Source organism: Asterias rubens, chromosome 7 (assembly GCF_902459465.1).
Source record: "Asterias rubens chromosome 7, eAstRub1.3, whole genome shotgun sequence".
Classification (NCBI taxonomy): domain Eukaryota; kingdom Metazoa; phylum Echinodermata; class Asteroidea; order Forcipulatida; family Asteriidae; genus Asterias; species Asterias rubens.
In genome coordinates, this window is record NC_047068.1 from 21762428 (window position 1) to 21823375 (window position 60948).

The window sequence follows — 60948 nt, forward strand, 5'->3', positions numbered from 1 at the left end:
TATGCTAACAGTTATTTTGAGTAATTACCAGTGTCCCTGTGCCTTTAATCCATAAAGGCAGTTTTAAACGCAACATCAACACAAGACAAACCAAGGAAAAATTGAAACACAGATATAACATTCTTATAATTAAAAGATGTGCTCATTCACACAAATATAGCAAATTAACTTGCAATCCTTCAGGGACTGGAAACATGTTGTGTTTGCATCGTTTATAAACCATTCAGGTTGAAATTGACCTAGATTTATTATTTGAAAACAAAACAACACTCGACACTCAAAACCCCAGTGAAGTACACATATGATTAAACAATAGCATTCTTTCCTGCTCATCTAAAGAAAAAAAAAAGAGAACAAAACAAATTTATTATTTCTAATAGAAGTTATGCTGTTTTTTTTTCTAAAAGCACTCATATTTGAAGCTGTCCATGGAATAAAAATGCTTGACTGAATGTAAACATCTGAGTAAGTAGAAAAGGGTATTTATAAAAAAGTCATTCATTTTGTTTTGTCGAGTAGGTTCCATGGACAGCTTGCAAAATGAGTACCTTTATTAAAATAGATTTAACTCCTCTTAGGAATTATCATTTTTTTTCTTTTTTTTCCTAATAAGCAGGAGAGAGTGCTTGTTGCATATATACTTTTGAGTGTCATTTGTTTGTTTTAAAAAACATCACTAATCCTCTGGTCAGTTTTCTTTTTACTCACTCTACAGTCTACATTAATATGGAATGGCGTTGCAGTGTTTTACACCTCAAATCGTAAGCACGGTCATATGTATAAAAGTAAAAGAGTGAAGCACAGATCAATAATAATATGCACATTTCTCTTTTATATTAAAGGTAATATAATTTTTAAAAAGTAACCAGTGTTATATAACTTCAATTATTATAACCAAATTGGTTATTTACCATGACAAACAAAAAAGTACTAATGATATCGTGGCCGAGTGGATAAGAACACCGAACTCAAGCTCTGGTGCTTCTATTCAGCAGATGGGTTCGAATCCCGGTTGTGACACTTGTGTCCCTGAGCAAAACACTGAACTATAATTGCTTCTCTCCACCCAGGGGTAAATGGGTACCTGTGAGGGCAGAGATGGTTCTTGTGATTGATTTAGCCGAGTAGCGCATATTAATGTTGCACAGGCTGCATACTCCCCACCAGGGAGCTGAGATGGTTTAAGGAGTGATTTAAGTCCCAGTGACCAGGGATAATAATGTGAAGCGCTTTGGGACGCCCTCCGGGTGTGAAAAGCGCTATATAAAAACGGGTTATTATTATTATTATTAATAACTTTGTTTTGTGAGAAAATAGAATTAGAAACAACAAACCAACCGAATGGACCAATGGTATAAATGCCGAAAAAAGAAAGTTGGTGGCCGTTTGTGCACCCCAGCGGAGCCTTCTAAACTTTGAGAGAACTATTAGCCATCAGGTTTTTTTTTGTGGTTTTTTTTTCTTCCCGTTTTTTTTTTGCCAATTTTTGGGATGTCACAATTATGATCAAAATACCTTTGAAAATTGTCCCAAACTCTTTGCAAATTTGCAAAAATGCATAAAATTATTATGCAAGCGACATTTTTTGCAAAGAATTCCCAATATATGTGACTTTGCAAATATTTTCAAAGATTGAGACATGGTATGGCCAAGTAAAACTGTGGTTTAGTTTTGCATTTTTCCCAAACAAGCCTCCTCTTCCCAGCACTTTCTTTATGTCATTAATCATATTACTAGGCCATATAATCATTTTTTATTCTTATATTTGTCGGTATATTTAATGAGTAGGGTAGAGGGCCTTAGCTTTCAATTCAAACCAGACCCTGGACCTTCTTCAGAGGCATCAAACAAGTACAAGCAAATACATATCCATTTATAGAAAAAGAGAGGGGAAAGGTATAAAAGACAGTGGACACTATTGGTAATTGTCAAAGACCAGTCTTCTCACTTGGTGTATCTCAACATGTGTATAAAATAACAAACCTGTGAAAATTTGAGCTCAATCGGTCATCGAAGTTGCGAGATAATAATGAAAGAAAAAACACCCTCGTCACACCAAGTTGTGTGCGTTTAGATGCTTGATTTTGAGACCTCAAGTTCTAAATCTGAGGTCTCAAAACCAAAGTCAAGGAAAATCACTTCTTTCTCAAAAACTGTGGCACTTCAGAGGGAGCCGCTTCTCACAATGTTTATACCACCAACCTCTCCCCATTACTCGTCACTAAGTAAGGTTTTATGCTAATAATTATTTTGAGAAATTACCAATAGTGTCCACTGCCTTTAAAGGACGGATCCAGGAAAAGGCAGGAAACTTAAAGCCAATCAAAGTTTCTATTTATTCTATTTTTCTACAGGGATAGCTCTTTTATATGGTTCGCTTTTGGGCAATCACTACATATATAAGGCTGCTGTTTAAATTTTGTACCTCCACATTATTTCTGTCTTTTTATTATTTGTCTGATTTTTATGTATTCTGTAAAATCTGCACTACACTTAAAAATGAATGAATAAAAAAAAAATACATATTGAAATAAATTTACTGTCCTTTGTAAGATATAATCTGTCTCTGGAGGTATAGAAACAAATACAGTGTCTGTCAATAGACAAATTGATTATACAGCTTTTAAAAACCCTGAAAATACTAGAAATAAGCTCAAAACACAACTTTTTATGCGGGTACCTTTTAATCTCAAATTGTAAGAGGGCACGGAAATCAAGTATGGGACCTAGAATCGGAGAAGGGGACACCCCCCCCTTTTTCCCCCATTTGTGTTTTTACAATTAGGCATGTAGTTTTTTTTTTTTTTTTTTTAAACAGATGTTTAAAGACACTGGACACCTTTGGCAATTGTCAAATACCAGTCTTCTCACTTGGTGTATCTCAACATATGCACAAAATAACAAAACTGTGAAAATTTGATCTCAATTGGTCGTCGAAGTCTCAAGATAATAATGGAAGAAAAAACACCATGGTCCTACGATGCTTGATTTCAGGACCTCAGAATCTAATTCTGAGGTCTCGAAATCAAATTCACGGAAAATTAATTCTTTCTCGAAAAACTATGTTACTTCAGGGAGCTGTTTCTCACAATGTTTTATACTATCAACAGCTTAGCTCTCCATTGGTCATTACCAAGTAAGTTTTTATGCTAATAATTATTTTGAGTAATTACCAATAGTGTCCAGTGCCTTTAAAAGAAACTAATTAAATACGAAAAGTACCCTAAAAGTATAATTGGAAGTGTTCGATATAAAAAGAACCCTTGAGATCATAAAATCCTCTGGGTGGGCGGGCACCTATGCAGAGGGGGGGGGGGGGAGGGGGGGGGGGGGGGGGTGACAATAAAGCCGCCATCGATACCATGCTGGATTTTACAAAGAGTTAAGAATGGGTCTTATCTCGAGGTAGGACGAGTTACTCGCCCTAAAAACTTAGGACATTCCTTATGTTTTTAATATCTCATAGGACTACCTTGTTATAGACCCTGGGCCCTACCACTGAAAAGCAGAAAATACTACGTTAAAGAGCTTTAAAGATTCCGCTAACTCAAAAAAGGACAGAATACCACTCACATGCAGTACATGTGAGAATGTTTTTTTGGTTGGCAATCATATTCTGGTAAGCGTTATCTTATTATGCTACTTTTTCTATTTGTATGGCCCCGCCCAGATTGGGAACTTAACTATCAACCTCGGCTCCACCACAAAGTTAATTGTAACCCCGCGGGGTATGAGGACATCGGGTCGGTCGAGTTGGTTCTTTGTATACGACGACAACGAGGGAGGACGCTGCACGCATTCGTCTTTGAATCTCTCTTTTCACTGATGTGGATTTCGAAGGACTTTATTTCTTGAACTACCTGTACATTTATAAGGAGTAATCCATCATAAGTTGGAGAGGTTGAAGGCACTTCATCAGGCAGTTAGTCCTACAAGTTTCTTTCAAGTCGGAGAAACAACAACATGGGACGAAAGAAGAAGAAGCCAATGAAGCCGTGGTGCTGGTATCCTTTGCTATAGACGTGTATTTCCGACACACCTTGTGTCGATTGTTACTTTTTTGTGTACGCTTTTTGATGCCGAAACGAACAGCAGTGTCTATATAATACTTCGGATGACTTTCCGTATGGTGCCACCGTTTTTGTCTCATTTTTTACAAAAGGGGATATCTCATTGAGGTAAATTATTAAATATTATTTAGATACTAAACTAGGCCTAATCAGTTGATTTATTAAAATGATTGAATTTGAGAAAGTGGTGGTGCCATACGGACACTTTTCCACTGTTTTCCAATTCTTCTGAATCTAAGCCATGATCTGAGGAGGTTCTAAGAAATGGGGCTTGTGAAGAACCTGGATGTCACTGCCTCACAGTGCAGGCAGGCGGAAAAGTTTCTGTATTAAAATTTAATATAAAAGTTAAAATCATTAAAATGAGAATGGGATATTCCTTTTTTTTTTGGGAAAAGTTTCCGTATGGCGCCACCACTTTTTCATTCGATATGAAATAATATAGTATTTAATTTACCTCAATGAGATATCCCTTTCTGTAAATATGAGTGAAAAAGTGGTGGCGCCATACGGAAAGTTATCCTTTTTTTTTTATAATAAGAACAGAAAACGTGTTGCATGATGCAGAAATCTTCCAGTGCAGCCTTTTTCTTTTTTAAATGTTTTTCCCCTTCTTATTAAAAATATAATTTTATATTTTTTTTGTAGGGCGTCCAGTTTTTAAGGTGTCCCTAAAATCGAGGTAAACCTTTTTCCTCTCTGCGTGCTAATTGCACTGCAATAATTTGTTTGTGGTTTGACCATGTTGACTTGCCAAGCAAAGAGTCTCCTCTCCCTTGACCAAAACTTGGAAACTCGTAAGGCTCCACTGGTTAGTTGCACTTGTAAATGCAAAAAGCTTGGTATTTATTTTTAGGCGGTTCTACAAGGTACAAAAATATGCGTTTACGTTGGGGACATTTCAAAAAATCTGCCCATCAAATAAGTTTCATCAAACACTTTTTCAATTCACAATTCACAATGATCAAATCATGTGACTGAATATTTTTCCAGATTCTGCTGAGCATTCTTGAAAAAAAATAATACAGGGGCTTAAAGAAGCCATGTGCCTTTTATCATTTTTCTATACTTGATAATTTGTTGTGTAACCCTCATACATAGTCATATTATTATGTCATTATTTTTAATATTAAAATTTAAACATTTGATTGGTGATTCAATTATCACTGTAATCGTTATTTATACGCTTTTTATTATAAATGTTAAGAAAAATAAAGACACAAAACTATAAAAAAAAACTAGAGATTGAGAGTTGTGAACAAACTCAAGGTGTTCAGTTTCCGGGATTAAAAAACGAATATTACACCTTGCTATGTTCTCAAGATTTGTAATAAATGATTAAAATTGCAAAAACTGTCAAAACAACATGATTACGTCAGCTTGTAAAAGTGTATGTTTGGTGACGTCATCGGTAATATTTGTTTTAAACCAGACCTTTGCCAGACTTGTATGCTGTGATGGTAAAGCATCAAAGGATGTATTTTCAACCTAAAAGGCAACAAACAACGCCCTTTCAAATCATTTCACAGTCACTTCCGGTTTAAACAGGTCAAAAGGTCAACGAAAGTTCACAAACATATCCATTTCTGTAAAGTACGTAAAGCCCTTTCATATGATGTAAAGATTGTCAAAATAGCTTATGTAGCCTAGTTTAGGAAATATGAACTTAGGATATAGATGTATTGACGACTGTAGAAAAGACTGTAAAGGGCATGTATGTTTTAACCGCCTAGAACGAAGACTATTCTTCATGAAGCTTTTTCGCGCTCTATGGATGATCACTGGAGCGTGACTCTGCTGCACCGCTAATACACTACACGTTGTGTGTATGCCTACGTGCGATGTTTATGCACATACCAATGGGGATTAACGTTGTTCTTTAGACGTGAATTTTGAGATTTTCGACCTCTCTTTTGAGCGGAAGACAACATCAAAATGGGGTTATGTCTGTGGGGCGTCTATGGAGTTTTCAATGACGATTCCGATGATGTTTCGATTGTAAGAATCCCTCATGTGGATCAAAAGTTATGATTTTTTGAATTAATAAACTTTGAATATTCATAACTCAAGAATTGATGACATCATCATGACGTAACTCACACGGTTTCTTCTCCTAATAAATCGCTAACTATGTGTGAAGTTTCAAGTTCCTACGAGTTTGGGAAAGGTGCTTTTGTTAGCGGACAAGGGACGCTGAGAAGAAGAAGAAGAAGAAGAAGTATGAAGAAGGAAAAAAAAACGAACAAAAATAAGAGGTGTTCCGGGCTGTTGGCCCGACCACCTAAAAAATTGAAAGCCAATAACTATTTAATTTGTACAACCTGTTTCGTAGCGCAGAAACAGATCTTGTCTTGTTTTCTCAAAAGTTTTTTAAAATTATTGTTGTTATTATTATTATTATTATTATTATTTTATTTTTTTCAGTCGATAGGAAGTCATTGAAATAATGCATGAATTATTCTAAAGACATTTTGCAGTTTCTAATGAGCAATTGTAATGAAACTCTCAGTGATGAAAGGTATGGGTGCTATAATGATCCTAAAGCAGTGGTGTCATGATGACGTCATCACTTGTCACGTGACGTCATCTTAAAGGTTTTTATTTTAAATATTTGAAAATCCATATATCAAATCAGCCACAAGAGACCGTAAGTTTCTGTTTGCTGGACTGGGTAGCGATAAATTAGGTCTTCATTTTATTTTGTGTGTGTGACCTCACATGAACTCTACATGTGAAACCGGAAGTGCCTGGCAATTCAAAAGTGACAAAAGTTATGAACTTGCTTTCAAACGTTGTAGTGTCTGGCAAGGGTGCAAATGTAGAGTGGGCGGTTAAAAAAAATACCGATGACGTCACGGAAAACAAAAGCGCCTTTTAGCGGCAGGTTGAAAACTTTTGAAAATGGACTTTGTGAAGATGTGTGTGGTGAAGTTTTTTTTTGTAATCACTTCAACACACATGTTGATCGTCAGGCAGGTTTCATACATGTACTATGTATGTGGGAAATCTGAGATCAATGACGTATTCAGCCGGCGTCCGGCCAGCCACTTTCAGTGAAAAAGTTTTTGTTTTAAAGTTTCAGTCTTTGACTTGAGTTGTTTTGGGTGTGTACAAGCCCAAGTGGGATTGGTATTAAGTAATGTTCAAGTTTTTGGAATTATTATTATTTTTTCAAATTTTGGAATACAAAAAAAAAAGTTAAAGTTATTAGTCCTTTTTTCAAGCTCAAACATTGGATTGTCAAAAACCAAACTCGAACTTAAATCTTAAAGGGGCACACCAGCTCATCGTTTACGCAATTTTGTGGTGTAGATTCATAAATAATGTTTTTTTTAAATGTCAGTGTATACGTGTTTCCAGCTGTTGTATAACAATTTGATGGCCTTAAAATCCTGACAAAGTCGCCATGACATCATGTATTGCATGTTTTGTGTCTGTGCACAATGGCTCTTCAAATGTAAGCATTTAAATAATCAAAAACACATCAACTTCAAAGTAATTGTCTGTTGGTTTCCTAAATTTAATATTTTGTGTTGAAAAATATACTGATTTTAAAAGAAATGTTTGAGTCCATTAAAATCAATCAAGGTACATCTTTAATTAACAAATAAATTCAAATCTTTGAGACGCCCATCGGGTATAAAGTGCTACATAATAAAACCCTGATTATTGTTATTATTATTTACCATCATTATATGCCAAGCACTTGTTTTCCTTAACCATGCATTCTTTGTTCAGGTACTGCAACCGAGAGTTTGAGGATGAGAAAATTCTGATTCAGCATCAAAAGGCAAAGCATTTCAAGTGTCATATATGTCACAAGAAATTGTATACAGGCCCCGGACTGGCCATTCATTGCATGCAGGTAATGTATAATATCTAAATTTACTCATTTAGAAACAGTCATGACATGGTGTTACTGCAAACCTTACAATATCGTATTTCCACCACGCAAAGTTTCAAATCCTACTTTTCAACATTGAAATATACTATACAAAAACATTGAAATGCAGAAATCTTCCTCCAGATGACCGAACTGGTGTGTCTTTGTTAACACTGGAGCTTTGGAAGTATCTGAAAAATTGAGATTAAATAACTTGAAATGTCTATTAAATCCTTACACCATGTGTGCACATAGGTCAGCCCTTGTGATAAAATGTTCATGTTTTTCCTCCAAGGACCAAATATCGTGCATAGTATTTTACTGAGGTGCAGCGCAGCGCTGTGCTATTGGGTGTTGACTGCTGACAAAAACATGCAAACTCCAATTCCAGCTCTTCAACACTTTATTTATAGATTTTACAGGCATGATATTCTTACTACTTAAGTCTGCTTTTTTGGTTTTTGTTTTCCCTTTATGGAAAAGTTAGACATGTTGTTATTAAATAGCCGGAAAAGTCTTCTAGAGCCTATTCCATGTGTACATGTGGAGGTTAGCCCATGTACTTCGGCTAAATAACAAATTTAAAGGCAGTGGACACTATTGGTAATTACTCAAAGTTAGTTATTAGCATAAAACCTCACTTGGTAATTAGTAATGGGGACGGGTTGACAGTATAAAACATTGTAATAAAACGGTTCCCTCTGAAGTGATGTAGTTTTCAAGAAAGAAGTAATTTTCCACGAATCTGATTTCAAGACCTCAGATTTCGAATTTGAGGTCTCGAAATCAAGTATCTGAAAGCACACAACTTCGTGTGACAAGGGTGTTTTTTGTTTCATAGTTACCTCGCAACTTTGACGACCAATCAAGCTCAAATTTTCACAGGTTTGTTATTTTATGCTTAGCTTGAGATAAACTAAGTGAGAAGACTTGTCTTTGACAATTACCAATAGTGTCCAGTGCCTTTAATAAAGACATTTGTTAAGTGCCTATTACAAAAAACCTCTAAGCGAATAGGGAACAATAAAATATACGAATGAAAGATACAGTTACAAATAAGCAGATTACAAATAAGCAGCTTCAAACAAATTAGTTTTTATCAGAGACTTTAAAACATTGTGATAAAATGTTCATGTTTTTCCTCCAAGGACCAAATATCATGGTCAACGTAGTTATCGGTTTGCTGCACCTCACTGATGGAACAATCTCCCTCTACACATCAAACAAGCCACCACGATCTCAAGTTTCAAGACTCTTCTCAAAACATATCTTTTCAAATTAAAAAATGGTGCTGTGAAAGAAAATTATCTGTGGCCATAAAAAATGGAAGAAGCTCTTGTACTAGTTGGAAGCAATGACTGTTGAGATGATCGTAAAGTCCTTGATAAAATGTTCCTCCTTTTTGATTCAAACTGTCCACTTCAGGTCCATAAAGAAAACGTAGACAAAGTCCCCAACGCAGTGCCAGGCAGGTACGACATTGAGGTTGAGATCTACGGCATGGAGGGTATACCAGAGAAAGATCTATTAACACACGCATCAAAGTCACACCAAAAAGGTAAGTGGGTTTTGTACTTGATCTACCCTTTTGCATTTAATCACATTTACTTGAGACCACCAACATAGGGCTAGATAGCTAAGTTGGTAGAGTGTGGTCTGTTAGTTCAGAGGTCATTAGTTCGAATCACACTCTAGTTAGTTTCTTTTTTGTTCAACAACAAACATTTTTTAAAATATTACCCAGTCGGCTTCCTATGCGGTTTATGATTGTTATACTTCATTAAATACTTAAAACATTTACCTCAGTCATGACAGTGTGCTAACAACGATACAGTTTTGTATCACATCATGAACTCGCCCACTGATGGAAGTTTTTTTCGCAAGATGACATGCCAAAGACAAAGTGGTTATAACAGGCATTGGTGTATATGGGTAAAATTAATATTCGTTATCCTCGATGCAAATATCTATCTATTCATTATTTCTTACTTTATCCACACTAAAAGACAAAGGGGATGACGATGATTCTCCAAAGCCTAAGGTGGCACAACAGAGCACCACACAAGACCTCCCACCACCCCCTATGATGCCTGGTATGATGCCAGGCCAGGTGCCAGGAATGCCTGGTCCGATGCCAGGCATGATGCATGGCGGTATGATGGGTCAGATGGGTCCCATGCCCGGCCAGATGCCTGGACAAATGCCTGGTCAGATGCCCAGACAAATGCCCGGTCAGATGAGGGGTCCGATGCCACCTGGGATGCCCCCTGGGATGCCACCAATGCCTCCTAGGCTCCCCGGAATGCCGCCATTTATACCTGGGTAAGTGACTCAATTAAGACAAATTAATATAAAGTGTCACGGCCCAGAAATCTAGCGACGTCAGGGCCAGTTTCACAGAACTGCTTAATACTCTAGACTCAGTAATCGGGGCACTGTGTAATTAAGGCTTTTTCTTTTTATTCTCTTTTTTTACATCTTCTGTCAACATTTCGAAAAGGGAGTAAAACAGCGCCCAATTTAACTCGGTTCAGACAATACCCTTGTCTGCAAATCAGATCTATGTTCTTCCTTAAAAAAAAACTTGTTATGCCTCTTAAATCTAAGGTTTAGGCATAGAGTCAGTGGTTTACGGAAGCAAGGAATTCCGTGTTTACATCAAGCGTATTTGACTACATAATGTAACGTTTTGAGTTAAGACTCTCTAAGGCATTGTTTTTCGCCATTGTTTTACGACAAAATACAACTAATAATAATAATAATAATAATAATAATAATAAGACTTGTAATGCGCACATATCCACCCTGCTGGGTGTTCAAGGCGCAGTAAAACCAAAAACAAAACAAAAACAAAACACAACACAAAGAAAAACAGACACAACAAAATTAGTCATTGAAAACCTGTGACATAAGATAAGTTTTGAGAAGAGACTTGAATTTTGCGGTACAAACACAAGATCGAAGATTAAGTGGTAGAGAGTTCCAGATGCGTGGCGCGGCTGAAGAAAAAGACCTGTCACCCCATGAGTGTCGAGACTTGGGTTCAATGAGGAGAAGCATGGAACTTGATCGAAGATTCCTTGATGGAGTGTAAACTTGAAGCAGTTCAGAAATATAGTGGGGAGCCTTGCCATTTAGAGCTTTGTGGACAATGAGCATCAGCTTGAAGATGATTCGTTGAGAGATAGGGAGCCAGTGTAGTTGTTTCAGAATGGGGGTGATAGAACAGGATTTTCTAGACAGTGTCACAATGCGGGCAGCAGTATTTTGGAGCTGCTGAAGTCGGGAAATCTGGTTGTTAGGAAGACTGTAGAGAAGAGCATTGCCGTTGTCAAGACGAGAAGTAACAAATGCGTGAATGACCTTTTCAGTGGCACTTTTGTCCAAGTACTTGCGAATCTTACCTATATTCTTGATGTGATATGATGATAAACGAACAATATTGTTGATGTGTGGCTGAAGTGTCATCGATGAATCAAAAATAACCCCCAAGTTCCGAGCTTTCAGCGAGGGAGCTATCCGAGCATCACCGATGGAGATGTATCAATTAATTCAACAGTGGACTGGAAACAGCTTGACGGTTTTAAAACATTGTTTTACATTATTTTGTTGTTCAACAACCAGCTGTCCATACTTTTTATCAGTGTTTCACATTCTTTTACCGATGTCCCCACACTCCAGAAGCTAGGGTTACGAAGCTGTTAAAATATATACTAGCATAAGAAGTTACTTGGTAATGAGCAATGGAGAGCTGTTGATAGCATTGTCATATTTCTCCCAAAAAAGATGTGGACATAATCAACTAAAACCAGCAATCTGTAAGCAGAACATTTTAATCTGTAAGCTGAAACGGTGTTACTCATTAGCATTGTCATATTTCTCACAAAAAGATTGGACAAAACTAAAAGCATCAATCTGTACGCAGAGCAGTTTATACAGTTGTTATACTCTCTAATTTGTTTCCTCTATTTTACAGTATGCCGATGCCACCTATGCCCCCCGGGTTCAGACCTATGATGGGTGGTCCACCCGGTATGCCACCCATGCCCAACCTTCCCGGGATGCCCCCCGTCCCACCTATGAGACCCCCTTCCATAACTACCTCCAGTGGATCCATCAGTGCACCCCCAGTGATCTCCAGTGCAGTGACGATATCAAGCAGTCATCCACAGCAACAACCTAAACCTCTGTTTCCAAGTGCAGCTGCTGTAAGTATAGCAATCATTGAGAAGATTGAGACTTTTATCAAAATTCAGACTTTTAGGTCAGCCTGGCGTGGTGAAGAAAATCATCCATTATGTCTTCCAAATGCAAAGAAAGATTGCCTTTTGATCTATTTCTTTAGTGCTGAGGACACTGTTCCCCCAAAAAACTTTGCAAGCTGAAGATGGTAATGCCATCAATTCAACATATCTCCTAAAATTCAGATCATACTCTTAGATTTGTCAGCAATAAAGGCCCGGTCACGCAGGTGCCGATAACGAGAACGATAAAAATGAACACCCTCGATTGGTTAAATTGCTCCACGCAGAATTTGCCCACGCTCATTCAACCAATTGAGGGCGTGCATTTTTATCATTTCCGTTTTCGTTCTTGTTATTGGGGCCTGTGTGACCGGGCCTTAACTCTCACCTCTGGTATGTAATTCATTGGGACAATAGAAATAGCTGTTGCAAACTGTTTTACCATCTAAAAGGACCTTGGTGTCAATAAAAATACCATAGCAGAGTCTTTCTCAAAAGCACACAAATAAGTCATTGCCAAAGAAACACATACCTCATGTTCTTGGAGAGTTGCTGACTAAAATGACCCCTCTGTCTTTCCTTTTAATACATCATCTTTTCAGACGGCATCATCAGTCAGCGGACCAAGTAGCGTTGGCTTCACAGCCCCCTCTAACATCGGTCCAGTCAAACCAACATTCCCAGCTTATGCAACTCCTGCTCCTGACCAGGCCAAGCCCGCTGTGCCAGCAGTCAGCACGACAACGGCGACGGTCACGGCAGCGGCCCCTAAGCTGAACACCCCGAGTACGACGGAGAAAACTTCGTCTAGTGGCAAAGCCATGACATCAGGTACCAGTAAGATAGTGCATCCTGATGACGAGATGTCGCTGGTAAGTTGTCAATAATAATATAATAAAAACGCAAGTCGGCATGGTCAGGGAAAAGTGTATTTGCTATCTGAGGCAGCATGAATAACAGGTATTACCCACTTGGTATATAACATTTCTTAGCGTGAATTTAATTACAATTGTAGTTGCAGTTCTCGCCAGTAGTGCGCATGCTCAGACCTACGCGCACAATACTGAGCTTATGCACGCATGCTTGTAGTCGCAAAAAGGACCGTTATGTCTGCTGCCGCCGGTGTCTCGAAAGTCTCCCATTACAAAGAATGGGAAACGATTGTCTGCGTTTCTGTAGTCCACATTTTTATCACACATAATTTACATCGGAGAAAGGTGTCATGGCATGATGTAAACAGGCCAGGCAGCGTTCTCCTTTAGGAGTGGAACGCTCAACACGGATCGAGAGTTAGCCCAGAGATGTTCACACACAGCTTTTAACCTGTGTTTGAATTTGTCGACACATCCAGAATTCTCAACACACCCCCTGAACAGGGTTAATTTTGACACCGTGTTGAAAAGTTGTAGTGTGAAAAGGTCAGTCCACATTACCCAGATTTCTTGTAGTGTGAAAAGGTATACTGTTACTTCAATTGAGCTGTGAAGGCTCTAAGTTTGAAGGAAGTCTCTCGTAATCCATGACTGTGTTTTAAATGTTTGATATCATGAGCCACTTCTTCTTCATTTAAGCTTTTTTTTCCTTTAAATTGTCTCTCAGGAGGAGTTCCGAGCCGCTTTGCCAAAGTACAATAAATCGGCATCAGCTGTGGCAAGCTCTGCGCCTGTTAGTGCGCCCTCTATGCCCCCTCGTCCCCCTCACATGATGCCCGGCATGCCTACTTTATCCCAGCCACCCGTCAGACCTCAGGGTAGCATGGTGCAAGGTATGTTTGTAAAATATTGGTCCACCGGGTAACAGTTTGTCTGGAGCTGTATGAAGATAAGTTTGAACAATAAAATTTATTTTATGTTTGTATGTTTTTGAATCACAAGCAGTTCTTTGGGCATTCCTCTTCTTGAAGTGTCACAGCTGATTTTTTGTATGTGTTCAAAGCATGGTAAAGGCACTTTTATTGTTGCTGTTTATTTATTCAATAAATAGCAGTTTCCCACAGAATCATATTCTATTTGAAAGCACAATGTTTGAAATTGACGTTGATGTCAAATAGCAATTTAAAAATTAAATAACTAAAGTGTTCAAATTTTAATTTCTTATATCTAGCTTTTCTTTGAAAGAATTTATGAAGTCTGTAAGGCGGCATGCGCAAATCTCTCTTAAGCAAACACTGCACATGTAGCTATGTTGCTGGCCTGGAGTTCTACAGAGGCCATAGACTTTATCGCAAATACTCGGTACATACGCTGTAGGCGTTGAATGAGGTGCATGCTGGTCTAGCTAGCAATCAAGTTTGACCAGTAGCTAGACCAGCAGGCACCTCATTTAACAGTTAGCGCTTGCACAATTGGTATTTGTGAAAAAGTCTATGGCCTCTGATGCACCTGTTTTGGCCTTAGTGCCCCTGCTCTTGGCCTTAGTGCCCCCGGTCTCAACCTCAAACATTCCCATAGAATAAAAGACTTTTCAACGGAAGCACTTTTTTAAGAATAAAAATGGCCTTCCCCCCTCAAAGATGAGCTACAACTGCTGATGTCCTACACTCTTTTGACTACAACAAAATGTGCAACCAAAACTATTTATGATAGGAACTTGTTATTTTACCATTTCTCATAAATAACATGATGCCTATATTTATTTGTTTGCAGGTGGTATGGCCATGCCTCCACAGCAGCATAACAACCCCATGGGTATGATGCCCAATCAACCTGGTAAGAGTTTACCTGACCAGTGAATAATAACTTAACATTGGAAGTAGATTTATCAAATTTATACTAATTTTTCATGTAAGGACATTTTAAACATTATGTATATGAAATTGCTATTAAGGACCTTAGTTTTGAGCAGACAACATTATAAACAAAATCAAATTTTTGAGGGGGAAAAAGTGCCACTTTAAAATCTATTTGTTTGTTTGCTCAGGTGGCATGATGCAAGGCATGCCAGGACAGAGTGCCATGCACCAGATGCAGCAGCGGATGGCCGCCGGGGCTCAGAACCCTCAAGCCGGCATGTTTGGCGGGCAGCACATGATGGCGGGCATGAACCCAATGGGGGCGATGCAACCTCACCCTGGTATGCAGCAACAACAGCAGCAAGGACCAAGAAGATACTGAATATAAACAAGGTTGGCGCTGTTTGTCAGAAAACAAAGGGTTTTAAACTTTGCATGTTTAAGATACAGTCTACAATCCCGGCCAAAATGCTTGGGCCATGTCAGGCCTGGAACTACCTGCAGGTCCATTGCCCCTTGTCTTGGCCTTGATGCCCCTTCGAAAATTTCCCATTGACTTTAAGATTTTCCAATGGAAGTGCCATTTGCAAAATAAAAATGGCCTTGCTCTCAAAAAGATGAAATTCCAGGCCTGCCGGGTGACAATAAACCGACTCTCCGCCACCCTGTTCCCCCATCTCAATGTTGTTAACCCCAGCTGGAGCACAGACCGTGCAATGAGAACCAACATTGAAAGGGGTTCCAGTGTGGGGACTGAACAAGTGTTGGCCATGGCCCAATTTCATACAGCTGCTTAAGCACAAAAAGTAGTTGAGCACTATAACATTTTGCTTACCAGAATAAGGTTACCAGCCAAACTACAATACCATACATGTATGTACAATTTGTTGCTTGACTGAAAACTGTTAAGCAATTTTTCGTGCTTAAGCAGCTCTACGAAATTGAGCCCCGGATTGTAGGGATGTAGGGGAGAACCTTGGGCCATACTTTGGAAGAGTTGCGTTGACTGGCGCTGTGTAGAGCCAGTGGTACTCGGCATTGCCGCCATGTTGATCTGATCTTCTTTAACGCAGACTCTAAAAGATTTTTTCTAGTAGCCTCCCTTTAAAAATGGCTGCTGATGCCTTTTTATTCAAAAGAATAACAAACTGATATAGTCGTTTGCCACAGAAGGGAGGCATCACATCTCTAAGTAGATTTGTAGAGATTAATTTTCTTGCTTGGGTGATTGAATGGAAATTTCTGAAACATTAGAAGCTCAAACAATTGTACATTGAGGCATTGATGCAGTCTTGTGCGTGTGTAGTTTCAGTCACTTTTAATGCTCTTAAAACTTGACCGACTTGTGTCAAAATCAAAACTTATTTCAGATGTCCAGCCATTTAAAAAAAAAAAAACACAATTAAAAAACTTTGAAATAAAATATGTTTGAAGTCTTGCATTGTGAGGAAATGAGAAGTAATTTTCAAAGCGAAATTTTGTAAAAAAAACTCTGTTGGGAACTTAATACTACTCCGACTTTACAGAAAGCCAACACTCGACCCAAAATTTTTGCTGTTTATAGTTGTTTCTTAAACTGAAACTGCCATTTTGTTTATTCAAAGAATTCTTATCGCATTGTAAAAATAAGTAGGTAATCAGTTGTTCAGTTTTTGATGAAATTTCCTATTTAGATGTTAAATTCGCATGATTATTTGTTCACAGAACTCGAGAAAGTACCGAGTATACATTGCTAATGATGTAACACATTGGTATAAGGGTAAAACCAAAATTAATATTAGCCATCTCTTATGTTTCTCACAGGGACTGTTCCTCCGCTTCTTAATCCACCAGCATTCATGTAATTTGCTTGACCCTGTGGCCATTGATATTCACAGGCAAGTGTTCCATGTTTAAACTTTAGAAAAAGGAAAAAAGTGATGATGTTATTTGTTAAAGACAATAATGCACGTTGTGTAAATATATATATTTTTTATCGTCCCAACTGTTTGTTTTTTTAAGATCCCGGGATGCAGAAGTAGTATTTCAAAGCGACTCAAAGTTTCTGGTTTTCAAATTATTGCGGGCTCAAGCTGATGTCATTGTTCAGACCTCCTGTGAATTATTGTTTTAACTGTCATTGCTGAATGCAACGCGCCTATAAATCTTGACTCTCATATTAAAAACTTTGCAAAAATAAAAAAATAAACCAAAGTTTGTTGTGCTTTCATGGAGGCAACTATTTCACCAAATTGAAATTCAAGAGAGTGAGCATTCAAGAAAAGTGTTTTGCAGTTACAAAATTATACCTTTCCTTTCTAAGATAGTAAATAAGTTCAAAGTGGCCCTCAGTAAAATGATCTACTATTAGGGAGGTAAATTTAAACTTTATGTACATATTCTCAGGAAATGGCATAAATCCCTTATTGAGAGAATATTATTGGGTTGATGAAGTTGTGTTTGTTCTCAATAACTAACCAATGAATGGTAGGTGTTTCATTTACTCTTTTGATGTATGTGTGTATTATGCCAACAAAACTAGAACAGATTCCAAGCAGATGCAGGAAGCAAAGTACAGAAGATAGTCTCACATCTTTGCACAATTTCATAGAGCTGCTTAAGCACAAAAACTAGCTAAGCACAACAAAATTATGCTTACCAGAACATGGCTAACAGCTAAAGTACCATGCAACATGTAGCATCTGTGACTGGTATCCTGCTTACTATTGCTTAGCAAAAATTTGTTGAGCAATATTTTTGGCCCTAGGCCCAATTCCGGTTGAGCTACTTTTAAGACATTATTGCTTAATAATTGTTTGCTTAGCGGAAATGAGCAGGAAGCCATTTGAAAATGTACTTGAGACATAGTATTGTTGGCTGGTAACCTTATTCTTGTAAGCATCATTTTGTTGTGCTTAGCTACTTTTTGTGTTTAAGCAGCTCTAAGAAATTGGGCCTTGCTTTGTCTTTGATGATTCCTTAAACATCCGGAAAATCCGTTCTGGTTTTATGGACAAACACTTTCAGAGACAATATTTCCTGCAGTGCAATTCAGGTTGTGGCGTCATATGTTGCAAAATTGTGAATCACACTTGACTCCATGCCACCATGTGGTATCTCATTCGATTGGTGCTGTGCTTTTTTAATCTAGTTGCACTCAACCTCGTTCCCGGTGGTGTACGATCTCTCTGCGCCATTTTTTCCCTTCCCAGAAAGCCTTGCTCGATTGCAACCCCTTGAAGTGTAACTTGAAAGTATCCAAATATATTGGATATCTAAATTAGTTCTGTTGTTAATCCATTCTGTGTTGAGAGACTATGCAAAATGCGCTGTCAAAAGACACATCGATATGTTTATCTGTATGCAGTTTAGGGAAGAAAAAAAACATGACTCATTTGAAGTAAACTGCGTCAAAATGTTTACACGCGTGTAATAAACGTCCGCCAAGCAACATACAAGTGCTGGAGAGTTTTTAACAAGTGTGCACGCAAAACAGTATCTTTTGATCAGCCAATCAGCATTGGGTTTGAGTGTTTCCCTCATGGGGTATAGTAACGAGATGTATCGATACGACGCGCTGATCATGGTAGCGAGGTTGAGTTGCACTAGGACAAATTCAGTTTGTAACGATATCATGATCATCACACAACCTTGTGACACTGCTGAGCCTGTACTTTCACCATCAGCAACAAAATGGTTGTTGCAGTGGTTTATATATGTAACGTTTGGCAAAAAAGGCTACAGTCTACTTAACAAAAACAATGTTTGCAGTATGGTCTCTGAAGGTTTACAAATTGTTGTTTCTAGTGACTTTTAGGTATCTTATGTGAATCATGAAATCCAGTACCACTTGGTCAGGTAAAGTTGATATGGCTAGGGTGGAAAATAATCAATGTAAGTATTTAAAGGAATTAATGGAATCTGAGTTTAAATTTTTGTTTATAATAACTAAGTTTCCTTTGCTGGCAGACTGTTAATTACTTGAACAGTTTAAAATAATTGACATTTTTGATTATCAGAATTTTAAATTTCAACCCTTGGGTTTCTTATTCTTTTAGTTCATTAATGTTATAAACCTGTTTGATAATGACCAATCTGCAAAGGGGATATGGGACAAAGAACTGAATTACGGTTCTTTAAAAAATAAGAAGTTCATATGTACCAGTGAACCATCAGTGTCCAATCCATGATGATGTGTTTCCAAAGTGTAAGTAAAGTTTGCGTATGTTCTTTGTTAAGCCTGTTCATACTTCCTGCGAATGCAATACGAATTTTAAGGGCGCACAAAACAATTAATAATTAATTCACAGCAGTTTGACTGTGCTCAACTCCAGTGAAACATTCGCTGTGAAAACATCTATGTGACAGAAAAATTTGCTCTGCATTTGCACTCGTAAGGAAGTATGGACCGTGCTTTACGGTACACATACATACACAAAATTTTATAAATTTGATTTCGACCCAACTTGCCCCAAAACAATTTTTTTTTCTTCCTTTAAAAAACAAAAAGCAGTCAAGGTTTGTCGATTTCTCCTTACACAGGTTTGATTTCTTTTTTGGTTTTTAATTAAAGATTAGCGATAATAAATATGAATTGTTCAAATGCATTGTGTTGTTTACTTTAAGTTCCTGATTCTGCAAAGGTGAGATGCATTTTGGAGATGGTGTGTGTACAACTTTTGTAGTTGGGCGGCCCATTTGCAGTTGGGCAGCCCATTTGAAGTTGGGCAGGGCCCATTTGTGGTTCGGCATGTCCATTAGCAGTTGGGCGGGCCCAATTGCATCATATATTTAATGCAGTTTCCTTACTGCCAAAGACCAGTGTTCTCACATGGTGTATCCCGACATTATGCATATAAAATATCAAACCTGAGTAAATTTGGGCTCAATCGGTCATCAAAGTTGCATGAGAACAATGAAATATAAAACACCCTTATTGCACAGGTGTGCTTTCAGATGTCTAATAAAAGGCTTCAGGCCTGAAGTCTTTTGTTATTCAAGTGAGAATTAATCTCTTTCTCAAAAACTACCTTACTTCAGAGGGAGCTGTTTCTCACAATGTTTTATACTATCAACAGCTCTCTGTTGCTTGTTACCAAGTAAGTTTTTACGTCAACAACTCTTTTGAGTAATGACCAATAGTGTGCAGTACCATGAAGTTATTTTTTTGAGGACAAAAATATTGTGTCTTTTGGGTCGGTGGCTGCATGTCGCTGACAGTATCTGCCAACAGTCATGGTGAAGAAGGTTTGTTTATGCACAAGTGATGCTTGTGGGTTTTGCTAGACAAAACAAAATCCACTGGATATATCATGCGTGTAACATTCTAGCTGTTTTATTCACAATACACTGTTCTGCTTATCTTGTGTTTGTTAAATATTAAACACACATTGGCAAAAAATACTTTGTTGACAGAAGAAGCAAGTAAGTGGCGTTTACCCTTTAGGCGGCTTATCCCAAAATGGCCATAGCGGCTGCAAAATGGCCACATGATCTGAACTACTTGTATTCACAGAGAGAGGTCATAGTGAAAGTCATGTTCAGAATTCCATTGTTTTCCATGTTGACATACTATTGGTATTTGTAAAACAAAACAAAACATCAGTTTCGCATTGTTAAGTGAGGTTTGCAATAGCACCATGTGTAAATATATTTTGATATGAGTGGTGTTGGTTCTGAATTGAAATAGTGGTTGACAACTTGAGGAGTTGAGTTGTCAACTACCGGTTCTTTTCAGAACCAACACAACTCGAGGGATTTTCACATGGTGCTACCGCAAACCTCATTTCATCAAACTCCCACCATTCAAAATTTCAAGTCCTACTTTGTAACTTTGCATTTTAAGACATTTTGATCATCAATGGTTGCCATGTACATGTATGGGCATATTGTGATTATACAGAAATTATTGATCTCTAAAAGTTCAAATTAGTAATTTCATTAACTTTCAGCAGAATGTTTTCAAACGAAAATAAGAGTAAGTAGCACATGAGTGTTTTTTAGAAGAACTCTTAGAAGATGCAAATATTTTAAGTCGACTTCCATAACTTCTCTTCATTGTAGCCTTCCCCATCGGTGCTTTATCGAGGATTGTGTGAGCTCTCGCACCATGCACCGGTCGTTTCTGGCTAAAAATCTTTGATTTTGTATCAGGCAAGTCACATGATCTTAGTTTCTGATGTGCTCGCCAAGATAATTTCACAGCAAAACTCTCAAGTGTAGATTTTCCTCAATTGTTAAAAACCAAGCTTCTAAGTAATTCTTTTTTTTGGGAAAGTGCAGTTCATACTCTCTGTGTATGCGAAGCGAACTTTTACGTCACATGGCTGTTTTCGCAGTGATTGTTAACTTTTGCAACTTATTCTGTGCAAATTTGTGACACCAAAATTTGTATTGCATTCGCAGGAAGTATGAAACAGGCTTCACGCTTCAAACGTTGAAAGGGAAGCAACAAGGTAAAAGCAAATTAATCACTTGTATTTGAAACAGTCCGCATTCAAAATTTGATTAAGAAGTAACAAAAGTGTTGAGGAAAATCTACTGTGGAACTGCTGTTGGACTCCAGTCCCCTATATGCATAGAGCATATCAGGCGAAATGTGGCATTATTTTAATAAAATAAAAGTTTTGAGTAACACAAGATGCAATGTTTGCTACAAGTGGACCTTATATTGTATTCTTACACTAGTGTGTGTAGGCACTGTATACTCCCATGTTCACAGGCATAGTTTCAAACCCGTGATCTTTGCAGATCTAGATTAGGGCCTAATTTCATAGCGCTGCGTAGCGGCCGATTTTGTGCTTATTGCACGATTTCCATTTAGTAGCGCTGCTTACCGTAAGCACATGCAAAGGCATGCTAACCTTCATGCAAATCCATGGTAAATGCGCAATATGGCCACCTAAGATCTGCTAGCCTGTGAAACATGCTTGCACCTTTGCAAGTTTTTCTGGCACAGTATGCACGAAAAATTTGCTTACCGTTAAGCAACTAACTAGGCCACCAGTTCGAGTAATATACCTGTGATTTTTTTCACAGAGCTCAGGCTTGGGGAATATACTGAGTATACAGTGCTAACACATATCGGTGTGAGGGTCAAACCAAATGATATTTTTTATCCCCAATGCAAATTTAACATCCATTAAATAGTGAACCTGCCCAGAAACAACTTTGCATGGTACTACCCGGGATTGTATGTAAAGAAAAGGTACAGCATTGGTTTAACCCTTCATCCAACTTTGAAACAAAAACTACACACTAAAAAACAACATGCACATTATTGTCTTTGAAAAAAGCAGGAATGTTATTTAAAATTTAATAATTAGCAGTTTTTGAATTTTTATTTATGAATAAAGAAATTGTCGGCTTTCCTAATTATATTGCCTATATCATATTCAAAAACAGATTGATTTCTTCACATTTTAAAATTGGAGAAAGTCCATCCTTCTTGTATTCTCTTTGTTAAACATTACTTTGAATAGAGGGGGAAAATTGCAGCATTTTTTCAAATCCCTTAAAAGCAATGGGCATGAATGGTGTACCTTTTCATTTTTCTGTGGAACTTTATTTATCTTCTTGGGTGGGAAAATTGCAGCAATTTTTTTTATGTTCTTGTCTGTTTTACACGTCCTTCTCATTAAAGTAATCTTTAACTGATCTCCATGTTCGAAAGACAACCTCTACTAAAAAAGAAAGAAAATTACTCAAAAACAAATTCCAATAATTTTATTCTTCTGCTTTCTGGTCCTAATGAACACATCTTTTGCTTTCTACAAATTTATTTAATTTAAAAACAGAACAAAATCCAAACAAACTTATTTTTATTCTGGTTTAAGCATTCCGATCATCAACACTAATAATAACATCACCGTAACGTCCCTCTGCGCTATACTACTGTATTCAACAAGAGTCCTCGGATCAACTTTGAGCAGAAAACAGCGCAGCGCACTTGCACCCGCGTCTCCTGTCCGCCATTTTGGAAGTCAAAACAGTCACAAAATGATGGTACACGCGTTACACACACATTGGTGCGTAAACACGGATAACATCCTTATGTGCACATTTTGACCGCCCAAACTGCGGCCTGCGCATTGTGCAATGGGTCTATAGTGATTGGCCAAACATGTTCACACAGAGTATCTGTAGTGGTTCCAAGCTTTGATATTGCATTTGCTATTTGACTTTAATTAGACCCCTTTTGTGTTAGCTGTGCAGTTATCTTTAAAAACAAATAATGTTGTCTACAAGGTATGCGCAGAAGGACACAGCAGTATTTTTATACCATTTGCAAAGATTTGACAAAATGTGATGGCAGTCAAGTAACTTGAACAAGTGAAATATGTCTTTATGTTGATAACTAACAAGAAATGTCGGACCTGCTGAATTCCTGCATGAATAGGGGCAATGCACATTTGTGTTATGGATTGGGATAGCTTCCTACAGCTAGCGCAGAAATTCAGCACTTGCACAGTAAGCATTGAATTGTGATGGTGAGCGCAGAATTCAGCGCTAAGCTGAGCCACGAAATTGGGCCCTTCTAAATTTGGTATGAGTCCTACCAAAAGACATAGTGTGTCGACTGAGTATGTAAGGACGTCATGAACTGTACATTGCGGACAAAGACAGCTACCATGTCTTTCAGAATGTGCTCCTTATCAAGTGTTGATTGTATTGTTATAAACAGACTATTGTTTTCCGATGACCGAAGGTCGCAATGTTTAAATACTTTTTCCTCTCTATGTATTGTGTGTATTTTTCTTTCTCCCTAAATTAGCCCCTTCACTGATTCTGATGTAAAAAGTGATGTAAAGTGGAGCACGAGGGCGCTCTCTCTGCACCCAGGCAAGTGAACAAAAAAGATTTCAGTTTCTGAAAACTTGCCGCTAAAAAGATTTCACAGCAGTTTTGCTTTACCCTGTTCTCAGGGGAAGTTGTGCTGTTGGACAGAGTTGTCCCCAATATGCTTGGGAATTGAAGATTTAGAGTATTTATTTTTTCATTTGGTTGAATACTCAAGCATATTCGGCGAAAAAAAAGGCTTGTTACAAATTGCTTTGTTTTTTCTTTGCGAAATGTGGGAGTGTAATTTTAATAATAGATTAGTAAAGAGTCACATTGGCGAATCAAGAGGGGTGATCGATGGGGTTTTGGTCTGGAGCCCTCCTCTCCCCCCCCCCCCAGCTTGTAAGAACCATTGTTTCCCCCCCCCTTGCCCTCCAAACCAGATTAATAAGGGAATAAAAAGGTAGCGACGAGTTCTTAAACTGCCGTTTAAAACCGGCAGGGTCTTGGCAGTGCGGTAAAGGCCGTAGCAGAATGGTAGAGTCTGCCTCATGAGGCAGTGATGCACGGATCCATACACTGCACATACAAGCCTCTCCCCCCCCCCTTCCCTCGAAAAACCCAAATCCATCTTCCACCTTCCGACCCCCCCCCCTACTACCCACCATTACAAGTACATGGTTGGATCAGCCACTTAAAGATACAAACATGCACTTTTCTGGTCAATGAATATGTCATTACCTGTTAGCTACAAATGTAGCTCCTTTTTAGAGCATCGGACAAATTTGTAAACTATTTTGAGATGACATTTGAAAAGTTGAATTCATGAATTATAGTCCTCGTCAGATAAAACAAGGAGGCAGTGGTAGCACTGAAAGACTAACTAATTACATAAACAACTGCATGAATGTTTGTGACAACAACCACTTCAGCTGGTGTAAGCAATAATAATAATACATGTACAAGGTTTTCATATAGCGCTTTATACAGCTGAAGGGCGTCTCAAAGCACTTAAACTTGCAGTATTTCCTGCAAGTTATGTGGCACTACGTTTTAATTATGAGATGTACCCATTTTACACAGCACTTTGTAATGGTTTACAAGGTGCTGTGGCGCAAAATGCTGCCAATCAAACCAGGAACACCGGGGCGAACCACTTCTCTTTTCGATAAGTGAACTAGGTTCTTTTAAATGCCTAACATAACACACAGGACCAACGGCTTTACGTCCCATCCGAAGGACAAAGCAATGGTTAAGTGTCTTGCTTCAGGACACACGTGTCACGGCTGGGATTCGAACCCACATTCAAACCCACACTCTGCTAATCAGAAACACCAGAGTTTGAATTCAGTGCTCTTCTTCATTCGGCCACGATGCTTCCACCACAAGTAGTAGTAGTTGCTACGTAAGCTCATGCAGTTGTTTATGTAATTAGTTAGTCTTTAAAGGGAAGGTACACGTTTGGTAATTACTCAAAACAAATATGAACTTAAAAACTGACTTGGTAATGAGCATTGGAGAGCTGTTGGTAGTATAACACATTGTGAAAAAAGACTCCCTCTGAAGTAATGTAGTTTTTGAGAAAGGGGTAAATTCTCACTGAAATATTAAAAGACTTCTAGCTAGAAGTTTTTTATTTCTATCTGAAAGCACACAAACTTGTCCAACAAGGGTGTTTTTTCTTTCATCCTTTTCTCGAAACTTTGATGACCAATTGAGCCCAAATTTTCACAGGTTTGTTATTTTATGCATACATGTATGTTGAGATACACCAAGTGAGAAGACTGATCTTTGACAATTACCAATAGTATCCAGTGTCTTTAAGTGCTACCACTACCTTCATTGTTTTATCTATCAGACTAATATTTAACAGGGCTATGTTTTTTAGTATGGGCCTCAGCATGAAACTTGGAGTCGAGGTTATAAAACTGAAGTAGAGTATCCTGCTGTATGCAGGAGCTACAGTGATACGTGCTGGATAGAGTGTGCTGACTGTGTTGCTGATGCATAGGTTCAATTTCTTTAAGTTTCTGACTCTGGATCTTTCCATGAGCAACAGAGATTGCCTAACAATCAAGTTGTTGTAACCAATGTGTCTGAAGAATACAACTTCTTTGTTCAAGTGATTTGAAACAATTATTGATGAAGAAATTCTTTTGAAAATAGTTGAATGATATGATTTTAAAAAGAAAAATTTTGTGGTTAAGTTTACACCCGAGTTAGAAATCTAAGCTAATAGAGTTTCCCTTTCGTTCGGTACTCCAACTGATTGGTTGAAAGAGATTACAGTGAGAAGAAACATGTGCGAAGTCGAGATCAAGTCACCCCCAACTAATATGCATCATCATTTTGGAAGTGGGCTGCAGAATATAAAAGACAACCAGTGCAATACCGATAGGTCTACCGTTGGAAGAAATTAATCATTACTACAGATGCACTATACTACTAGTCTTTGTTTGATAAAACACGCTTTAGACTGCCACTTTAAGTGAACCCTGAACTGTACTGATTGTGTAGAAACTCAATCTTAAATAGAGTCCTGTAATAATGGAAGATTATTGAAGCAGAAGAATAAATTATCAGACGAACAGGTTGAATTAAAAGTAAACCCCTCAGTTTCAGTGTGAACCTTTATTTACAGTTTAGTCACCCATCTAGCATTTTTAAGCAATTCCGAATCAAGCAACTTTTGGCTACAGCTATGGCCGGCTGTTCACAGCAGCATTAGCCTCGGACAACTAGTTTTTTTTTTTTCTCTTGAGTAAAACCGGTCACAGCCACTGCCAAAGATGTCAATTCGGATTTGGCCATTGTTTTTTCTCTAGTCTCAGTCCAGTGATCCATGGATGTGCTCTCCATCCACCCCCCCCCCCCCTTTTCAGTGCAATTAATTCCCAACTCCTCCCCTGGCCTTTTTGAGATCAAGATTTGTCCACAAAGTGCATACACATTAGATCCCCCTGATTGTGATTTAGCTAGTCTAGTCTGAAACATTACTCATCTAAAATACAATAATTGGCCCAGTAACTGTCTGTGTTGTGCAGTTCGAACTACCAAGGGGCAGCCACCCATTGCAAACAAATTAATAATTGGACTACAAATCATTTTAAGTAACTTTTCGTTTTGGGGTTTAACAAAGAACAATTAACTAGAGGGACATTTAAAGCTATCTAGCCATATGTGGGTGGTCTCCCAGTAATTTGTTTACATACACAAATGAAACTTTGGCAAAGTTTCTTCATTGGAGGTGACTTTTTTCTCTGCCATTATTTAAATAAGAATAGGATAGAGGTGGTGGGTCAAAATCTACGATATGACAATTATTTTGTTTCTTTACCATTGGGACTTGACTGCATGAAGCAAGTGAACCCTTGGGAAACAATAGCTTGTACCAGAAAAAAACTTAACACAGACTATGAAAGTGCACCCATTATGGATGCCACATCATGGACAACGTTAATTATTCTGAGAGGAGATAGATATGCGTGCGTGCGCCCGGCCGTGCCGAATTCGGACGCACCTCTTTATTGCTGAATAAACTTGTGGTTTTTGAGCTCCAGAGGGCGGCAGAGCGTGTAAATGTAAACTTTTGTTGACCCGACGATGTAATGATCTTGTGACTCGTCGTACAATCAGCTGTGTTTACGTAAAGTCAATACACTTTTAACGTTAAGTCAATACACTTTTGTTATAGTTTCCTTGTTGTGTATAACCCGGGCACACTCACGAGGTCTGGCACACTGCAAAGACCGGTTTTCCCCGAGCAATAAACTACCTCCATGAATAAACTGTGTACGTCGCAGTGATGTTCAACTTCAAGCAATGCAACTGCAATTTTATCCTTTGAATAATCCATCCTCCACAGAAATTGGTAAGATAACTAAGAATTACAAAGATTTTTACACTTTTTCAATTGGCAGGCTTTTCCAAATACAACTTGCGGATCTAGTTTTGCCACTTAACCAGGGCTAGCTAGACAGTCTTTAATTGCCATAAACATTATAGCAGTAGTAGAGTAGAGCAACTACCGCCATTTGAGTCATCAACAAAGCATTGTAATCATATAGTTTATGAATTCGAGTAGTGTAGTTTGAGTTTTTCTTTTACTTTGAATTGTGTTTAGAAATAATGAACACGCAGTATTTGGTGTAGTAAAATTAACATGGTATTGCATAGTATAGTGCACTGCTGAGTGCTGGTCTATTCCCTATTCCCAACCTCTGGTGGCTACATGTGATGTATACGTACCTCCAGCGTATAGCTTTTCGTGTGGCGCCTTCACTTTTTCACTCATTTTTACTAAAAGGGATATCTCATTGAGGTAAACTAGATCATAATCTATATTATTTCATATCGAATGAAAAAGTGGTGGCCGCCATACGGAAACTTCCCCCCTCCAGCTACCTCCGACCTCCAACTTTTACCAACTGCCCCAATGAGAATGAGAGTCATGTACAACTTCTAGGTCGTCATGTCCAAACTGTCATCATGCCTGTTGCAGACTCACAGCGGTAAAATATAGAAATAGTATGCAAATAAACTTGTTGCCGGTGCTGATATAAACACTTTCACTGTCTTATGCGCCATCTTGTTCACAGGCAGATTTGCCTGTTCGCGTTACGCGGACTAAATTTTCACGCATAAAGCAATGACGAACGTACTCACCAGCAAATTTTATCCACTGTTTGCTGAATTGATTATTATTAACATTATTGATTTCTACAAAATGTGCAGTCAGCAATTTTTATTAAAATTAGATTTCTGTATGTTTAGACTGGAAGACTACATACTAAAGTAGGGTAGACTTGAAAATAAATGTTATTTTGCCACAAATGTTAAATAACAATTTTCATTTAAGGTTTTTGCATGGCTAATCGGGTTACCAGAAACAAACAAACAAACAAACAAACAAAAAAACAAACAAACAAACAAACAATGATTTTTATTAGACCTAATTACACAAAACTAAATTGTATTGATTGTATCGTTATTCCCGTTGTCTGCCGTTATAAGGCTAATAATTATTGTCATTATTTCTTAAACCTAAAATTTGAGTTTCCCGTCTCCCTGTCTACTTTGTTCAACTTTTGTATTATTATTTATCGTAACAGCCTTTATTTTATTTCTTTGCTCTACAATTTAGCATGTTTAAGCCTAAGTGCTGTTCATCCTGTTTTTGTTCTTTTTGCTGTTTTTGTTTTCTTTGTGCTATTGTAATGGGCACTGTATCCATCCATGCCTCGACTTTTAGTTTCAGATGATGCCTCCATGTGCAAATGTAACATGGTAATAAATGTTCTATTAAATTGTCTTATACTATTAATCCTGTCTTTTATTTCAAAACACAACACCAGATCTAGATGCAATACTAACAGAGAGACCTTCGCATAAAGTGACATCATGAGTCAGAAACTCAACCAACTTCTCCTCTTGACGTGGAAGAACTACGTACTTCAGAAGAGGCACATTGTCCGCACTATATTCGAGATCGGCCTCCCGATCTTAATCTCCCTGCTGCTGATATGGGTCCGTACAAAGGTGGACTACGAAGACCACAAAAAACCCAAGTATTATGATGAGTTCTCAATCGACCGACTGCCGAATAACCTCACTCGTGACAAGTCACCGTTTGCTCCTCCTAAGTGTGTCTGGCGAATGGCGTACGCCCCCAACGGCAGCGCTGAGACCAGAGTCATGAGCTTCTTGGTGCATAACTTACATTCTGGTGATCACGTTACACTGGACACTGGTAAGCAAGCAAAGCATTGTGTTTAAAGGCACTGGACACTATTGATAATTACTCAAAATAATTGAAAGCATAAAAACTTACTATGGAGAGCTGTTGACAGTAAAACATTGTGAGAATTGGCTCCCTCTGAAGAATCGTTCTTTTCGAGAAAGTTTGTAATTTTCCACGAATTTGATTTTGAGACCTCATACAATTATGAGGTCTTCAAATCAAGCATCTGAAAACACACAAGTTCGTGTGACAAGGGTGTTTTTTCTTCAATTATTATTTCACAACTTCCAGTACAAATTAAGTTCAAATTTTGATAAGGTTCAATATTTTGTGCACATGCTGAGAAAGAAGAATAATTATTAACAGAGGTGTCCAGTGTCTTTAAGCCTAAGCCAAATCATACACCAGTGTAGGCATGCAGTTTCAGCCAATCTGTTGATTTTCTTTGATTTATTTTACATTCAGACATTGTAGTAGAAAACTGAATTAACACAGTTTTCACCATAAATTGTTGTGGGTTTGACCATTTCAGCTTTTTTATATTTATAGAAAAGAAAACGACACACGCATGCAGTTTCAGCTGATCTGTTGAGTTTTGTTTGTCTTTGACAACAATGATGCAATAACAAACTGAAGAACAGTGTTTACAATTGTTGTGGGCTTGACCATTAAACTTTCTGATTATACATGTTTATTGATCAGAGCTATTGATTAATAGTAATTTGCGTTAGGTATGCGGCGACAGGCTCTCGCATGCAATGTGCAAAACCTGCTTTATAATCAATATTATGCAGTGCGCAATCCAACGAATGTCAAGTGTTTACATCGCACACCATACCTTCCACGCTAGCGCCCTCTGTTTCCCTTTTACACTACACTGTATTTTGCAATAAGGGTCAACTAAACGAAACCTAATTGTTTGACTTATCACTCAAACTCCATCACCTCTTTACCAAACCATAGGATTAGGTTTCAAGACAGAGAGCGAGATGGTAGAGTTTCTCTCCAAAGACGACTCGTCTGGAAAGTCAGACTTCCTCGGCGGCGTCACGTTCCACAACCCCTTCCCATCCTCTGAGGATCTACCGACCAACATCACCTACAGTATCCGCCTGAAAGCCAGCCAGCGAAACTTCCCCAACAGTCAGTATTCAAACCTGACAGGACAGTCCAGTCGTTGGTACACAGACAAGCTGTTCCCGCTCGTAGCCCTGCCCGGACCACGAGAGAAGGGGAAGAATTGGGGAGGCGATCCTGGTAAGAATTCATTACTCTATTTTTTTTTAACCCGAGATCAAAGGTTCTTTTCAGAAGAGATTTATACATGGGTTCAACAAAAATCGTGTTAATCAGAATAAGGCTACCAGGCCAAATTACCATGTCAAATGTACAATTTGTGGAGGCAATTGCCTTCAATGACCCCTTGGTGCCCTTGAATCGTCCCATTGAAATTTGCAGTTTCCTCATAGGGTGTCCTTTACCAAGGAGAAAATGCCTTGGTGCCCATACCCTTTCAAAAACGAAAGATACAGCCCTGGTATCCAGCTCATTTCTGTTTATCAGAATGTGTCAAGCAATATTTTTTTCTTTGAAAAGCAGTGAAATCGGGCGCTTGTTGTTCCCACTTTACAAGTAATAAGTACTTCTTATTGTCCATGTCATGCTGAGCTTCAAACTTCATTAAACTAGACTCTTCCTCCAAATTTATTTAACCCCTTTGTTTCTGCTCAAATAACTGTATTTTTCCTAAGTTACAAAATCTTTATGTCAGCAGTGCATTTAAGCATTGTATCTCACACCATTTGTACCTCCATGCTCGCACACTAATACTCTTGTTGCATACTTGTTTTGTGCATGGAGGTCATTCAGTATATAAAGAGCCAATTTCAAAATGTTGTGTGCTGTGCAATTTGTAGGTGATAAAAAACCAAGTAAACACATTGAGTAATCGGTGTTTCATTTTGTCTGGCTTTCTCCATGTGCCTGTTTTCCTTTGTTACATGGTTGATAATGGACTTAGCAAACAACTTGATAATCCTACAATGTATCCACATGTATTGAGCTGAATGGTTGTTTATTGACTTTGAATTTGGCTGAGCTGTTAGATAAACGACCCTGGAGTTGTTGTAACAATCAAAATGGCTTTATATTCAGCACTTCTGTTTGTTTGTTTATTGACTTTGAGTTTGGCTGAGCTTTTAGATTTAAGACCCTGGAGTTCTTTATACAATCTAAATGGGTTTGAATTCTGCACTTACCCATTGTGCGGGTCTTTAGCAAAGGTGGTCTTGTTACAAGTGTTTGTTAGTTCAAACATGGTATAAATCAGAATGTTTGCAAAACAATTATACTGAACTTTAACAAGTCCACAGCAATAGATAAAAGCTATAAATTTTCACTGTAATTAACACAAGTTCATACTTTGTTATGTTTTAATTAGCTTTATGGAAAAGTTTGCGGTACTGCCAATTAATGATTGTCTCTCAATGAGTTGGGGTGGTTCTGAAAAGAACTGTTGGTGTCAACTTCAAAATGGCTGTTGCAATATGTATTTCTCTTGTTTAATGGTAAAATAGATTATAATAAGTGTACTTAAAATCAAACTCAACGTAAAAGCATTTTGTACTGATATTTGAAGATGTTGATTATTGCTAAGTCCTTCATTTTTAGTAAAAAACACAATTTTTTTAAGGTTTCTGATTTGGAGTTTTAGGTGTTTGTATGTGATAAGCGAGAGTAAGTCGGGAAGTTTGACGTGAGAATATTTAATAAAAAAGTGATTATGCTTGCATTTGTTATTTGTGATTCTCTTAACATCTCTCTGTTACGCAATGTCTTCAAGAACTTATTATTCACTGCAAGTTTATGACAAATTGACAGACTGTTTGCTTATTGTTTAACATTTTACTTGGTAAGTAAGTAGACAGAGGATTATACTGACACCCAATGTCTGGTAACAATAACTAGCAAAGGATACATTATTACAATTATTGTTATTTTAAATGGTTTGTTAGAACATTGCAATACAGCAGCCAAAAGCCCAAGTGTACAGTGTACAAAAACAGTCATTAAATTTGTTTATAAACATTAGCAGTTCTTTTGATGACTTGTCTTGCTACCGTGGAGTGTTTTTTTCCTGGTACAAAAAGCCAAATTGTTTGGTCTTTAGCTCTTTTGTGCCATATAAAATTTGCCATATTGGGTAATACCAGGCTGTAAGGGTTCTTCTCTAAGGTTACTGAGGCTTTTCCAGGCAACTAAAGATAGATTCATTAGGAGTTCTCTACTTTTGCCCTCTATCTCTTTCAGGATACATGAGGGAGGGATTCCTACCTCTTCAGTATGCCCTCGACCGAGCCCTACTCCAGTTCCGCAATGTCAGCACCGACGGCTTCACGGTTGATATGCGTCGATACCCGTACCCGCCGTACATCAATGATTTCTTCATCCTAGTGATCCAGATGCAGCTGCCGTTCCTTATCCTGATCAGTTTTGTCATTACGGCCATCAGCATCACTAAGAATGTAGTACTAGAGAAGGAAAGAAAACTCAAGGTCAGTGACTGTTAAAAGACTTTGTATTAACCCATTTATGTGCAGTAAACAGGGATCAGACATTTCTAACTGTTATCTGAATTCAGACTTTTTAAATCAGCCTGGTGAAGAAAATCAGCCGTTATTTTGTTCACATCTAAAGAAATCTAGCTCATTGATCTATTTCTCTTGTGCTGTGAAATCTAAACCCCAGGGGTTACCAAAAGGTGGGAATGCCAACATTTCAACAATCCTCCTAAATTTTGATTCTGTAGTTTCTGACATTTTGTCAGCAAAGACTCCCCCCCTGAGTGAAGCAACAGGGGCCTGATCATTTTGACTCCCAGCCTCACTTTGGTTGCATGTATTGATATGGTACATTAATTAAGATGGCTCTCCAGTGATACGTGGAGTTTCATTTCTGAGCGGTCAAGCGCACTGGACCTAAGCTTGGGTATTTCTGATAAGCGGGGTGTGAGTTTGAGTCCCGAACTTAAACCAAGCATAAGAAGTCTATTACAGATTCTCAGTGAATGCAAGGCATCTATGTTTGTTACATCTTTTGGAATTATTACATTAAGGAGTACCTTACTTACCTTGTACCTTAATTACTAAGGAGTACATGTAGGTACTTAGCAGTAGGTACTAAAGTAGGCAATATAGTACCTAATAAGAAGTGTGAGTACCTAACGTATGCATAAACACAAAGATTGTAAAAAAAACATTCCCATAGATAAAGATGAAGAGCCTGTGGGTATTTTGCACCTTCAGTCCTAAAACAGCCCCCCCCCCCAAAGGGAGAAAAGGACAAACATCATTTGGACCAGAAATACCCAGATTCTTTGTCCTAAAATGTTCTCCATTCATTCATTCACCAGGAATCTATGAAGATCATGGGCCTGAGCAATTGGCTCCACTGGACAGCGTGGTATCTGGAATATGCAGTGTTTCTTCTCATCTCGGTTGCCTTCATGACGTTCATCTACAAGATCCCAGTGGGTGATCACGGAGCTGTCATCAACAACATGTCTGCCTCTGTGCTCTTTGTCTTCTTGTTGGTCTACTCACTGGCCTTCATCGCTCAATGTTTTGCCGTCAGTGTGCTTTTCTCAACAGGTATGTGTTAATAATATTAATTTTGGTTTCACCAATATACACCAATGAATGTAAGCGCTGTATACTCGGTACTTTCCCAAGCTCTGTGAACAAAATCCACAGGCATATAACTTGGGTGGGATTCGAACTCAAGACCTTTGCAATTCTAGAGCAGTGTCTTGCCAACTAGACCACCGGGAATGCCTGGTAGCTAGAGGCAGTTTGAATCCTATATTCATAAATACCTCAAGACAGTTTCGGTATTCCTATGGTAGAGAGCGCGTCACGTGGGAGTGTTTAAACGGTTGATAATGACCAGCTGGAGCTCTGTTTATCACTGGGATTTTTTTTGGATACTACGAGCGAGTCTTGGTGCAAGACGCTTCTCGTTACGGGCGATGCGGGCGCTGTTGGTGAGTTGGCCAGGTTTTACCCATATACACTGATGTGTTAGCACTGTATACTCCTAATAGGCATTTGTTTCTTTAATTTGATTTATTTTATGAAATATTGCCTAATACATGTAGGCCTACGCCTAACATCACAAGGCCATGGTCGGCCACTTCAAGTTGAGGGCTGCCACCTACTCTTTGGGCTGAAACACGGTTACTCCCTTCACAGTCCGTAAAGATGAAGGCATGGGTATCATCCACTGTAGGAGTCTGGTTGGTGGAGCAGAATGCATTGTCTTTCCAACTATTGCTTTACTTTAAAGCAAAGTACACCTTTGGTTTTTAGAATGGTTTGATTGTTTTAATCCTGAAACACTTGTTTAAGGACACTGAACACCTTTGGTAATTGTCAAAGACCAGTCTTCTCACTTGGTGTATCTCAACATATGCACAAAATAACAAACCTATGAAAATTTGAACTCAATTGGTCGTTGAAGTTGCGAGATTATAATGGAAGAAAAACACCCTTGTCACGAAGTTGTGTGCTTTCAGATGCGTGATTTTGGGACCTCAAAATCTAATTCTGAGGTCTCAAAATCAAATTCAAATATTTTAGTGGACAAATATTTTAGTGGACAATAACTTCTCTCTCAAAAACTCTGTTTCTTCAGAGGAAACCATCTCTCACAATGTTTTACACTATCAACAGCTCCCCATTGCTCGTTACCAGGAAAGTTCTTGTGCTAGTAATTATTTTGAGTAATTACCAGTAGTGTCCATGCCTTTAAAGTCATGGTGTTAAATAAGGAAACATGATTTTAAAATGAGTATTGTTTTTTTTTTTTTTTTTCTGTCAGCAAACACCGGAGCCGTTTTCATGGGACTGATTTGGTTCTTCTCTTACGTTCCATACTTCTTCATCAATCCACGATACGACGAGCTGTCTCGAGGACTCAAAATGGCATCCTGTCTGCTGACCAATACAGGGATGTCCATGGGGGCTTATCTCATTGGCTTATTTGAAGGAACAGGTAGGATATGTTTATGCCGTCTTTCTCTAAAGCCCTTTTCACACTTTATCTCTTGTTCCCAGTGAGTTCGGCACATGGGAGGCCCCTTTGACTTTTTGAACCCCACAGGGACACCAGTGTCTTTCACACTGTGTCTCTTTTTGATAGGATTTAGGTTGCATGCTTCAAAAATACCCCAGGGTTTTTCTACTTACCCTTACTCTTACGAAAGGGTGGCTATTCCAAGGGGTGTGCTCATTTGTTGTGGCAAAGTGATCATAGAAAAAAAGGTCCGACATTATTCACCGGTAAAAGTGCTAAAGCAGGACAATCCATTAAAGACATTGGACACTATTAGTAATTGTCAAAGACCAGTCTTCTCACTTGGTGTATCTCAACAAATGCATAAAATAACAAACCTGTGAAAATTTGAGCTCAATTGGTCATCGAAGTTGCGAGATAATAATGAAAGAAAAAACACCCTGGTCACACAAAGTTGTGTGCTTTCAGATGCTTGATTTTGAGATCTCAAATTCTAAACTTAAGGTCTCGAAATCAAATTCGTGGAAAATTACTTCTTTCTCGAAAACTACTTGACTTCAGAGGGAGCTGTTTCTCACAATGTTTTATACTATCAACCTCTCCCCATTACTTGTTACCAAGTAAGGTGTTAAATAATTATTCTGAGCAATTACCAATAGTGTCCACTGCCTTTAAGCCTTCCAACATATCAAGTACATGTACCTACATGTAGCAATGGCGTTCATGCATCAAACAGGGATGAGATTGTTCAGACTTTTGGCTGAATTCAGACTTTTTATGTCAGCCTGGTGAAGAAAATCAGACAATATATTTTTCCCACAAATAAAGAAATCCTGCTCATTTGTCTACTTCTCTAGTGCTTTGGATACTGTTTCCAAAAGCTCCTTGGAATCTATAACCCCAGGGGTTACCAAACAAGTAGAAGCGGCATCATTTCAACATTCCTTTGAATTTGTATCCAAGTTTCAGACTTTTTCGTTTGTAATGACTTTCACCCCTGATATTCAAACAACTTGCATCTCTGCCCTTAAATCTGGAAGTCTTTCTAAAGCCCTTTTCACATTGTATGTCTTATCCCTGTTCACTACAGCCCTGGGAGGCCCCTGGGAGGCCCAATATTAACCTAGGACACTTTCAAACTGTGTCCCTATTCCACAGGGTTCCGGTTGAAACTTTAAAGAATACCCCTGGATTTTACCACTTTACTATTTTTGTTTTATTGGGTGTTTACTATGTTATTGTTTTGAATCATCGTATCATTTTTATTGTAAGGCACTTTTGATCATATGTGTATGGAAAATCCGCGGTACGAATGTAATTATTATTATTTTTACCCCTACTCCAGAGAAGGGACGGGTATTCCCGGGATATGCTAATTTGCCGGTTGTCCATATCTACCAGCTTGATTCACCTTTTTGAATTCAAATCTCTCTCTTTAATGTTTGTTCTCGGCCCAACATTTTTGTTTAAGGTGAGGGAGTCCAGTGGTCCAATCTGAACCGTCCAGTATCCATCGATGACAATTTTACCTTCCTTGACATCCTGCTGATGTTCCTGGTGGACATTGTCTTGTACCTTGTCTTCATGTGGTATGTGGAAGCAGTGTTTCCAGGCAGCTATGGGGTACCAAGACGATGGTACTTTCCATTCCAGGTAAAGTATAACAACAATAAAAAAGAAATTTAAATTCATATTTTGCCCCTTACATACAAATTATCAAAAGCGCAAAACACATGTTAAAGGCACTGGACACTATTGGGAATTACATGTACTTCAAATAATTGTTGGCGTAAAAACTTTATTCTTGGCAACAAGCAATGGAGGAGCTGTTCATAGCTTAAAACAATGTGAGAAATGGCTTCCTCTGAAGTAACATAGTTTTTGAGAATGAGGTAATTTCTCCCTCAGTTATTAAAAGACTTCAGCCTTTAATGAGGCATGTGAAAGCACACAAACTAGTGCAACAAGGGTGTTTTTCTTTCTCATGTACATGAGTAGGTTTTGAGTCTTTGCATGGTGGGTCCGATCAAGTGAGGTTTGCAGTAGCACCCTGCACGCCATGTAATGTATTTTCATTGCTTAATGAAAATAAATGAATTCTTTGTAGAGTGTCATGGCGAGTGGATAAGAGCATCAAAGTCAAGTTATGGTGCTAAGTCACCAGAGTGTGGGTTCGAATCCCGGTCATGACACTTGTGTCCTTGAGCAAGATACTTTACTATAATTGCTTCTCTTCACCCAGGGGAATAAATGGGTACCTGCGAGGGTAGAGGTTGATATTGTGAATGAAAAAGTCTTTGAAGTGATCTAAACGGGTGCCTGAATTGTATACTCCCAAGGGAGCTAAGCTACATTAAAAAGGGATGTTATTGGCCCTTTGACCAGGGCACTAAAATGTAAAGTGCATTGATACAGTTATTGCGAAATGCGCCTTATAAGAATTTGTTATTATTATTTATTATTTCTTCTTTCATGAAGGTTTCCTACTGGTGTGGTCCCAGGGTAAGAGCAGATACAATGGAACCCAACCCTCCTTTACCAGCTATTAGAAGGAAGCAATCTCTCTCCTTCTTTGAAGCCGAGCCTCAAGGCCTACACGCTGGCATCAAGATACAAGGACTAACAAAGGTAGGGGTTTCTCATTTTCTTACGCTGCTCCATTTCTTAGGAATAGTCTTCCTTTGTCTATTCACCAGGCTAGTTTCTTGACAATAATTTTTTTTTTAAGTGTCCGTAAAAACTCATTTGTTTAAGGCTGCTTATTTATAGTCTGCTTTCTTGTATTTTGCTTTCTTGTATTTGTACATTTTATTGTTCGCCTTATGCCCTTAGAGGTTTTTAACAAAGTGGGCACTTTACAAGTGTCTTTATTATTTATTAACTTTTATTATTATTATTTTTATTGTTATTACAGGTTTATGGCAAGGATAAAGTTGCCGTCAACGGCCTGACCCTCAACATGTACGAGGGTCAGATTACAGCTCTCCTCGGTCACAACGGGGCCGGTAAGACATCTACACTCTCCATGCTGACCGGAATGTTTCCGCCGACTTCGGGGAAGGCGTTGGTCAATAACTTTGACATCCAGTCGGAGATCGACGGAGTGAGGTTGAGCCTTGGCCTTTGCCCACAGCACGATGTTCTGTTCGATAGAATGACGGTTGCGGAGCATCTTTATTTCTTTGCAAAGGTAAAAGCGTAATGTTGTTTTGATGTATTTAATTAATCGGCTCCTGAAAGGCGCTGGACACGTTTGGTTATTGCCAAAGACCAGCATTCTCACTTGGTGTATCCCATTAATGTATTAAACAACGAATCTGTGAGACTTTTGACTCAATTGGTCATCCAAGTTCTAAGAGAATAAATAAAGAAAAAAAAGCACAAATATGTGTGCCTTAAGATGCCTGAGAAAGGCTTCAGGCCTGAAGTCTCTCTCAGATTCAAATATCTCTTTCTCTAAAACTACGCTACTACAGGAGGGAGTTGTTTCTCACAATGTTTTATACTATAACACCCCTTACAAACATTCTGCCTTTTCATTGGTTTAGAGCGTGTCACATGATATGTCTTAGTTTTACTAGAAACGGCGGCCGTGTGATAGTGCATCGTTTGCTGTGTGATAGTCTGACGACTATCTTACGGCGTGCAGTACCTGGATGTCTTTTTTAACCACCTCGAACCCAGTCAGTTGTGCATCTGTGTATCTGAAATGCGTGTACGAACGTTACGTGTACGAGGATGATGAATTGTCTGTTGGGGTGTTATAAAACAAATATTGACTGCTTTTACTGCGGCTTTGGTAAAAACTCTGACTCCCTCGGTAATCTCCGGACCGTTCCAATTTCCCTCGAATGGGCCTCGGGAAAATAGGAAACTCAGGGGATCACCTCGGGAGTTGTAGTTTTAACCATAGCACTCGAAGCAGTCAATATTTGTGGAGACCACCATCCTCACAACAAATCCTAATTTACTTATGTTTTCCTTAATTATTATAATATAATGTAAACTATGTATCACTATTCTTTGTGTGAGCAAAAAATAAAAGAAATGAATGAATGATTGAACCCCTGGACTTGTGACTGAAATATCTAAATAATTTGGATATTCTAATCAGTCATGTTGCTAAAGAGGCATGAGTTCAAAGATATCTAACTCTATCAAACTCTATTGAAACGTACAAAGAGTTCCAAAAACCAAACGTATAAATGTACAGACCCTTTAAATGAATGGCCGCTTTTCATTTGTACTTGTAACTCTTGATTGTTTCAGCTGAAAGGATGTCCATCATCTGCAGTGAAGGATGAGGTCAATCATTACATTCAGGCCCTGGCCTTAGAAGACAAACGACACGTCCAAACGAGATCACTCTCTGGGGGTATGAAGCGCAAACTCTGTGTTGGCATCGCTCTTATCTACAACTCTAAGGTAAGCAGCTTTAAAAAGAAAATGTTACTGGTTTATTCATTTTGGTTTTTACCAACATACACCAATGTGTGTTAGTACTGTATACTTCAGTACTTACCCGAGTTCTGTGAAAAAAATCACAGGCATGTTACTTGGGTGGGACTCGAACCCATGACCTTTGCAATTCTAGAGCAGTGTCATATCAATTAGACCACCGAGATTGCCTGGTGGCTAGAGGCAATCCGAATCTTTTGTCGGTGTTGGCGTTGCCCTTATCTACAACTCTAAGGTACATGTAAGCAGCTTTAAATAGAAATTATGACTTGTCACGTGTCCTAACCATCCTGTCTGTTACCAGTCTCTGAATTTCTTTGATTGGAGTGGAGTACATGTATGTTTTTGCTGTTGGGCCCAAAACCCTTTTTGTATTTTAAGTCAAATCTGTGTTTGCCATTGCTCTTGTCTACAACTCTAAGGTAAGCAGCTTAAAAAGAAAATGTGACCAGTCACTTGTCTTTATCCTGTCTGTTACTAGTCCAAGATTTGTTTGTTTCCGAGTAGAGTATACTTTTGCTGTTAAGCCCAAACCCCTTTTCTGTTAGTTAGTCAAACTCTGTGTCTACAGCTCGAAATTAAGGAGCTTTAAAAAGAAAATGTGAATTGTCACTTGTCTTTGAAATTATTATTATTGGTTTATTAAAATCTGCTAGTAGCAGCCTAACAGACTGAATTACAACAGTAATAATCATAATGATACATGTAGGTTCTTATTAAGACCAATTTGACAAAACCAAAATTGGTAGCGCCCTCTTTTAAAAAAATTAACAACTGTAGCGTCTTTATGTGCATAGTCAAATGGCGCGCAGTGCTCAACACGCGCAGTGCTCAACACGCGCAGTGCTCAACACTTGCGCGCCTGGTGCGCTCGAGTTGGTGTATAGGTGCTCAGCTCTAATACTTCACGATGTCAATGACCGTCGTTCCCCTACCAATTGCTGCTATGCCCTTCAAAAAAACAATTTTCACTGCAATTCTTGCCGTGCTCTTTTCTCATCATTGCCGCAGTGCCCTTCCTCCTGAAAAAAAATTATATTCAAGTTCGGCGTTTTTAAAAATGACTCAAAAAGTAAGCACAAAAAAACCTCAAACATCCCGATTTCTTTATAAATTTCACGCAAGAAATAGAACCCAATTTCACACACGTATTGCAAAGAAGCAGATTTCAGGCCTGCTAGTCTTTGTTATTTTGTGTGCGACAAAAAATACAAGCAACATTGACCGCTAGAGAGCGTTTTCGAACAATGCAATAGCGTGAGATTAAACGCCCTCTATTGGTAAAATTACGCGAACCAGCAACAAACGTCGGGAGAAAAAGACTCAACATGTCTGTGCATGCTTGAGAAAGTGGTTTTTCCCCCAAAGATTGCATGCTTAGTATATGTAATGTACATCATGTACAGCATAGTCGTCGCGCACCACATGTATTCATTCTGTCAACATCGTGCCTTGCCCCTTCTTCAAAGCCCAAGTATCTGGGCTGGGTGCTAGATTGAGGCGCTTGGGAGATTAGAGTTAGAATTGATTCAATTCAGTTTTTAGCAATTTCCTGAATGTAGTAGCCGAGGTACAATGTAGATGCCCAGATGTTGTAGATGCCCAGATGTTGTTCTCATGCAACTTTGATGACCGATTGAGCCCAAATTTCCACAGGTTTGTGATTTGATATGTCAAAGAATGATGCAGATTTATTCTTTAAGGAATACAATTATGAAACTGCATTTAATATATGTGATGTGATAAAGCAAACTCGAATCTGCTCTAAATTAGTCCTTTAAAACTTTGTAAACAAGATACCATAGTAGGTGCATGTTTGAGTATTAGTTCTATATGTAGTGTGTACAAAATTATTTTTTGAACTATGTTGTGGCCCAATTGTAGAATCGGCCTAATTATAGTTTTGCATTGGGCAAATGGGCCAGACCAACTACAAATGGATCACCCAACTGTGAATGGGCCGCCCAACTGCGAATGGACCGCCCATTTGCAAATGGGCCGCCCAACTTCAAATGGGCCGCCCAACTTCAAATGGGTTGCCCAACTTCAAATGGGTCGCCCAACTGTAGCTGGACATACCGAACTGCAAATGGGCCTGCCCAAGTGCACATGGTCCTGCCCAACTGCGGCACAGTTGTTGTTTGTGTTAAATGGGCCTGCCCAACTGCGAATAGTTCTGCCCAACTGCCACACAGTTATTGTTGATAACGAGGCATTGAAAAGGACTTGCCATATTAACTCCAAACTTGGTTTGTGGGTTGGTCTAGGGCTCCCCCAGAAGCCCATCTTTGGACCCCTCAGTTAAATATTAAGGTCATTATTGCTAAAACAAAAGAAATGTTGTCCGGCATCAACTCGAAATTGACTTGGCCTATCAGTTTCAAACGTTTTTGTGGATTGGTCATTTGTTCCCCCAGAAGTCTTTTGTTTTTGGACCTCCTCAGTGAAATATTAAGGTCATTATGGATAAAACTAAAGAAATGTTGTCCAAAGAAAATTTGACAAGGACTTGGCGTATCAACTTCAAACTTGGTTTATGGTCTAGGGATTCCACAGACGCATATCATTTTGGACACCCTCAGTTAATTGTAAGGGTCATTATGGCTAAAACAATAACTTGAAAAGGACTTGGTGCAGCAACCCAAATCTCAGCAGGGCATTTGTGTTGTCAACACACCATTCTTGTTAGTGTATATTTGGTTTACGGTAACACCATGTGTGTATCCTACTTGTCAGGTAGAGTTTGTTCTTAGAGAACTGTCTTGCTTTATTCTACTGCCGCGGAGTAGATAATCGGAGGTTCGGGAGACATCTCAGTTCTGAAAAGAACTGTCCTGCTCTTTTTTAACTATAACCAGGGCGGATGGTATGGAAAATAGACTGGACTACTACTTTAGCTTATATGTAGGATCGTAATTAACTGTTCTGCCGTGGAGTCAATTCTGAGTTGGTCTCCAATTATGTAATTGGCCCAACATCGGCACGATTTGTATCTTACTTGGCATAATAATAAAAGTTGGTTAAATGTTGGCCCATACCTGGCCCAAATTGGCATGTGATCAGAGAAGTCACGTTTTGTATCTTCCTTCATTAACAATAAAAACACGTGCATTGGATCAACTTTGGCCAAACACCATTGGCTCTAGGTTGGCATATTATAATATAGGAAAGTTGGTTGAATGTTGGCCCAATTGGCCTGTGATCAGAGAAGTCGACGTGGGCCCTCTGTTGGCACGTTGTTTTGTAATGATGATCTTAATCATCTACGTTGACTCTATTGCTAAAGTTATGCAATTGGTCCAACATCGACACGATTTGTACTTTCCGAACTGTCTGTGAATGGGAGGAACGCGCTATGAATGTCCACTCCCTGCCCACAGTTAAAGCCAGTTTGGCTACACTTTATCAGAACGAGAACCGGTTCAATGTGATGTAAAGAGCACAGATGGTGCTACCGGGTACCAGACCCAAACTCTGACAACACTAAAGCATACACTGTAGGTCACGTGCACCAGACTGCTGGACCATGACACTCCATACATCAAATGGGTTGATAGCTGAATGGACAGTAGTGTTTAATCAGTCGCAGTGGACCACAACTTTGTTGGGCTGTCTTTGTTGGTTACTGATCCAAGTTCGCTCAAGGGAGGCACAAAATCAACAGCTAAAATAACTAATAATCTTAATAATACAACACATTTATAACGCGACAAAGCCATTTTAAAACTGTTCCCAGGCGCTTTTTAATGAGAAAAACTAAAACATTAAAGGCAGTGGACACTATTGATAATTACTCAAAATAATTATTTTAAGCATGTAAACTTAATACTTGGTGACTAGTAATGAGGAGAGGTTGATAGTACAAAACATTGTGGGAAACGGCTCCCTCTGAAGTAGTGTAGTTTTCGAGAAAGAAGTAATTTTCCACGAATTTGATTTCGAGACCTCAGATTTAGAATTTGAGGTCTCGAAATCAACCATCTAAACGCACACAACTTTGTGTGACAATAAGGGTGTTGTTTTTGTTCATTATTATCTCGCAACTTCGACAACCAATTGAGCTCAAATTTTCACAGCTTCGTTTGCATACGTTCAGATACACCAAGTGAGAGGACTGGTCTTTGGCAATTACCAATAGTGTTCAGTGTCTTTGAACCACGAAAAAGTGAAATCATGAAAAGGTCACAAATATTTGTGTTCATTGATGGTAAATGAAAAATATCAGATGCAGGTTCCTAAATAATGCTACACTTCAATAACTTGTTTATCTAAATGTTTAATGATTTCTGTCTAAGTAATGAGGTAACTTGGCTATTACTCTACACATAATATTGCACAATTGAGTATTGTTTAAAGCTTCATAATGGACCAATTTGGTTTGTCTGTCTCTGTTGGTTACATCTACACACCATGGATATGAATGCTTTTCTCAGCTGTTTATACTTGAATCCATATAAGACTGGATTGATGGCAGAATTCATTACTGTCAAGAGATTGACCACATTCCACCTCCATTCTCTATCTAGATGAACGAACAAATTGCCAAATGGAGAAAATGCCAAATAGATAACAAACAAAATGGCTCCAGGCAAAACAAGAATGAAGAAAGCTGTAGTGATGATAGCAAGAGTGCTGGTGACTTTCTTGTGAGCTTGGTGCAGTTCTTGAGCTGGGCCCTGGATTCCTTGCTGTTCTAGGTTTCTGGCTCCTTGTTTCAGGTTGATGAGGATTCTGATGTACATCCAAATTGTAGCTGCAATGGGTAGAATGAGCAACAGCATTGCTGCAATGCCAATCACTAAAGGTTCTTGTAGTTCTACAATTGTGCAATTGTCTCTTCTATACTGGACGACAGTGATGAGCAATTGAGGCAAATGCACTAATACTGGAATTATCCAAACAGCAAGTAACAACAGCGTGATCTTTCTTCTAGTGAAGTAGCTTGTGTACTGCAAAGGTCGACTGATTCCAATAAATTGTTCATAATTGGCCAATGTGAGACTGAGAACAGAGTGGGCGCCAAAACTGTTGATAACAAAATAACAAATCCAACTGCTGTTGAATTGGAAAAGTATGGTTGCTGTACATTGGGTGCTGTTATTTGATGGGTACAACATTGATGGGTACAACACATGTTGTATGTAATACAAAGAAGCGAATGGTCCTAATGGAATACATAGAGAGACCAAAGCATCTGCAACAGCGAGGTTGAGTATCATCAAATTGGTCACATTATGCAGTTTCTTGGTGTAGATTATAGTCACACATACAAGAACATTTCCAACAAATCCAATACTCCCAACAAGTGGCATCAGGATCTTTAAAATAGTGAGTATTTGAGGAGTTTCAGCCATCTCTGTTGTCCTACAGCTTGATATATAAGTTGTCTGGGTGGATACTGTACTGTACTCTAGCTGTTCACTTGATGAAGGCAGGCTCATGTGTGGTAGATACAGTTAATTTTGTGTGGCAATATACTGTAACACAAATCGTTGTTTGGTTAGAAGTATCAACTCTTCTTACTAATGGAAAGTTAATCACTGTTTTTGTTGTACACCAGATGACAGCTTATTAATTCCACGCCTCTGTCTTGTGTTCTCTGTCTCCCTGTTGTCCTACAGCTTGATATATAAGTTGTCTGGGTGGATACTGTACTGTACTCTAGCTGTTCACTTGATGAAGGCAGGGCTCGTGTGTGGTAGATACAGTTAATTTTTGTGCTGTAATAAGGCACATTTGTGTGGCAATATAATACAAATCGTTGTTTGGTAAGTAGTGTCAACTCTTCATACAAAGTTAATTACTGTTTGTTGTACACCAGATGACAGCTCATTAAGTCTACGTCTCTGTCTTGTTTTCTCTGTCAATCTGCATTATTTTCATATAAGTCATGATGTTGACCAGCATCAGATTATAATTAGCCAAACTTCATAAGTAATAATAATAACCATATTGATAATGCGCCTTTCTCCAAATGATACAAAGCGCCAAGTATTTACTGCAAGGTGAGTTGGATGAAGTTTTAATTATGAGACCTAATCCTTGGCACAATGAATGTAATGGTTTACAAGGTGCTGTGGCGCAATATGCTGCCAATCCAGCCAGGAACACCAGGGCGAACCCCTTCTCTTTTCGACAAGTGCACTGGTTTCTTTTACGTGTGTTACACAACACACGAGACCAACAGTTTTACGTCCCATCCAAAAGAAGAAGCAATGGTTAAGTGTCTTGCTTAAGGACACAAGTGTCCACGTAGTTCCACATAGTTTGAGTATATTTGTCTGTTGCGAAGTTCTTCACATGGAATCAGTCACAAACAATAGACTTGCAGGGCCCCTCCATAAAGAATCTTGAACATAGTAAAGACAGATCTTAGACATGATTTTCCTTTGAAACAGGGAGCCAATGTCGCTGTCTGAAGACCGATCAGATGTGGTCATATTTCCTCGATATGAGGACAATTCAAACCTGGACATGATAATGGTGTGCGATGTTGTCAAATGGTAAAGTAGATATTGTGAGGGCACTAGCCCTAGAATGGAGCCTTGTGGCACTCCACACTCAAGAGACTAATGTTCAGAACTACTGTAACAGATGCACACAACTCATTGAGTACTGCAGTTTTTAAATCACAGTGGACCAATTTGGTTTGTCTGTCTTTGTTGGTTACATCTACACACCATGGATATGAATGCTTTTCTCAGCTGTTCATACTTGAATCCGTATAAGACTGGATTGATGGCAGAATTCAATAATAATAAGAACATTAATATTGCCCATATTGTTACATTGGTCATGGAAAAGGTGTCGCTTTTAAACAAAAAATAGGAAAATGACCGCCAGAATGCTCGAGGCAAGACCAAAATGAAGAAAGCTGTAGTGATGATAACAAGAGTGCTGGTGACTTTCTTGTGAGCCTGGTGCAGTTCTTGAGCTGGGCCCTGTATTCCTTGCTCTTCTAGGTTTCTGGCTCCTTGTTTCAGGTTGATGAGGATTCTGATGTACATCCAAATTGTAGCTGCAATGGGTAGAAGGAGCAACATCGTTCCCATGATGTTTAGCACCTCATTTTCCTGATAAGATATTTTAATTGAACAATTTCCTTTTGTGTATGATCCCATGATGAAAACTGTTTGAGGGATATGCACCATTACTGGAATTATCCAAACAGCAAGTAACAGCAGCATGATCTTCCTTCTAGTGAAGTAGCTTACATACAGCAAAGGTCGACTGATTCCAATAAATCGTTCAAAGTTGGACAGAGTGAGACTGAGAACAGATTGGGCGCTGAAACAGTTGTAAAAGGAAAGATAAGTGAAGAAACTAATAAAGTTGAAATGTCCATTTGCTGTACATTGGGTGATAGTATTTGTCGGACTCGACACATTTAGTACGAAGTTCACTGCAAGAAATGGATATAGCGGAGCAACTACGGAGACTAATGCATCTGCAACAGCGAGGTTCAGTATCATCAAATTGGTCACATTATGCAGTTTCTTGGTGTATATTATAGTCACACATACAAGAACATTTCCAACAAATCCAATACTCCCAACAAGTGGCATCAGGATCTTTAAGATAGTGAGTATTTGATGAGTTTCAGCCATCTCTGTTGTCCTACAGCTTGATGTATAAGTTGTCTGGGTGGATACTGTACTGTACTCTAGCTGTTCACTTGATGAAGGCAGGCTCATGTGTGGTAGATGAGGTTTATTTTGTGCTGTAATAAAGCACTGGCCTTTCCTTAATTAGAAGAATCACTTCCTCTCCCTAATGGACAATTAATGAGTGGTTTTTGTATACCAGATGACAGCTCATTAACTCCACTGCCAGATGTTGCCTCTGTCTTGTTTGTTCTGTCAATCTGTTTTATTTTCAGAGTACACACACTATTAGGACCAGCATCATTGAGTAAGTAGCTTTGTCAGCGTATCCGTCTGTTCTAAACTAATATCAGGGGAACCAGGGGCAAACAATGTGCAAGATGTTTTTTTGGCTAGTAACCTGTGTCTTGCTGTGCACACAAGGTTTTTGAGATTAGCTGCTTCCAAAGATGGTCCCCCAAAGTAATGAATTTGAAGCAAATTATCTTTAAAATAACAGAATAAAAACTGTGAAAATCTGTTGTAAATCAATTGCAACTCGTTGTTTTTGTGTTCAGGTGGTGATGTTAGATGAGCCAACGTCTGGCATGGACCCCTCAGCCCGGCGCTTCACTTGGGATCTACTGCAGCGTCATCGTAATGGCCGTACCATACTCCTGACCACTCACCATATGGATGAGGCTGACCTACTGGGTGACCGCATTGCCATCATGGCCAATGGGGAACTGCAATGTTTCGGCACTTCACTCTTTCTCAAGAAAAAATATGGTGAGTGTTTTCGTATTAGTTTCTTCCTTTTGTGTTCGCTGATTAGAGGCACTAAACACATTTGGTAATTGTCAAAGACCAGTATTCTCACTTGGTGTATCCCAACACATGCACAAATAACAAATCTGTGAAAATTTGGATCCAGTTGGTCATTTAAGTTGCAAGAGAATAATGAAAAAAAACGCACTTGTTGCACAAATGTGTGTGATTTCAGATGCCAAAAGCAATATTAAAAGACTTCAGGCCTGAAGCCTCTGATATTTGAGTGAGAAATTACCCTTTTCTCAAAAACTATATCTTCAGAGGGAGGCGTTTCTCACAATGTTTTATATTCCTAACAGCTCTCCGTTGCTCATTACCAAAAAGTGTTTATGCTAACAATTATTTTGAGTAAAGTGCCTTTAACGTGCCTTTAAGTCATTTCTTAGTAAAGCCCGGTTCATAATTCCTGCAAATGCGAATGCAATGTGAATTTGAGCTAAAGAGTTGAGCTGTGTGCTCAACTCACTGCAAATTTTGTTGGGAATTTGTGACGTCAACATTCGTATTGCATTCGCATTCGCAGAAAGTATGAACCTGACTTTAGATTCAAATTATAGTGCCTCACTAAGGTCGTGACTAGGCTACGGCTAGACGTCTGTAAATGAATGCATACACAGTGTCATTGAATTCTTTCTCATTCTTTTCTTCAAAACATCCACAAAAGTCATACCACTTACTGTGGTGTACAGTTGTTTTTTCCACAACACTAAATAGAATAAAACAAACAGTCCCTCATGTGTTAACTTTTTTTGTACTATTTTTACTTCATTGCTAGGTGTTGGCTATCACATGACCATTGCCAAAGCAAATTCTTGTGACGTGAGACGCGTGACCGAACTGATTGCGCACCATGTACCCGGTATGCACAAGGAGAGCGACGTCGGCACGGAGCTGTCGTTTGTTCTCCCTGAGGAATCGGTAGGTCAGTTTGAACAGCTCTTCACCGATCTGGAGACGAATCGAGACAGCTTAGGTATCAACAGCTACGGTGCCTCAGTCACAACCATGGAGGAGGTGTTCTTAAAGTAAATATCAACCCCAAATGAACCCAATTTCATGGTACTACCTCAGAGATTCTTAAATGAACCCAATTTCATGGTACTACCTCAGAGATTCTTAAATGAACCCAATTTCATGGTACTACCTCAGAGATTCTTAAATGAACCCAATTTCATGGTACTACCTCAGAGATTCTTAAATGAACCCAATTTCATGGTACTACCTCAGAGATTCTTAAATGAACCCAATTTCATGGTACTACCTCAGAGATTCTTAAATGAACCCAATTTCATGGTACTACCTCAGAGATTCTTAAATGAACCCAATTTCATGGTACTACCTCAGAGATTCTTAAATGAACCCAATTTTATGGTACTACCTCAGAGATTCTTAAATGAACCCAATTTCATGGTACTATCTTGTGGGCATTCTGAACAATGTTCATTAGTTTATCTCTATTTGATGGTTTGGCCTGTTTTTGTGGCGTGTCCAGTTTACCGGACCCGAGCTCTGGTGTTATCAGCAGCAGAATGTGAGTTTGATACCAGGGGCCAATTTCATAGAGCTGCTTAAGCAAAAAATTTGCTCAAGCACAAAAATAGCTTGCTTATTTTACACATGTTACTGGCCAAAATTTCATGCCATATACATTGCTTGTGACTGGTATTTACATGTAGCTGTTGTTTACTTAGCATAACAATTGAGTGGAGTCTTGGCCAGTAATCTGATTTTATTAAGCCAGGATTTTTTTGCTTAAGCAAACTTTTGTGCTTAAGCAACTCTATGAAATTGGGCCCATGTCATGACATGTGTGCCCTTGTGCAAGGCTTTAACCATAATTGCTTCATTAAAAGTTTAGAAGATAGTGCAGTCTGCTCTACTAGCCAGGCTCCTAGAGGATGATACCCATGCCTACATGTACATCCTTATGAACTGTGTAGGGGTTAACTCTGTTTCAGCCCTAAGAGTAGGTGGCAGTTTAATTGGGTCGATAGTGTACATGTAGCCCTCACCTTAAGTGGCTGTCCATGGCCATAGTGATGTTAGGCTATCTCCCAATTCAAAAACCAATGAACAAATATAGCAGAAGGAACATTTTTACTCAAGCCCAAATGCAAGCTTTGTGTTAGACAGGATCCTGTAAGCATCGATATATCAGTGCAAAACTTTGTGTCATAAAACCTCTATTGAAACTCATTCTAATATTACATGGTTATATGATTTGAGGCATTGCATGGTGAGGTATCAATATAAATATGGTGTGTGGTAATACAATATGTACATGTATATCTACTTGCCAGGTAGAGTTTCTTTACAGAACTGTCTTGCTATATAGTATATCACTGAGACTCATCAGTTCTAAAAAGAAATGTCCTGCATTTAAACTACTAGCTTGGCATAAGGTAGTAAATCAGTTGGGACTTCTTCTTTATCTTAGTGAGTTTTTTGTTGTAATTTGTCTCAACGTTTCAGCTAGCTTGGTCTTGTCATCGTCAGGAGACTGACAGTTTTCTGTCTGAACAAACTGTACCTGGCAAATAGACATGGTGTTACCGCAAACCAAATATATATTAAATTCATTATTGTCATTATTATTTTCCATTGTTCAGGGTTGATCAGGAAGAGCACCATGATCTCCACAACCTCTCCAGTGTCAACTCCAATAACGCTGCGGCAGCAAACGGCAAAGATCTCTCCTCTCATGCAAATGGAGAAGGTCTGCCCGGCGTGACGTTACTTGATGTTGAGCAAGGAAGTTCAGATACAGACTGTAAGACTTTTGTTTTATCCCTGGAGGAATTTTTTATTCAAACCTTAAAGGAACGTTACAGATATGGGCCCAATTTCATTGAGCTGCTTAAGCACAAAATTTTGCTTAATCAAATCAGATTACCGCCAAGACTTATGCTAAGTAAACAACACAAAAATACCAGTCACAAGCAATGTATATGGTATGACATTTTTGCCAGTAGCATGTGTAAAATAAGCAAGCTATTTTTTCTTGCTTATTGATAAGCATATTTTTGCTTAAGCAGCTCTATGAAATTGACCCCTTGTGTTTGCTAACAACACAGTTCCTGGCTGTGTAAGCACTTTAATCCACCTTAGATACATAAACTGACCAACCTGTAGAAGTTTAAAGGGTGGCTGCAGTGTTTTTTAAAAATAATTTAAACGATTAAACATGACTTTTTAAACTGAAATATTTTTATATATTTTTTATTAAGTGCGCAAGTATTTAAAAAATGGTTTTCAAGAGATTAGGGGAACCCACCCCGCCCCTTAAAGGGAGCCTTCATTTGCATAAACGTGACGTCATGTCAGTAACCCGAGCCGTCGGGCCCCCTGGCTGTGTGCTAGAGACGTGTGCACAGTGTGGCCTGGTACCTAGGCGCGTGTAGTTAGGGACCAGACTCTTTTTGCCGACGATATGTTTGAGTTCCCAACGTGACATCGATGGTAGGGGGGCGGTAACAATCCACAAAAGGGGGGGGCATGACTTTTTAATTGATTTAATCACATTTAATTGATGTTCAATACATATATCAGAAATAAATGATGGCAAAATTAACTGTTTTATTTGAATTCACTGCAGCATTCCTTTAAGTTCTACAGTATCAGCCATCTGGGTCACAAGAAAATAGTGCAGAAAAAAAAACCAGTTACACATTTTTGCATGGTATCGATTAAAAAAAAAAAAAAGGAATGAATAAAACGCAGACAATATTTCAAGGGATGTTTTCTACTACCATAATCTTTAGACAGTGTACAGATTTATGTAAAGACGATTTGTTTTCTTACCAATTCTGTAATGTTCCTTTAAACAACTCTTCACTTAAAGAACCAAAATACTGAGAAGAAATTTTAAAAAATGGCAATAAAACAAAATGTAAAGTTAGTCGATAAAGTACTAAAACAAAATCCAGAGTTAACCTTGACATAACAGTTTAAAGAAGTCCCATTTTGTGTTTAAGTCTCGCAGTAGAATAAGTTGTAATAGAGATGTAAGACTTCTTACATTTGCCGGAATAATGTGGTGTTTTGCTATTTGTGTTTGCTCCTTGACTAGGGCCCTGTTTTTTTTTATTGAAGATATCTTTGTTGTTGAGATTTTTCACTCCCTCAAAATTCATTTTATAATAAGATCGTTTTTTATCTAGCATAGTTTCAAGGGAATGAGTATTGTGGATTAAATGTTATTGCCCCTGGTCACTGAGTCTTAAATTTCATTTCTTAAAGGCACTGTACATGTACATTGCCAGGCCATGACAGACTGATCTTCAAATGTCAAATCTACTGCCCTCTGTAGAAACTGATTTATTAACTATTTATTAATTAATTTATTCATTATTTACAAATACGGATTAGTTGAAAAAAATTAACTATTCATAGTTTTTTATATATAATGCATTTTTTTTTAACTTATTTAATTTTCTATTCATAGAGTTTGTTTGACAAGAATTTCAATATCAATGAAAAAGAAAGCTTCTGGTTTTAAAGTAGTCTTAGTTCTCATATCTTTGCTTATCTTTCAGTTTACTTAATTATTCATAGATTTTCTTACTGCTCTGTATTTTACTAGTTTTAATTTTACTGATTGTACGCAGGACCCTCGGGGATAGCAGTTGTGAATAAGGCTACCCTGTCTAATTAAATTAATCCATAAAAACTTAATTGATAACTTGATTCAGAAAAACAACCAAATAATGAAAATGACACACACTATATTTCTTGTATTCCTGCAGTGCTAGTCACTCTACCCAAGCGTAACACTGACATCATGTTGTACTTGCAGCAGTTCCGTGCTATGTTTCAGAAGCGTATGTACCACACCTGGAGGAACCTTCTAATCATGGCCGTCCAGCTTCTCATCCCCCTCGCCATGACCGCGGTCGCGCTGATTGCCGCCAAGACCTTTCCCGCTCTCGGGGAGTCTCCTCCGCTAGCCGTGGACATCTCCTCGTATGGCCATACCGACATGCCTTACTTTGTCTCCAACGTTAACGAGTCGATGCTGAAAGCTGTCGGGACGAGTTTTGAGGAGTATGCTCGACATCGAAAACAGAAGCCTGTATATGTGAATAACGTTACTGAATTCAATAAGGATCTGATGGCGTACCTAATTCACGAGGGCAGTAAGGAACTGGTGTCATTCAACCGGAAGGATCTCGCAGCTGCATTACTCGCATTCAAGGACCAACGTATCTTCGGAACAGCATTTTTCAACAATCAGCCGTACCACGCCGCACCGGCCGCTCTCAGCGCGTTGGATAACGCATTCTTGAGGCATTATCTGAACACTAGCTATACTGTGACAACCATCAACCATCCTCTACCGCGCACCGTCCACGAGAAGGCACAGGACGACTTAACGAACCAGTTCTACACTGGATTCACCATTGCCTTCAACATGCTGTTCGGGATGTCGTTCCTCGCAAGCAGCTTTGTGGTCTTCCTGGTTAAGGAGAACACCACCAAGGCCAAGCATGTGCAGTTCGTGAGCGGCGTGCACTCTGTCAACTTCTGGTTGTCTACCTTCCTGTGGGATCTCATCAACTACACAGTGCCGTGCGTGCTCATTGTTGTGTCCTTTGCCGCATTTAACGTGGACGCCTATGTCGGTGACGGCCGCTCCCTGATGATCTTCATGCTTCTAATGCTCCATGGCTGGTCAATTATTCCCCTGATGTACCTGTTCTCATTCCTCTTTACCGTCCCCTCCACAGCCTTTGTCCGACTTACCATGTTCAACATCATCTTTGGTATCACAGCGTTTATGATTGTCAACATCTTAGAAATTCCTGAGTTGAACTTGAAGAATGTCTCCGATGTTCTTTCTTGGGTGTTCTCCTTCTCACCATCCTACTGTCTCGGGAAAGCTCTCTCGGACTTCTACCAAAATGCTGAGGTGCAGAAGATCTGTAACTCCAATCCTCTGATTAAGTTCTTCTGTGAAAATGATCCAAGTAAGTGTCGTTTAATATAAATTTGTGTGATATATATTTGGTTTGCAGTAACATCATGTCTGTGTCTACTTGCTGGGTAAATTATGTTCTTTTTTTGAGAATTTGTTGTGCTATACATATTATACTACCGCAGAGTAGATTTTTTGAAACTCAAGAGATTCTCTTCTACTGCGGAGTAAGTTTTTAAAGAACTGTCCTGCTTGTTAACTGCTCCCTGGGCGGAAGGTAGGAAACCGGCTGGAACTACTACTTTTGCCTAGCGGACTTCTCCTTATTAACCTCACTGCTGCAGAGTGAGTTCTTAATTAGTCTCAACATTTTGACTAGCCTGCTCTAGTCATCGTCAGGAGTAAATATACACGGTGTTACTACATACCAAATATACATCGATGCCTTGAAATCATTTAAACTCATCTTATAAAAATGTTAAAGGAACAATACAGAATTGGTAAGACAAATCGTTATACAATCACAGATTTACATAAAATTTACATGTTCTAATGATGATGATCTGGTACAAAACATCCCTTGAAATACCTATGTCTGAAATGTCATTATTTGATGAGAAATAAATATTATTACCCGTTTGGAGTTAATCGCTCAGTGAGACGCTTCTTCCTTTTCTTTTAAAATCGATGTCATGAAAAATGTGTAATTGACTTTTCACTATTTTCTTGTGACCCATATATGGCCGCTTGATCTCAAACTTCTACAGTTTTGTCAGTTTATGCATATGGTGGATTACATACAGTGCTTACACTGCCTGCAACTGTTTCGTTAGCAAAAACCAATTCTGTATCATTCCTTTCAATACTTTCATGTTGATAAAATGTCTATGTTAAAAAAGTATAAATATATTCACTCCAAACTGGATGGTATTTTATACATTAATTCTCAGGTCCATTGTACAACTTTAATGACAACTACCTTGGTGTGAAGGCCCCAGGTATTGGCGTAGAGCTTCTGTTCCTGGCAGGGACTGGCTTGCTTTATTTTATTCTGGTCATCCTCTCTGAGGAAGGTCTTCTCAGATCACTCAGATACTTTATCAGGGACTTATGCTGCAGCAAATCCAAGAATGACCACAACGCCTTGCTGCTGGATAATGTATTGGTAAGCTCATGGTTATTTTCTTTTCTCTTCTTCCCCCGGTCTGTTGCAAGTTGAGGTACAAAATTGTCACATATGACGAGAGCTAGGAGAACTTTGATGATGTACCTCATTGCAGCCGTGTTTAAAAGTTATTATTCACAAATAGTGGAAACTATTACAGGTTTTTTGTTATTATTGCACATTTTTCAATGAATTAGGAAAATACAAATGATTAAACTTACGAATTTAAACTTTCCCGCCATAGGTAAAAAACAACCTCTTTTTCAGCTTTGTGTACACAGTTATCGATTCTTTGTTGTTTAAATGCTGTTTATTAACAATGTATCACCATGGAGTGACTGTCGAAAAATACTGAAGACATTCGGTTTTTAAAGAATCAATTTTAGTGCATTGCAGATACCAGCAACACGTAATATACATGTACAGACAGGAAAATGATGGAAAGCAGCAACAGCATGCATACTGGTGGTGTTGGCATAACTTGTGGTGCTGACAAAACTTCTGCACACAGTTACTCTGTGATTTTCATATAGTTCACTGTGCTTCATCTTTTGTCTATTTTCTATTTCACCTTTTCAGGATGAGGATGTTGCCGAAGAGAAATCCCGCATCCAAGACACCCCAGCCGAGCTCCTCTTCAGCAAGGATACCCTCATCTTGAGAGACCTTAGGAAGATCTACTCCAGCCCGGGCAAGCCCTCGGTGGTGGCCGTTGAAGGCACGTCCCTTGGCATCCCGGCCGGGGAGTGCTTTGGTCTCCTAGGGGTGAATGGGGCAGGGAAGACCACCACATTTAAGATGCTCACTGGGGATGAGGCGCTGACGGGTGGCGATGCTTTTGTGGATGGATTTAACATCAAAGATGATATTCAACAGGTACACTTTTGGCGATAGATTAAATTAATGCTGACCCTCTTTTAAGGCAATTCAACATTTCAACACGTTCAAAGATGCCTAGTCTAATTGTTGGCCAATTTGAATGAATGTTTACATTTCTATTTTTAACAGCCCCTTTTTTTATTGATTAGTGATTAGCTTTCTTTTAAGGTATTGATTGAAAAAGTGTTTTTCAATATTTATTTTTAGACAGGCTTTTAAAGCTTTTTGAATTATGAGACCTACATGTGTTTATGTAATAAATTGTAAGGATTTTACAAAGTGCTGTGCCACATTCAGCTGCTACAGCCATAAACACTGGGTTCTTTCACATGCACTACACAACACACAGAACCTACGGCTTTACATCCCATCCGGAGGATACAGCATTTACAGTTAAGAGTCTTGCTCAAGGACAAAACTGTTAATAAACCCACACTCTGCTGATCAGAAACACCAGAGCTTAAGTTAAGTGTGCTTGACCATTCAGCCCTTTTACCTAGACGTTAATTTATGTTGTTTTCTTTACCCCTAGGTTCAGCAACGCATCGGCTACTGTCCGCAGTTTGATGCTCTTATTGACCAGATGACTGGACGTGAGACGCTTCGTCTGTACGCTCGTCTACGTGGCATGAAGGAAGCCGTCATTAATATTAAAGTTAATGAACTCTTGTTGATGTTTAACTTAACGGAGTATGCAGACAAACTGACCAAGACTTACAGGTGTGTAAGACAGTTGTCTTTTGTGTGTTTAAATTCCTTTATTTCTTTTGTTGACCTCCTCCATCCTTTACTCCTCTGTTTTCATTCCTCATGTCGGGTTGCATCTGTTTTCTCTTACAATAGGCCACTTTTAGGCCAGAAGTAAAATTCTGTTGTTCAATCATCACTGCTAGTGAGTCAAACTTGGGGAACTAGTAAAATTATTTGCTACCATTTAAATAGATGTTAATTTTGCGTCTGGGATAAATAATTTATTTTATTTTCATGATTACATTGACATGATTGATGTGTATTAATTACTGTAAGCTCATTATTTTCACACATTCTGTGGAAAAACTCCACACATGCTACACTCATGTGTATGAGACGCTGTATATTCAGTATTTTCCTGAGTTTTGTGAAAAAAATACCACACATGCAAACCACAATTGTAGCTCATAAACTTAATCTTCATCAAATGTTGATTTTTTTTTCCAGCGGAGGGAATAAGCGTAAATTGAGTACCACCATTGCTCTGATTGGTGACCCTCCGATCGTCTTTCTTGATGAGCCCTCTACTGGCATGGATCCAGTCACTAAGAGACTCCTATGGAAGGCACTCTGCCAAGTTCGCAACGAGGGAAGATGCATCGTTCTTACATCACACAGGTAGGATGATGGGAAAAAATTTTATTCGTCCAAAAACCAACGTCATATCAAATCTTTCAAGACAAATGTTATTGTTATAAATTACTAATTTGAGGTTGAACATGCTAGCAGATTTACATGCTGGTGTTCTACCAACTAAGCCATCTAGCCCTATGTTGGCGGTTTTCCTTTTTCTCAAAATCTTTGTTACGGGTGCCAGTCAGCTGCCATACTACAACCTGCTATTCGCCTTGTAGCCATGGATCACACCTAAGTTTATGATACAACCTGGGAAGCGGCAGTCAGGGATCACACCCAAATTTTTGATACAAGTTTTAGGTTTGAAGTTTTAGTCTCAGATATCAAGTAATAAATCACAGGGGGAACTGACTCGATAAAATGTTAAATGATCTGAGGTTAAACTGTTAAAACCTCACCCTCAAATCATTTAAAATTTACCCAGTCAATTTTCCTTGTGGTTTATTACTTGTTATAAATTCCTGTAAATATTTATCACTCACTTTACATTTTCTGCTTAATATCCCCAGCATGGAGGAATGCGAAGCTCTGTGCACACGTCTTGCCATCATGGTCAACGGCCAGATTAAGTGCCTTGGCAGTACCCAGCATCTCAAGAGTCGGTTTGGTGAAGGATTTACGGTCCTGGCAAAGGTTTCATCCCTGGAAGGAGTACCAGATATGACCCAGCTTAAACTCTTCATGGAGAAACAATTCCCTGGTATTGTTTTATTTTCACCTTTTACTTGTTTTTATATCATTTGGGATTATCTTTGAACAACATTTTTTTACTGGAGTGTGACTTGTACCGGTGCACCACCAACCAAACTATCCAACCCTATGTTGGCAACTTCCCTATTAGTCAATATCTTTGTTCTTTGTTTGTATTTGTATCGTTTGGGGTTGAACAAAGAAAAACTGACTTGAGCGATACTTTAATCAATGACCTCCCGGTTACCATGCCAGCGCTCTACCAACTGAGCTATCAGACCTATGGAGGTGGTCTCCCTGCTTGGCAATATTTTTCTTCATGGTGCCAGTCAGAAGCCATGTACATGTAACTGTTGCTGCCTTGTAGCCAGGGATCACACCCAAGGTTACGATACAACCTGGGAAGCGGCAATCAGGGGATCAACTTAAGGGGATATGTATATCTATAACTTATTCAGATGTGTATAGATCATGTAACCTGTGGCGTCGTGTTTATAAAAGAGCAACAGAGCCTGGACTTGATAGATATTAAATTTGCCTGGACTTGTGCATGGCAGCCTGGACTTCTTGCAGGTACAATTGATAATAAACATTGCTCACTGCATGGAAACTGATGTCCAAAATGGTCCAAAAGAGAAATATTATCTGCAACCAGAACTTCAGTCAGTCCAGTGCAGTAAACGTCCTGCTCAGCCATGATATGTGTCCTTTAATAAACAAGTCTTTTTTGTTCTTTTGTTGTTTATTTATGCAGGCAGCAAATTGAAAGATGAGCATCAAGGCATGGTCCACTACCACATCACCAACACACAGCTCACATGGGCCCAGGTCTTTGGGACCATGGAGCGGGCCAAGACTAGGTTCGATATCGAAGACTACTCCGTCAGCCAGACCACTCTTGAGCAGGTCTTTCTGAACTTTGCTCGCATGCAGAGGGAAATAGAGAATGACAGTTAATGCCAAAGATTGAATATGTTGGGTTTTGTTGTATCCAAACTGATAATTACACAGTTTGGTCCTACAGTCTTTCACTTACTTACAAATAAAATAATTTTATTGTAAACTTAAAATTTCATGAGTGCTTATTTGAAAGCAAAGGTGATCATCCTGTCAGACAGCAATTTCTTTTTTACCGGCACCTTGGAGACAACCAACTTTTTGGACGCTAGGTGGCAGCAGACTTACCCAGTAAATCAATTGATCTTGGTTTTGTGAGCATGCTCAGAACAACTTTAACGATCCTGGTAAGCGTTGGCCACCTAAGCGTTCAAAAGTTTCCAATTGCACTGCATACAAAAGGTACACTTTGTTAGTACAGTCAAAAATGTTTGTTTACTATCTTACTACTGTATTGTGTAGATACTAACATGTGAATGTTTTTATTTTCTTTGGAGATTGACGGGAACTGGTTGTCTGTCCCCATGTGACATGGCTTTAAAAAGTGTTACATGTTACTTAGAGGCAACACAACTACCAACACTGCATGCAAAGAAGAACACTTTGGAAGTACAACATACATTTTTCTTCCACTATTTTGATCTGTTTGTTCTTTTTGGGTATGGCCTAGAAATGGTTGCCTGTAAATTGCATTGTGTGACATGGCCCTTACTCCCACCCCTTAAAGTGAATGGCAGATGATGAAACATGCCTAGTTTAATCTGGCACTTGTTTTTTGAAATGACATATCCAAAAGAACAAAATTTTTGGATTTTGTTTTCAAGTACTTCTAAAGGGTTTGTACAACATTGGTAAGATCGAAAAATATAAATGTTCTCATAATTTGCATATTTCATTTGTTATATGAAGTGTGGATAACAATGTTTGTATGCATGTTTTAACCTGTACAAATGTTTGACAAGAAATGCCTTTAAAAATTGTATAATTGCTCCCTGTTTAGAAGAATCATGTTGCACATTCAGAAGGTCACATTTTATGAGTAATCAAGATCAGCTGTTACAGATATTTTTAAGGAATAGAATCTTATTTCAGATTTTCTCTACAAAGTTATCTTTACACCAAAGATTTATTGTGTTTTATAGATTAATTTTTAAATTTGTCTAATTAAGTAGACTTAACTCTTTTAGTCAATGATTTTTAATTATATAGGTGTATTCGAAGAGACGATAGCAGGTATGTTGACTCTCTTTTTCAATTGGAGATGGAAATTTGTAAATTTCTGACTTACATATTTTTGAAATTATAATGCGTAGTATTTATGTGATGCTATTCTTATTTTTTACAAAAATTACTGAAATGATTGCCATTTGGCTGCGGATATACATAATTTAAAGATAGTGTAATGATGATGATGATAAATATTAAAAACAACAAATTTGATGATATTATTTGACGGAGTTCTATACTTTTCTTTACCAAAGAGAATATTATACTTAAGAGTCAGTTCAGGTAAATAATTGACATAGTTGCTCACGGTAAAAAAATGAATTTTTTTTATACTTTGTGGGTGGAAGGGCCTTGGGGTGCAAGTAAACAAAATTGCATTTTCAATTCTATATATAGCCCGTTGCCATGGTTACGGCTC

General features: G+C 38.6%; 2 protein-coding genes across 2 annotated transcripts; both read left to right on the forward strand.

The window, feature by feature from the left end:
- Positions 1 to 3764: 3764 nt before the first annotated feature.
- On the forward strand, positions 3765 to 19515 carry LOC117292565 (BUB3-interacting and GLEBS motif-containing protein ZNF207-like). Its single transcript, XM_033774668.1, has 10 exons — positions 3765 to 4004; positions 7809 to 7935; positions 9379 to 9511; positions 9960 to 10275; positions 11930 to 12161; positions 12800 to 13069; positions 13797 to 13962; positions 14843 to 14905; positions 15117 to 15321; positions 16732 to 19515. Exons 1-9 carry the CDS (start codon positions 3964 to 3966, stop codon positions 15308 to 15310), a joined length of 1542 nt encoding a protein of 513 aa, XP_033630559.1. The 5' UTR covers positions 3765 to 3963; the 3' UTR covers positions 15311 to 15321; positions 16732 to 19515.
- Positions 19516 to 27319: 7804 nt separating this feature from the next.
- On the forward strand, positions 27320 to 60745 carry LOC117292566 (ATP-binding cassette sub-family A member 3-like). The gene is made up of 20 exons (XM_033774669.1): positions 27320 to 27559; positions 29043 to 29437; positions 30392 to 30685; positions 32738 to 32982; positions 33840 to 34077; positions 35306 to 35479; positions 36972 to 37153; positions 37979 to 38128; positions 38415 to 38690; positions 39770 to 39925; positions 48120 to 48330; positions 49148 to 49397; positions 50982 to 51142; positions 53118 to 54338; positions 55237 to 55451; positions 56031 to 56327; positions 56863 to 57050; positions 57528 to 57698; positions 58226 to 58416; positions 59161 to 60745. Exons 2-20 carry the CDS (start codon positions 29089 to 29091, stop codon positions 59361 to 59363), a joined length of 5172 nt encoding a protein of 1723 aa, XP_033630560.1. The 5' UTR covers positions 27320 to 27559; positions 29043 to 29088; the 3' UTR covers positions 59364 to 60745.
- Positions 60746 to 60948: the final 203 nt, after the last annotated feature.

Coding starts and splice junctions, on each gene's coding strand:
- LOC117292566 (XM_033774669.1), top strand. CDS start 29,089: ATGAGTCAGAAACTCAACCAACTTCTCCTCTTGACGTGGAAGAACTAC. Junction 38,129..38,414: donor AGATACAAGGACTAACAAAG/GTAGGGGTTTCT, acceptor TTGTTATTACAG/GTTTATGGCAAGGATAAAGT. Junction 49,398..50,981: donor ATGGAGGAGGTGTTCTTAAA/GTAAATATCAAC, acceptor TCCATTGTTCAG/GGTTGATCAGGAAGAGCACC.
- LOC117292565 (XM_033774668.1), top strand. CDS start 3,964: ATGGGACGAAAGAAGAAGAAGCCAATGAAGCCGTGGTGCTG. Junction 7,936..9,378: donor TGGCCATTCATTGCATGCAG/GTAATGTATAAT, acceptor TGTCCACTTCAG/GTCCATAAAGAAAACGTAGA. Junction 13,070..13,796: donor CTGATGACGAGATGTCGCTG/GTAAGTTGTCAA, acceptor ATTGTCTCTCAG/GAGGAGTTCCGAGCCGCTTT.